At 30.6% G+C, this 72,089-nt stretch overlaps 8 protein-coding genes across 10 annotated transcripts; 4 read left to right on the forward strand and 4 right to left on the reverse strand.

The window, feature by feature from the left end:
* Positions 1 to 1,463: 1,463 nt before the first annotated feature.
* LOC116767092 (ras-related and estrogen-regulated growth inhibitor-like protein) lies at positions 1,464 to 8,491 on the reverse strand. The gene is made up of 6 exons (XM_061521692.1): positions 8,206 to 8,491; positions 4,147 to 4,203; positions 3,549 to 3,625; positions 2,509 to 2,690; positions 2,231 to 2,417; positions 1,464 to 1,910 (listed from the first exon to the last, which is right to left on the reverse strand). Exons 1-6 carry the CDS (start codon positions 8,267 to 8,269, stop codon positions 1,842 to 1,844), a joined length of 636 nt encoding a protein of 211 aa, XP_061377676.1. The 5' UTR covers positions 8,270 to 8,491; the 3' UTR covers positions 1,464 to 1,841.
* A 7,570-nt stretch (positions 8,492 to 16,061) lies between these two features.
* LOC116767048 (tRNA-specific adenosine deaminase 1) lies at positions 16,062 to 17,872 on the reverse strand. The gene is made up of 2 exons (XM_032657200.2): positions 16,711 to 17,872; positions 16,062 to 16,377 (listed from the first exon to the last, which is right to left on the reverse strand). The coding sequence occupies exons 1-2, from the start codon at positions 17,640 to 17,642 to the stop codon at positions 16,077 to 16,079; spliced, it is 1,233 nt and encodes a 410-aa protein (XP_032513091.2). The 5' UTR covers positions 17,643 to 17,872; the 3' UTR covers positions 16,062 to 16,076.
* Positions 17,873 to 21,878: 4,006 nt separating this feature from the next.
* LOC116767032 (major facilitator superfamily domain-containing protein 9-like) lies at positions 21,879 to 23,744 on the forward strand. 2 transcript variants are annotated; one of them, XM_032657181.2, is made up of 5 exons: positions 21,879 to 22,118; positions 22,259 to 22,390; positions 22,486 to 22,615; positions 22,701 to 22,919; positions 22,990 to 23,744. In XM_032657181.2, the coding sequence occupies exons 1-5, from the start codon at positions 22,074 to 22,076 to the stop codon at positions 23,691 to 23,693; spliced, it is 1,230 nt and encodes a 409-aa protein (XP_032513072.2). In that variant the 5' UTR covers positions 21,879 to 22,073; the 3' UTR covers positions 23,694 to 23,744. The 2 variants fall into 2 exon arrangements, with proteins under 2 accessions (XP_032513072.2, XP_061377548.1); XM_061521564.1 differs by having other exon boundaries at positions 21,935 to 21,953.
* Positions 23,745 to 23,923: 179 nt separating this feature from the next.
* Positions 23,924 to 24,338, reverse strand: LOC116766920 (protein PET100 homolog, mitochondrial). The gene has a single exon (XM_032657064.2). It carries the CDS (start codon positions 24,205 to 24,207, stop codon positions 23,989 to 23,991), a length of 219 nt encoding a protein of 72 aa, XP_032512955.1. The 5' UTR covers positions 24,208 to 24,338; the 3' UTR covers positions 23,924 to 23,988.
* Positions 24,339 to 25,212: 874 nt separating this feature from the next.
* On the forward strand, positions 25,213 to 26,639 carry LOC116766921 (protein spindle-F). The gene is made up of 2 exons (XM_032657065.2): positions 25,213 to 26,066; positions 26,228 to 26,639. The coding sequence occupies exons 1-2, from the start codon at positions 25,325 to 25,327 to the stop codon at positions 26,578 to 26,580; spliced, it is 1,095 nt and encodes a 364-aa protein (XP_032512956.1). The 5' UTR covers positions 25,213 to 25,324; the 3' UTR covers positions 26,581 to 26,639.
* A 1,808-nt stretch (positions 26,640 to 28,447) lies between these two features.
* Positions 28,448 to 30,703, reverse strand: LOC116766747 (large ribosomal subunit protein bL32m). Of its 2 annotated transcripts, none has more exons than XM_061521691.1 (5): positions 30,644 to 30,703; positions 30,330 to 30,420; positions 30,007 to 30,246; positions 28,891 to 29,021; positions 28,448 to 28,641 (listed from the first exon to the last, which is right to left on the reverse strand). In XM_061521691.1, the coding sequence occupies exons 1-5, from the start codon at positions 30,686 to 30,688 to the stop codon at positions 28,504 to 28,506; spliced, it is 645 nt and encodes a 214-aa protein (XP_061377675.1). In that variant the 5' UTR covers positions 30,689 to 30,703; the 3' UTR covers positions 28,448 to 28,503. The 2 variants fall into 2 exon arrangements, with proteins under 2 accessions (XP_061377675.1, XP_061377674.1); XM_061521690.1 differs by having other exon boundaries at positions 30,632 to 30,703.
* A 193-nt stretch (positions 30,704 to 30,896) lies between these two features.
* Positions 30,897 to 59,627, forward strand: LOC116766823 (all trans-polyprenyl-diphosphate synthase PDSS1). The gene is made up of 8 exons (XM_032656943.2): positions 30,897 to 31,129; positions 40,030 to 40,215; positions 43,724 to 43,863; positions 46,449 to 46,590; positions 56,597 to 56,686; positions 56,891 to 57,022; positions 57,291 to 57,485; positions 57,762 to 59,627. The coding sequence occupies exons 1-8, from the start codon at positions 30,980 to 30,982 to the stop codon at positions 57,981 to 57,983; spliced, it is 1,257 nt and encodes a 418-aa protein (XP_032512834.1). The 5' UTR covers positions 30,897 to 30,979; the 3' UTR covers positions 57,984 to 59,627.
* Positions 59,628 to 62,111: 2,484 nt separating this feature from the next.
* Positions 62,112 to 67,794, forward strand: LOC116766834 (uncharacterized). Its single transcript, XM_032656959.2, has 9 exons — positions 62,112 to 62,235; positions 62,703 to 62,847; positions 64,217 to 64,339; positions 65,280 to 65,454; positions 65,618 to 65,691; positions 65,751 to 65,843; positions 65,920 to 66,398; positions 66,957 to 67,032; positions 67,456 to 67,794. The coding sequence occupies exons 1-9, from the start codon at positions 62,204 to 62,206 to the stop codon at positions 67,615 to 67,617; spliced, it is 1,359 nt and encodes a 452-aa protein (XP_032512850.2). The 5' UTR covers positions 62,112 to 62,203; the 3' UTR covers positions 67,618 to 67,794.
* The last annotated feature ends 4,295 nt before the right edge of the window (positions 67,795 to 72,089 follow it).

A 72,089-nucleotide genomic window follows, 5' to 3' on the forward strand; every position in this document is an offset into this window, starting at 1 on the left:
GATTTGACCATTCCTATGTCATTCCTATATATTGTCAATGTCATCAAATTGATTTTTTAAATAATTGTTTTTATGTGACGAAGAGTAAAAGAGGAAAAAAATAAAATCTTATCAACAATTGCTGTGAAATTCTCATCGCGACTATTTATTAGATTTTACTTCAATATGAAGTTTTTGTCAGTAACTTACGAGTGACCTTTGTCTTCGCCCGTTACAAGTCTGTGTTACTTATTGTTATATTTACTTACTTTGAACCTTACATTTCATACATCCTATGTAAATATACCCAAAGAATCGATTCAGGTATAAACGAGCTAGTATTGAATACATTAGCTTTATTTTCTCTTCCTGTGTATTTCACGGTCTGTAAGAAGCAGGATCGGCATACTGGCGCCACTAGCACAACGATTGTATGTTACATATTACCGGTTCAAACACCTGTGGCTTATTAAGGAATTATATTGCAAAGTGGCATTCTTAATTCTTATTACATATTATATATTATTATACATGAGTCAATACATATTAACAGACACTCAGATATTACTAGACATACACTTATTTATTTACAGAGGTAGAAAATTAATGACTTGATATTAGAGAAATAGAATAATATTTTAAAATACATTGCATGTAAATCCAGCCACGCACGACTCGTAAAGTCTTATAATTGCCTCTATTATTTATTACTCTATGCCATTCATAGAGCCAACTATTAATACGATCTTGAACTTGATATCACAGTAGCGTATCATGGAACCGTTTCCGCTCCGCCAATCTTATAAATAAAATAATGATTGATCACCAGTTATATTGCAAAATTTCTCTGATACGCCTCAAATTTGCACCTGTCGCTAGCTTTCTCATGTAAACTAGTACCGGCATATTTCGTTGGGACGCTATCAATGATCTGATGTTGAGTGGGTGTGGATGCTCGCAGCAATGCATACTTGTACTAGACGCGGACGTGAAATCACTTAGCTACTCTGTTATTAACACTATTTCCATATTACGACCGAGTCCAATCCGACCGCCGAGGCCTTCGAGACTTGGCTAACGTTTCTGATATTCTATCTAACATTTGCATTTTAAATCTAATTAAATTATTTAAAAGCATATAATGAAACAGCTTATCGTAGAATCAAACAAAACCAGCCTGCAATAACACTCATTATAATACCGGCCGTTCTATTTGTCTTTGCCAATGGAAATAGACATTTATCAATGCTGGAAGTATTGCACTGTTTTATTGTCTACTTGCACCTTGTTAGTGTCTGTTTTGAAAGATATATGGGGCAGAATCTGGGGTAAAACCCCACGCTTGGGGCTAATCTTGGGGGCTTTGGGTCAACAGTTCCTATCATATATCATTTAAACGATAGCAAACTTCGTTATATTTTAACTGTTAACTTTATTATGATTATGAAATAAAATTCCAAGTAGATAAATGAAACCAATTTTTTATAGCCATAAAATGTTTTATTATAGTCGAAATAAAAAATATTATATGTATGTATATGTGTATACTAATTCGTAGTTTATTTACACCTAATTAAAACTTAACAATGTCAATGCGAGGCTTACTTTCATTAATATATACATTTATTTATTATTATATTTACAATATCTCGGGGTGGCATTACTGACGAGTTTACATACGTCACATTACAACTAACATAGTTTTAGGGGATTAAAGAGATCAGGCATACACGCCACTGTTTTCGATACAAGGTATTCAACGATTACATATTGTAACAATTCATGTCATTTTATTTACATATTGGCATCATAATTAATCTAAACGCAGTCTATAAATGCATTGTATATAATAAATTAATGTATTAAATGCTAAGCGATGGTCGTTTCTTTCGTACGCTTTTACTGTTCTTTCCGAATATCGTTCCGATTACCTGTAAATAATGTAAATAAAATATAAATGTTTGAAGGTTGAAAGTGATTAGAATATGTTAATAAAATTAAAATCCGCATAAAACATCTTAGGTAATAAGTTTATACTTAAATTATTTGGTGATAGAAGCATTCGAATTAATATTAAAAAAAAAAAAAACAATTCTTTCCGATTACTTCGGTTGTTTTATTTATCTGTATTTAATTTTCTGTTCATTTAATTCAAAATAATAAATAACACGGTCGTCATAAAGTGCCAATATTTGTTTACAAACTTTATCTAGTTTCGTTATCTTAATTTTAATAGTGTTATTTGTCGTACCTTAGAGACGGAGTAGGCAGCCAGTTTCCGCCTGGGCGCTGGCAGTAAGAGAGCCAACGCTCGCGCCTCTCTCAGCAGAGCGTGGAAGGCGAGGGCGGCGCCAGCACACGACTCCGCCGCAGACACCTCGTAGAACTGGCATCCGAAACGCAACGACAGCTCTTGACCCTCATCCGCATGGACCTCCCTATAAAACAACATTATTAGTACCTCACACTGTGACATTTCTTGCATTACCCCATAAAAAATGAATTGAATTGTCAGTTTTCTATGCTAACCTGGCGTGTTCGAGGTCACGTTTGTTGCCCAATAGTGTGACAGCAGCACAGCTGGGCAGGCGGGTCCTTTCTAACAACGATAGTATCTCTGCTGCCGCAAGGAACGATCGTCGCTCACAGACAGAGTAAACGACGGCGAAGGCATCCCCCCAACGTATGTGCTCTCCTAGACAACCACGAATCTATACGAACGAAAACTTTAATTAGGTAAAAAATAATACAGTTCTATTAAATCTCACTTTTAACAAGATTTCTTAATCGTAGTCCAATTAATTCTCGATCTATTTCCGATCTCTTCAAGTGATTAAATAGATTTTGTTCCATAGATGAGACAGATCAATATATAATCTGTTAACCCATGGAGTTTATTCAAATTAATCAAAACACCCTATCAACTCCATCTCAACAATGACGAAGTAGTTTAATTACATGTTTACGCAACGTAACAGCAATTCGATTTTACAAATTCCTTGTTCCGGCATAGGATTTATCATACAATTCCTTCAGTAACTCACTAGTTGAACCTTGTAATAAATTTCATGTAATTAAATCGTACGCAGTACATCAAACGACGCCGCGAGCTAACCTGTCAGATTAACATCTTCATTGTTTGCCACTAAATTAAGTTTCAGCCCATCTATCTCTTGATTATGCATTATTCAAGCTTATTACAATATCTATCAAAGCACCGTAATGGAGATCCATATTTTAAATTAATTGCATAATAAAAAAAAAATTGTTTTCGGTGTTAATAGTTTTCAAATTAAAGAAAATTAAGAACCAATGGATTGGTGGGTTGTCTATTCTTAAGATATCCTTAATAGCCTAATTTTCCTAATGTTAGAGTGTGTTTTTTTTTTCTTTTGTAAAATCACGCACTTTTTATATTCTTAAAATTGGCTAGAAAATTAAATTCTTACAATTAGCTACAAAATTAAAGTTATAACATTGCCTTGATAAATATGCTTTTCAACAAATAAATCGGATATAAAATTTTTAGATATGTCAGTCGTGAGACAACGATAAATAAAATAACTTACCGCGCAATTAGACGTGTCCAGTATCTCAACCTCCGAAACAGCGCCATCAAAGGCAACACGGTGTTGATACAGGAAATCTAAGATAAAGATAATACATATAAAATAAAACACACTAAAGTAATCATCGGTAACCGTTAATGGACATCAAAAAGCCATTATAATAAAAAAATAAATCCGCTTTTACATTCAGCTACTATCGATAAAAATGTTAAAACATGAAAAAGAACGTTCCTTTTTATCATTGACCTTATTAATAACAAGTGACATTAATTCTCGCTTTTTCTCAATCGGCGCCTTCCTACTTAAACTCTGTTAATATACTTTTATGTTATGTAAAAACAATTATTCCAATTTCTTTTTGACCGTTTAACGTCACGTCTCTGACGTACGTTTTTTAAGGTCGGAAGGAAGCTGTGTTTTCTACAAACCGGATTGTTTTGCGTTATCTCTTGACGTATTTTAATTTCGATAATGTTGATTTTTGAAGATTAATTGTTAAATTTATATGTAAAAAACAAAAGTGATATGTCACTTAAAAGTATGATAAAATGTGTAATACACAGACACACACATATATATATATATGTCTTGATCTTACCTCCTGTTGAGCTGTATTCTCCGATATAGCGTTTTGTTAGATAGCGCACTACCACTGCTGTAACAAAGAAAAGTTTATAAAATAATCAATAATTAAATTTAATAATTTTTATACACCTATATAAATAATACTACTTAGAAGCAACTAACTTTTTCCTACTTCAAAAGTCATCAAAGGGTCAATGCTCCTAACTTTCTAGCGGTCGTGGTATTGATTAGTCTTGTATTGGCCCCGTGATACTCCTTGAATTCTTATTTAAGGGTGTCTACAATCAGTAAGGATGACGTGGCACATTGTTTGTATGGTCACGGCTACCAGCACCCAACAAAATGAAGTGTGGAAAATCCTAGCCGCATATCAAAAGGAGTGCATGCATTCAAACAGCTGATTGCTTCTCTGACAATGCTTGAACGAACGAGACATGTTCTCAGTCGTTTGATGGATTATAGTTGGACATTCTAATGATGTGTTTTATAATATAAACTAAGCACTACATGCGGAAGACGGATTGCTTTTATGATTTAACATTGAAGAATATTGTAAGGATCATGTAATTCGCAAATATATAAATCTTGACGTCACAAATTTTGATTTACCATTTATTGATTACATTTTTTCCTTGCCTCAACAGCTACCGATCTATACGGGCATTGAATGCAAAGTCTGAAATGTAAAACGTTTATGTCATCGTAACAGTGTACACAAGTCACAATAATCCATTTCAAAGGTACTGCAAAGTGAATTCATTGCATCGGCGATTGGTGGAGCTTTGTTGTGTTCTATAACAGCTATTATTATGAGTCATTTGCTGCGACGTGGAATATTTCTTTGGGGAGTTAGCGTTGTTACCGTTCAGGTTGACAGTAAATCGGCTTACATCAAACTAATGCCACAACATTATGCAACCGGGGCCGACTACCGCATGACAATGAACTTGAAATTAGGTACCATATTGCTATTTCGATCCACAAATAGTGTTACCTGTTTATAATACATGAAATATATTAAAAACTGATATGAATGATAATCTAGAGTGATTAATTTCTGTTCTTAAAATAGACGATCCAATTTGCAGCATGAAGCTAATGATTTATATCACATTAGTATTTAAAAAAAGAAAATATTACAAAGAATTAATGTAAAATGATTATATCGAAAAGTTATTAAGAATCTGAGTAAAAATCATGAATACAGCACATAAACGGCCATCGAACATACAAAATGACTGTCGATTTCGATTCTTTTTTTATTCTTTCTCACCTCCATTGAGCAATAACAGTTTGCTTTCTCTGTTATCAGATTACGTTTTTATTTTTAACATTCAACACCCATTGAACTTTAACTGGTCATTAAGTAATATAGATTTTCGAACAACTAAAAAATTTTACTAAATTCGTTGGAGCGTATAAGACAAATTGTTGTAGTAAAACAACATGGCACAGAGAAGCATGATGAATGGTCCGCTACAGAGAGCACAATAAGTGTTGTATCGACCAAAATCTATGAGTAATTAATAGATTACTGGTACCATCCATCAAATGTCCCAGCACGTAATATAAACGCTGACAGTCAGGAGATAGCTGGTATTATGAAAAACATCTAAAGTCCCGCTAATAATTTTCACGTACTTAATGGACGTGTAGAAATATTAGATTATGAAATTGAATATTTTTTAAATATTTATGACCTTACTGCAAAGAAATTTAAACTTCATACCTACAAATTTAAACTGAATTAACTGCTTTCGTTTAAACGTCTAAAATTAAAAGATTTTTTTGATTAAATTAAGAAAATCAGAGAGTATGATTAATTTTCAATTGCATCTAATTTTTAATAATTCAATAATCGTGTCTATTGGTGACATACGGATCTTATTGTAACAAAATTCGTAATTATGTATAATATTTCAAAGACATGTAAGTAATTATAAATATATTAATAAATATGTTTTTTAATATGACACACATGTGAACTCACTTTATTATTAAAACAATATTCATATATAAAATATTTTAAAAAAAATGTATTTTTACATAATAGTCATTGAAAATTATGTGTATTTATCGTATTCCTGACCCCATCTCAGAAATAAATTGTAATATAATATGTAACGAGATATTTTACATGAGTCGGTGTCAAACCTTGACCTTAATCACACTCAATGAGCGACGAACGATCGAACATTCGCAGTAACATTTCAAGATGAAAAGAATACCGAAATAAATTAAGGACCTCCAAAATACAACAGACCTATAAAATACTCAAACTTCTTTAAAAAAATTCAAATTAACTGTATTTTTTTAATTAAAATATTTTACTAATAGACTGCATTAAAAAATACGAGGTACCTGTGTATAATGGTCGCTGAATGTTTGTTTGCATTCCAAAAATTTTAATATATTTTTATAACACTTAACAATGTATTTTAGACATAATAACGTTGTGTCAGACAAAATTTTGTAGGGATTTTTTTAGCCACAACTTTTTTTTAGCTGTAACATAGACTTGGAATCGAAGCCTAAACCTAGTCTTACAAATAATGAGAAAAAGCATACAATCAAATACGACTCAACGATGTTACTCGGTCACTACAATTTGCTAACAAAAAAACAATTTCGCACGTCAGATCTACTAGTAATGATTTGCAAAGGCAGTCAGTCAGGGTGCAATTAGGGCGCTGCAATTACTTGGCGACTTCGCTTGACTTGGGTCAGCAATTTCCCGTCAACTGGCGCCAGCGTTGTGTAACTTAACGTCCCGTAGTTACCGAGGTCGTTGATCGACATGTACGTACATACATACTTATATGTCTTGCATTAAGTTATGCGGACACTTCTTTTAAACTTAACAGTAATTCTAGACTTATAATAGCTTATACGTATTAACTGTTAAATATCCTGGATAAGGATCGATTGGATTTGTAATTTTTTTATTCCCCAGCAAAGAATCTTTATCATAGAGTTCTCAGATTGCAGATGCCGTAACGATGTGCATTACGTCGAAATAAATTAGTGCCATTCGTAAAATTATTGTTAAAATTATAAAATTCTACATCATTCATAGAACGTTAATTTTGTGAGTAAACATCATAGTAAATATATACAAAAAAAATATCTAAAAATATGAATTTGCTACCATTTTTTTTTATATTTATCAAAAAAAATATGTAAGACGAAAATTGGATCCGTAATCTGCAGTGAGTACTGAAATTTACGTTTTAAGACTAAATACATTAAAGAATTATTATTAAGTACTAAGTAGAATATAAATTTTTATATCCTAATAATATGTATGTACGCTGATTGGATTACTTTATAAAAAATATATATATAAAATACAAAAATTATAGTTAAGAATTAAAAAAAAAAATTGAACTAGTTACAAAATGTATTCATTGAAAGGACATGAAAATATTTAAGAATAAAATTTTAATTTATTTATTATATTGTTTTATTGACATTAATTGCTATTTTATTATTTAAATAATATAAATGTAATTTAATTGTTGGATGAGAGTTAATCTCTTGGAATGCAGTGATAACACGAAGTTTATATTGATATAAAACAATGGGATTCCGACCTTGTCATTAATATTAACAATGTGCTTGGAATGTATATCACGTTTTAAAATATATTATAGAATAATCAATTTAAAATTGGAATCAACATTACGTTTCATTGAATTTTTCTAGTTTCTTTAGTTTTTTATTAGTGATTAATTCAATTAAAGGTCTAATCTAAAATATCTAACATTAAATCTTATTATAAATTATTCTCTGTTCAAACTAAAAGTATTTTTTTTTCTGCACATTTTCATCATATGGAAACAGAATTAAAATTGTATTACCTACTTTTCAATTGTGGTTTGGATGAGTTTGGGTTAAAAGAGTTAAGTAAAGTTTCGTCAAATATATCAAGTTATTTGTTCTCATATCATTTTCTATATTATTTTTATATTCTAAATTTATTCATATTATGTTTGACTTCAATACATGTTATTTTTTTATTTTCACCAACGTCGACTAACATAAAATATAACTATAATAAATATAAACTAACCTGATTTTCCGCTTCTAGGACTCCCAAGAACAACTACCCTTATGCGATTTACAGTCATCTTCATTTGGACAGATTTTAATTTTCGACACAAATGAAACGAAATTCTCAGCCGGACATGATAACAGCGATCGTTTAACACATCAGTTTAATGTTCACTTTCTTCGTCTCACAAAAATTATATCATTTATATCGTTAAATCGTAAATGCGTTCGAGAAAGCGTGATTGCAATGGGCGCGCGCCGTCGATTCGTCCGTCGGCCACAACTATACCTATGCGACTGACGCCAAAATCCAAACCACGCTGCATCAGAAGCGCACGCGCAGCGATTATACAGCCTCCGTTCTAATTTTACGTATGCGCATGCTTTATGGAATGCCATTATCATTATCTCATACAAGCAGATACTGACGATCTCGGAAAAGCCGTCTACAGTTTAAGATTTGCTTTGACACATTCTTCTAAGAATTTTTCGTAAAGAAAAAAAGTCCCCAAACTGCCGAGCCTCAACGAATAACATTTGTTTAGCAAACATATTTTTTTGTTTGTACTGTTTAACTTGCAATTGGACCAGTCAGAGTATTACGTGTTTCGATTATGATGCGGCAAAAAATTTAAGGAATGAAAATGAAAGCAAGCGAAAGTGCGAGTGTTAATCCTTAAGCCGTGTTAAGGGCTTACGCAAACCTGTAGGGTCTGGGTCCTGTCCGAGTTGGATACGTCCGCGACATGTCAAGGTGAGAGCGACGCCGCGGCGCCTTGTACTGTAAATTAATTCGCACTACGATGTAATTGGATCTGTCGACTGTCCACCGCTCCACCTACACTACCTTCTCTGCATTCCACGAAATACACGCATTAACACGCAACATTTAAAGCTTAACGATACTTTAAGTAAACGTTTATGAATGCTTTCTACGGATACTAGATTAAATTGGCGTACTATTAATTTCAACTTCGTTATATTTGCATAAACTACTGTTACAATCCCTTATTCAGTATGTATAAGAGTGTCAAGACGTAATATTATGATCTGCGAGACTATACAGTACAATTGCATTATTAACAGGTATTATGGTTTTTAATACATCTAAGCTCTATTGTTGTTACACTGACGTAATAAAGTGCGTCAGCAAACATTAAAATTCTTATATTACAAGCCGAGGAGTTGGGAATAGAAACCCTACATGGTTTCACGGCTCATTATGGAAAGTTGAATTGGAAAAATGCTTCGAGACGGCTTCCCGATGCAAATTACTCATTACCAAGACTTCCTCGAACACGCTTCGCTATATTTATGCAATCGTCGCCATAGCGATGAACCCGCTTTTTGCACGTCTCTGATATTTATAGCTACGCTATTCATATTTTTATGTTCTTGTCCCGCTTTGTTTCGACTTAGAGAGACGCATTTCTTTATTTTATGGCACCTCAGTTGAAGTCTTCATTATAATGGACATTATAATTTCTAGGAACGAACCTATAACCTTTAAAATGTTTAGTTAAAGTGATAGCTAATTTATTGTGCATGTAACAACTCTCTATAGTAATTTATTAATTTTGTTTATGTTAAAAATGTTTCGCAAGACCATTACCGGTGAGAATTAATAGAATTGGTTTTTTAATGAAATTTTTGTACAGGATATTAGTCATGTACTTACTTAAACTTCGATGTATTAAAAAATACGTGTAAGTTTCACACAAAGGCGTTTTATCTCTCCGGTCATATAAAATAAAATGCTTAAAATTTCCAACGAATTCTTAAATGTTATATGCAATGACATAATTAAATTTAGAAGTTGATTTTGATAATAACGAATCGATAATGAGGTTTCTGGGATATTTTTTTGCTTAATAATTTAATCAGTTATGTATACTTACACGTTATAACTACAATCGTATTTTTCTCAAGGTTTAAATAGTTTCAACGATAAATTGAAGATATTACTTATAATGTTGTTTTTGTAATGTCCTTTAAAATTTTAAAAATGATAAGATATTTTTATTTTAAATTAGATATGTTAATAATTTATATTACACTACATGGCGGCAATAGCCACTGACGGGGAGGGTACTTTTATATTATGATGGAACAAACGAAGCGACCTGTTATAGAGGGCTAAGTGTAAAGTGATGTCTATAACTCGGTCAATATAATTTGAATTTTTTTTCTACTCACTACTTTATTTCGATATACAAAAAAAAAATACGAAGATTTTCTATTAAAAACCAATTTGTTGGTACAAGTGTAACTAACGTAATCAGTTTTTATCAAGGAATTAAAGAAAGATTTAAAGTTAAGACATTTAGTTATAACTACAGTCTACAATTAATGAATCTTGTATATTGAATTTCTCTATAAATAGTCAAAAAATATCAAGCAAGTGTAACACTTTTCAAGAATAAGAAATTTGTGGCTAATAGATCATAAAATATTAAATTAAAGCTTTATATCTTCAAATTTATGAAGTTAAACCTTTTGAGCTTTTAGCTTGGCTTGAGTCCAACTAACAAGTGGTTCAATAAGACCCTATATTTGTGATTAAGTAATGATAAAGATTAGAGCCAAGATGTATGTATATTTTATATTGTATATATAATATTATTTTTCTAGCATTTAACTTCATGTCTCATTATCTGGATGCTCACAACTAATGAATCATTAAAATAAGGATAGTTTAATGAAGTTAATAGGATTCGACAACTGATATTGGAATGATAAGTTCGTCGCCGCTGTAGTACTTTTAAAATATACATTAAACCTAAAAGTCGATGAAAATAGTTTTAATTAAATCAAAGACTTTATTTGAAATGGTAATAAGTTGCTATTTTAATATTTTAAATCGTGACGTAAACATTTCACAAACAGTATCGCGTGTCAAAGCTCGTTCCTTTGACTTAACAATAGCGTTCACACTCGCCCATTAAACAATACATATCTAGTCATCTCTCAACCTTTTAAGGCTTTCAGTTAGAACAAGCTGGAACAACATTACCTACTATGGAAAAAATACACAAATTAAAATAGTCGTGCCTTACAAACGTGTCTAGTTTAAATATATCAGTGTTTATTCAAACATATCAAGGAATTATTAAAATAATACATTCTATTATATTTTTATTACTTAATATTACACTCTAAAAACTTTTATTAATAGTTAATAGAGTTGTGTACAATTATTTTACTTATATCTATGTACTAATATTTACAAAAAAATCGTGTTCTTCTTTACGATGATGAATATAAAAAAAATATATTCTTTAAAATCTTTCACTAATTACACACTTCAATTTAAAAATCCGTTATCAATTCATTCAGAATAATCTATCAAAGAACAACTGCAAGTTGTTTACAACTACATTTTAAACTATAAATCAGATTATCAATGCTTCAGAAGCCTACAATGCTGTTGGCATATTTATCAATTGTTGGCGTTAGCAATGGATAGATACTTCGGATCTGAACGGCGAAAAGCCGGTGACTGCACGACCACTGACTACATAACATTATCGTTTCGGTCTATAAAGACTATATTTAAATGTCTATAATAAATCACAAGACGTTTTCTTCAATTCATTACTTGGAACAATAACCTCTGGGGACCCTGTAATTTGCAACCTATTATTTCCTTAAATTTGTTTTTTAAAGATTATTTATAAAACTAAACTTTTTGAGGGTCTCGAAGCGATTTATTACTTTTTGCCCAGCGGTCTTTTTAATAGCTAACAAAAACTTAGTGAGCCAATTTGAAACGGTTTTAGAAAATAATGAAATCGAAGGAACAAAATCGCGAGGAACTACCATATATCTTTTAGATTAATATATATGTATTGATGATTAAGTAAACAGTTTGTAAAAGTACAATTTTAAAATTGTTAAGATGAAATACTATAAGTATCGTCTTCAATTACGTGTAAGTACAACTTCAGAAAGAAATTTAATTTAGAATTTAAATAAAATTCTTTAAAAATAACTATAAAATTCAAAGAAGATTAAACAGTATTAACGGTGTGTGATATTTTATTTATTTTTGCATTTTTTTATCGTCTAGAATCTAGATATATATATACACAGAGATTAAGAACATAACAATCCTTTCGGAGCTTTGTTGTAGTTGCATATACAGATTAGATTATAACTTTACATTCCACATAAAAATAAAAAACTATTTTTCAAAATAATAAACTAATTTATGTAGAGCTCCCACGTACCCATTTATATTAATCTAGTACTCAAAAAAAAACTTTTTTTCTATGATTCTACCCTACATTTATAGATTTTATTTACTTTGCGATTAATGCCGTTATGCTTTCACAATCAAAAAGTAAAACAAATACTTTTAAATAAAAACAAAATTATTATTTCGATATAATTGGAATATCGTAAGGAGCCATCTAAATACAGATCTGTCAAATAAACAACACAACATTAACCCAAAAAAGTCATACTAAGGCTTATCTGTGGTGATGACCGCAGCATTCACCCTGCAACATATTGACCAATTTCTTTAACGAGTGATCCCTTGTACGTATTCGTCATTCTACCGATATGGACCACAAGCCGTGTAACTGTAGCTTACTTTACATGGCTTGAAAGCAGACAGACTGCCTTTTATTCTGTTACATAGAACCAATGACGAGTTAACAGTTTTTTGTACATTTCCGTTTCTAAGAATCTAAACCTACATCCAATATGGCTACTATCTACTACAAGAAATACATAACTTAATTTTACCGTCCAGCGATTGTTGTCATTTTAATAGTATCAAACTTTAATGAACACGAATTTCTTGTCGTTTTGAATCGTTCGAAAGAAAATACAGACGAATTGTAAACCTCCTGCTTTTTTGAAGTCGCTTGATAAACACACATACAATTCTAAGTTCAAGATAACTAATAAATAAATTATCTTTTTCTTTTTTAATAGCGTCAAACAAAATGATTTATATGAAAAACAGAATATAATATATAAGTAAACTTCGCTCTAGTATCTGCTGAGATTTATTAGGGTGTTAGCAGTGTCAGATTTTCGTAACTGGAGTCTTAACCATGGCAATTTGTTGTGTGTAAACAACAAACCGTGACAGCACACGCCCCCAGATAAAGGAATCTTATGAACAGCCAATTGACGACCTAACTGTTATATTCATAAAGGCATTTTAAGCAAACGGACAAAACAAAACAAATTAGTAAAGATGGTAAAATTAATTGGCTAAAATTTATAAGAACGTAATATTGCAAGTCTAAATGATAGTTATAATCATGGGATTCGTTATGAAACATGGTTTAAAGAAGACATACAAATATGTTATAATAAATATCTATGGTTCGACCGAGCTGCGCACGCGCTCACCTGCCATGATTTATTTTCTAGGCGGGGTATTGTACTGTCAAAGTGAACAACAAGAATAAACCCACGGATGACCTACCTAAATGTAATGTATTTTAATAGATGTTTTATTGATTGATAAAATATTTAATTCATGAGATATTTGAATTGTACTTTAGGGAAATATTACTCTTCAATCTTTATGGACGTTTAGAATAGCTCGTGTTCACCGGGCAAGAACAATATTATCCGTCCGAGAGATACGGGATACCCACTTTCTAAAACTTTATAAAAATGAATATTATATTTTGTGTCAATTTAAAATAAATACCTAAGTTAAGTTAAGAGTTAAGACAAAGTTTTTTAATACCTTAGGTTTAAAATATTACGAGACCGCTCATCATATAAACTGGGTAATGAAATAATTAAGCCTTAAGCGAAACTCATTATTTCAGATTCAACGCGTCTTTTTGGTATTTTTATATGATCCCGACGTTTGTTAGGTTCAGTTATGTATACTACTACAACTATTTCAGCTATGTGAGGTCCATTGCTGGACACAGGCCTCCCTCATCGACTTCAAAGTGGTTCGGTCTGAAGCGGCCTGCATCCACCGTGAACACGCGGCCTGGTTATATATCATTGAAATAAATTATTCTTTAAGAACTTATCATAACTTTATGTTTCATACATGTTATTGTTATAATTTCTAAAATAGGATATAAAAAATCACATAAATTATGCTTGTAAATTTCACTTCAAATATAAAATGTAAAATCTGTAGATATCTTAGAGAGGTTAAAAAATAAAATTATAGGAAAATCTATTGTTGCCTCTTAAATGAAGAAAAATATATCTCCGTTGTTTTTGACAACGTTAAGATTTTTGGTAGCAAGTATAAATTCAAGGTAAATAAAAAACTATTAGAAAATAATAACAGTTAAAATCGTGAGGATTTTTTAATATCTAAACTTCAGCGGTTATATAATTGCGATAATCCCTGTTATCGTTAAATAATAGTGCCTAATCTACTATCAATTACTTATGCAATCGCTTTAGGCACTTCCTCTTTTGAATAACATACGTCATTTGTTTTACTTAAACTACTTTATAATGGCAGGTGGTCTTTTCTACAATCGTCGAGGTGGGCGTCTATGATCTACTGACAGTGACTATTCCTAGAAAGTCGATTCGATGTCTATTCAATAAGATGCAGGATTTACTCAAATAGCTTAGAAGCTGTGTTAAAACATCCATTAACTTTTTATGTTAGGTATTTTAACAAGTATCTACAGAAGTGACACGAACCTTTTATAAATTTATGTTACTCGGGTCCGAGTCTTAAATGCTATGGATTAGATAAAATAACAAGGTATTTTTAAGGAAAGTCTAAAATTATAGTATTGGTGTAAACGATCAGGTTAGTCCGTAATAAAAAAAAATATGATTTCTTTAATAGAATTTCTTTGCATATTTTGTATAGTTGTCTATGCTTTTTCCTTTAATTTTTCACACTCTTTATTGTAGGCAGTTGGAAAAAAAAGGTTGGTAAGTGATAAAGGTTAATTGGTAACCAAAACAGTCGAAGGATATGAAACGACGTGACACTACAAATGTCAACGATTTTTTTCTAATTTGTCAGAAGCGTAACATTATCTCCATGTAGGTACATATGTAAAAACTTTTTCTTGAGCAATTGGCTTATTTTTAATTAACCGATAGAATTTAATTAAAAAAAGAATTTAATTCAAGTATCAACGTTCGTTACATCCTAGTATTTGAATAAAGAATACAGAAAAGATAATTCTATATTTATACAAGTTGTAATTACAGTCATGGATTTTTTAAACAATTATAATCAGTAATTAATATGATTTAGGTCTATTAAATTTCCTTGATATGCAAAGTGAATAGTAATGACCACAGACCAAGGTTTATAAAAAATATCAATTTTATTAAATTTTTGACAATGTTTATATATGAAATAGGCTGTGTGCGTCTGCGTGTTTGTGTATTTGTTTATTTGTCAGTATCATCGTAACTCGTAACGGATCGACAGATTTCGATGCGCTCATTTTCATATGAAAGCCAGTGGTTCGTAAATCGTAACTTTGTGTGCTTTATATCCGTCCAGCAGAGTAAGACACCACTTTTACGTAATAATGTAAGCCGTTTTTGATTGTTCGATAAATGCTTCAAACGGGCCATTATAGTACAAAGCACAATCGTTTTTTTATATAATAAATTATGTTATTATTATTAACATAGTGCTAAAATATGTACCATGCTACTTTTGTCTTATAAATAGCAACAATTTGTGAAATCTTGAAATATGAAGGTGAAAAAGACATATTACACTCTCGACAAATAAAGAAAAAATATTTTCTTTTAAGTTAATTATGATCTGTAAACGAAAAGTAGAAAAACCGTACTAAGCCTGAATTCATTTAACATAATTCTTCTAAAAGTATAAAATATCCTAATTTGTAAACTTCTTCAGCAATCATTAATCTCTTAATAAAACAACAGTTTAATTTACTTTTATTATTTATCGTTTATACAAAAATTCCATATATCTGGTTTGACTGTCCATGCTTTAAAGAAATTGTCTTTTATTTCTGTCCATTTCTCCTGATACAATACAGCTTTCCGTTTCATCTTGTTGTATGGGATGTCTTTTAATTCCTCACAGCAAATAATCTTTTTCAGATCATGATTTTTTTCAAGAATCTCCAAGAATATTCTGTATAAATTGTATTTACAAATACTTAAGCAGTGGTTTAAAGAATTCGCTTTCTTTTTTGTTAAACCCAACTTCACACCTTGAACTGCGACCTCTTGTAACCTTAAAAGACAATAACGTTATTAGGTCAAAAATATTATGATATAATAATATATAATTTTTAAAACAACATGATTTTAGCAGTAACTGTGTTCATAATAAAGCTAGCATGCAAATCAATGAGTGCTAATTATTACAATTTAAGAAACTATACATTTTGTAAGAAACAGAACATATTTGATATTGGCATAAAAAAAATACATACTAGTCATTAAAATAGTAACATTAAATAAGATAGATGTCTCATAATATGTATTAATAAATATTTAATCAGCAAATTTAATGGAAAACATATTTTATTTTCAATATTATACGTACTTAAAACAAAACACATACCCATTATTTATGTTTACATATATTATACTGCCGGCTGAAGGTCTGAGGCTATTGGTAGTTCTAATATGCGGAAACACTATTGATGAGTTATGAAATTCAGGAACTACTTGTAATCTCCCTAGTACATCTTCATTATCCCTATATATTAGTGCTCTGTGTAGGCTCTCTTTGGAATAAGGTGTCCCAGAGCCAAATATAAAGCATTTAATAAAGATGGGTTCATGTAAAATTAAACTCAACAATGCTCCTTGGATGCCTAAATGGATCCATCTAGCAATTTTGTCACTACATGACACCGATAATGTACGATCTCCTCTACCGGGTTCAGTTCTTACTTGGCCTATTAGGTGATACTTATCACCGGGTTCCTTTGGATCCTGGTTTCCGTGTGTTAAACATTTAGCTCCGGTTCTATGTATATCCATTTTAACTTTCTTACTTTGTATTTCACATATATTAATATCAGCTTTTCTCTTGCTATTAATAATTAAATCTCCATAGTCATCTTGTTCACCACACTTAGGTATGATCGAAGCATCTCCACAAGGCATCTGTGATGAATAAAACAAATATTCTAGGTTATCTTTTAATTTAAATTTTTCATTTTCTCTGATGAATATTGAGGATTTTTCACTTAAGGTGTCTAAAATGTTTTTATATAAATATAAAAGAAATCCTCTTCTAGCAATTATTTCAGCATGAGAGTCATTTAGAATGTTACCTAAGGATGACATCTTCGTAGCTCCAATACATTTTGAACCTGTTCCCAAAGCTACTATTTTATTGTTCTTTGATATTTTATCAAGTTCAATCACACATGACAAAACAGTCCACTCGCTTTCAATAGGTTTGCCATTTTTAGGGATGCTCTGATAAAGGTTTATGCAATCTTCTGTGATTTTATTAATATCTGAAGGAGAATAGTATGTCATATTTTGTAATGTTATATCTTACGAATTTTCTCTAGTAGAATATAATGAGTAGTAGACCCTGGACACAACATTCATAATATTTTATTATTTTTAAGCTATGGCTTCATTCACACTGGAAGTGTGGAATATGTAAAATTCATTGACACGAGCAAAATTCAAACAAAATTCATTAAATAATAAATATTATCTACAGAGCAACTATAAAGTAGACAATTCACAATTGCAACAATTGAATTGTTTTACATTCTTCCTTTTACAAATGTGTAACAGCGCTGGATTCTAGGTTTTTAGATTACACTAAAATGCTTTAGTTTCCTTTATATTGAATTTATTTCACTTACCTCTATATTTATTACTTTTATTTTTATTCAGTTTTTAAAGCTTTTGAAAGTGACATTAAATTTTACACTAATAGTTTAAATTACCAGAATTGAAACAATCTAAGCTAAATATATATATAATATTGTTAATATATTAAAAGTATAAAATAAAATTATATTATATTACAACTATCGAAACCATATTTTTTAATGGGAGTGCACTTTCTAGGACTTCATATTCCCAAAGATTTTGATCTCAAATATATTTATACTGCCTAAAAATCAAGTGTGGCTTGAGGCGTCAATGCAAGGGTGGTTTGTCATTCCACGTCTCATTATAGCGAGATGGATGTAGCCATGTTACCTCGATTTGAATATCAAAAGAAATAGCCTGGCGATCGACAAATAAATTAAAAAGCAATCACAGTATCATATCCCCGCCTACATCGAATTATCACGGTCGAAAATTGCTTTGGTACTCAAACTCCGAATAAAACAAAAAAGTTTGCTTCATGAAGGAATAAACTCGATTTGTGTTGCTTGTTAATATCACATTTGGTTATTCCTTTAGAAACGAACTAGGTGTACTCTTTATAGCAACATATGTGAATAAATTTATAAAAACATATTTAATACAATCGCGTTTATAATATTAAGTCTATACTCAAATAATAATATAATACATATCAGTTACATCTAATACGTCCTTAAAAGACCACAGTCTCAATTAAAGCGTTTATCGTTTGTTCTCATCTCGGTAATGCAATATGAATAATTCAAAGTATTATGCAATAAAAATATAAATTGAAATTGTCGGTAGGACCCCTGTAGCGTGAGACACCTTGTTATTGTAACAAAGCTTCAATGTCGACGATTTCAATCCGTTTATAATACTAATAGAAATTGTCTTAATTTTTTTACGCAATTTGAAATTAATTTCTTACAAAATCTTTGATGTTATAAAACGTTGACAAATTGTAAAATGTTTTGAACACATTTTCTTAGTGGAAGTATATTATCTTCGGATCATAGGTTAGCTAAAATCATGAATAAAAAGTTATGTACTATGTAAATGTAACAAACACCCAGTGTCTCAAACTTATTAAGGTCTTATGTACTTAGTTTAGCTACTTATATATTATTTTATATTAATTTCATTGAATTTAAGACAACTTCCACAGTGACACTGCTTGATAAATAAAACCAAAAAACGAAAACCAGTATTTTTTAATTCTTCATTAACTACCCTGTCGGCACGAAAGCCATAAAGGAATCCTGATAAAATTTTATGTACCTACCTGTAATAGTGAATGATAACTGTGATACGAATTAGAAAGAACTACTTAATTGCTTTTCAACATAAATCTATTAGAATATAAAACAAGATAACGTGCAAGGCCATTTATAAACCCTAAAATTATACGTTTCATTTTATAAAATGACTTAGACTAACCGTTCTCATAATACATCGATAACTAACTCCCAGTTTACAAATTTAACATTAATGCGAAAACATAAAAGCTGGCAACATTAAGTTGAATGGCGATAAGGTATCAGAATCGTGCCGGACTCACATTAGCACTCGGCACGTTCCTAACCCACGGAATCTGATGCAAGTGAAGATACAATACGGTTTTAAGATTTTCATGTTATTATACACAATCGCAAAACTAGGAATGAATATCGGCTGTTATTGTATACAACGTTACATGATATCACGAACTATTTAGCATCTAATATCATTTCTACGACATAACCAAGGAAAAGTTAAAAAGTATTAAGTAGTTTCAAATTTTTAACTTTTACACAACTAAACATACCCGATACTAATTAATGAGCAAATCGTGCAAATTCGAATTCATAAATAAAATAATTACGGTTACATTTAAAATTTAAATCCGTTAAGTGATACATTAAACCTTTTATAGAATTGGACTTAGCAACTACTTAATATGAAAATTTATGAGAGTTTCTAACATGACTTTAGGTTCTGCTAAAGCAAAGCCACTTGAATAACCGGTGATCAATTAATTCCGCGCTACAGGACATCTTTATATGCCCGCTGATAACGGTGGTGGGTAATAACTAGGTATTAGTGTTAAGATTTCAAAAACCATTGAAATTCAATCAATTATCACTTAACAAGATAAAACATTATTAATATCATAATTCGAGAAAACAGACAAGTTTTAAAATGTAATAATGTAACATTTTCTCTATTATCCAACATCGTCCATCAAATTACTGTTACAGTTATATTAAGCAGGTTTGAGATAATGGAAAAACAAGATTCTGCTGCAGCCGTTGAAACTAAAAGCCAGCCAGACCAATTGCCACTTATGAAACAAGATAGAAGGTACACAATATTTTCAGGGTGGTCTTAATTATAATAGATATTTTTTTGTCGTTTTATCAAAAGGGTAATAAATTAATAAATAACGTTAAAATTCTTTCTTATAATATTTCTAAATTAATCATAAGGAGTATAATTTTTAAACGTATACAAGAAGGTAGAAGATATTTCAACTTCTTACCTATTTCGATTAATAAAATAACTTTTTAGAATAAAAAAAATCAATAACTAAATAAAAAACAAGTTAAGTAATTGTATTCATTAGTTACTAATTCTAATATAAACCATAACAGCCCTATAAGTACAAGACAAAAAAATTACTAATATTTATTCAAGACTCCTTAAAAAAATCATCTGCAAAATCCATTAATGACGTATTGAAACCTTATTTAGTGCTTTAATACACACAACACACCGATAATAATATAATATCTAATCTAAAAGCTTTTCAGAATTCAATAAGGTATTAAAAGGAATGATATTTCTTAAGTTTTGTTATTATCAGTTGTACCTATTATGGTTTGCTATTTTATTTTAGTACTTCAAAAGCTACAACCTTACGCCATTGTGCAAAACAATACCACATAAAATATCGCATGCATTATAGAATAGCTACTTGCCGTCAGGTAGAGTCCTATAAATAATTTCTATATACTTCTTTTTATTTTATTATCCCTGTTTACATAATTGAATTTGTTGATTTATTTTTGCACAGCAATTTTTTGGAATTACTATCATTTAATATAAATCATTAAAAAAACTCTTATAACTTATTTATAATTTTGTAGTCGCTTGAGTATTGTAAAAAATACACGCAAAGATTATTTTTTAATATCAGCTTTCCATCAACAAACTCATTACAATCTTCGTATAACTGGGGTGGTGAATGCTGTTACACGGAAAAGTTTAAGTAATGTTAGTGCAATTTACCGAACCGGGTCTTCGTTGAAAATGAGGTGATGATATCCTTGCATTGAAATCGTAAGACTCAATATTTTCTAACATTACATTTCAATGATTTTAAAATTTATACACATTTAAATACATGTTATATAATATTACGATCATTGCTCTAATTGCCCATGATTATCAGCATTAAAATGTATTTCATCAGTATTGTTAAAATATTCAAAACTTTAAACGTTAAACCTAAGAAAAGTTCATTTGTGGGAAAACTCCTTTGCATGATAAGAAATATTATAATTTAGATTGCCATCTCCTGATAAATCAGCGCTTTGTTTATTGCTTAAATCATTATAATGAACTTAGTTCAGTTCATGACATGTTGGATATATTAAAGTTATCACAAACACAGTTTCTATTTCTTTTACTATGTGATTATGGTATAGTTATGCACACATTAGAGATTTTCGTAGAAACTACTACTACTATGGAAATAATACGAAATAAAAAAGTGCTCTCGAACACATTTAGAAAATCCTACTTGAATTTATGTTTCAAAATAGATTTTATAATCTTTTCAAATCTAAATTTTATTAACATTCTTCGAAAATGCTATTCTCATTTCATATAAAATGACATTGACAATATTTTGATAAAATCACAGGTTTTTATAACCTTATGAAATGAATATATGACTTTTACTTATACCAAAACTGGAATGAATAATGAAATTAAGTAATAATAAGAATAAATTTGCGGTTTTAAGTCTTTTACATGTTAAGCAACTCAAATATCGACCTTGATTTTTAAACCTTCTTGATAATGAGTTGACTATCATATTCACAGTTTGTGTCAATGATGTCTTTCGAAATATCCCTTTTGCAGTTTGTTGCTTTTTTGGTTTGTTTATTAAAATGTTTATAACTATATATTTTACAAAACATATTTTTTTAATTATTGAAATATTATCTATTATTTTAGACATCATATGTATTACATACCTACATGTTTGATACATTGATTTGAAAACATATTTCCAGGATTTACTTGCTGTTGGTCTGATAGTACCATTAATACCTAATCATGTTAAACAAATGGGTGGTAGCCAACTATACATTGGCCTTCTTGGCTCCATTTATGCTGGTTTCCAACTGGGAGCAGGCCCACTTATTGTAAGCAAATAACTATAATTTTAGAATAAATTTAATGCTATGAATCTATTTTTTAATTTTTTTTTTTTTTCAAATAATACAGTATTTCCTTTTAGGGAAGTTTAAGTGATATAAGAGGACGGAAACCAATACTACTCCTAACACTACTAGTATGTAGTGTTGCCTACATGACGTTGGGTTTAACGTCATCTATTGCTATTATATTTGTATTGCGGGCTGTTTTAGGTTAATAATTACCTTAATATACACATTAATGTACATTTATTACACATGATGAGAGTTTAAAATGTAACTCATTTTCTTATTTCAGGTCTGTTTAAACAAACACAATTATTAACTAAAGCTTTGGTACCTGATTATGAAAAAGTGGAAAGCAAACAGTCCCAAATATATGGTAAAATGGCAGCAATATCAGGAGTTGGAATAACATTGGGACCAATTTTTGGTGGACACATAGTTGAAGACTACCCTCATTATGGATTCACTATTATCGGTGCAATTGTTAGCACCTTCTTTTTAATAAATGCAGGTAAACTATTAAAACAACATTATTTTTTTTAATAATACATCTTATGGTATTAAAAAATACATTGTTTCAGGATTGATTTACATGCTGCCAAAAACTGATTGTATAATTAAAACTAAAGCCCAAACAAAAGATGTATCACAGAATTTCTTCCAATCGTTACTTTCTGGCATTAAACAGACTTTTGTTGAGTTATCCAAAGTGGAATGGCTAAAATATTGGAAAATTTTTATGTTTCAAGCCTTAAACAGTTTTGCTATGGGTGTTTATTACTCTAGTTATGCATTATATCTAAAAACACAGTTTGGTTTAACTCCAAAGAATATTGGATATGTGGTATCCATACAAGGAGTTATTGGTGCAATATCTTCCTTTTTGATGGGTCGTATAAACAGTTTATATGTCCATGACAAAGACTATAGTATACGAAATAATCATGTATTTTTATTATTAAGTACATCCTTATTAGGAATATGTTTGGCATTCAATATTTATATGTATTCAATTTTGTTAATCCCATTAGCAGTAGGTAATGCAGTCGGAAGACTGGTGACTCTTGAAATGGTGCTAAAAAGAAGTAAAGGGGATCATAGGGGAACTTTAATAGGAGCTTCCAATAGTGTAAGGTCATTAACTGGAGTCATAGCACCAATGGTGGCTGGTTTTATTGGGGAATTTTTTGGCATTTCATATGTTTTATATGCATCTTTCTTTTCAACATTTGTTGGGCTTATATTCAGTTATCAGTTTAGAAGTAAACCGAGTAAAGTGGATTAGTGGACATTGAACTTGGTTTATATGAAAATAAATGTTTTGTGTAATAATTGAGTTCAAATAAGTTTTATTTATTATATTGTTAAACTTCACTTGGAATATAATATTCATATTCATGAAATATTAGAGGAAAATAGCTGAAAATATTATTTTGCATTTTATTAATGTGATTAACAAACATCTATTACTCTTAACGTAAATTCAAGTTTTGGAATAAAAATAAAAGCAATATAGAAGTCACTAAAAACTAAGAATATTTATTTACACAAATTAACCTAATATTTATAAAATTAGACAATTATTCTTCCTCCACGACACGCATCTGTTTCTTTCTCATATCTTGTATAAGCTTCTGAATTGCTTCTCGATTTTGTGGATTTTCTGGCGGAATTATTTGCCGTTTCGTATTAGTGACCCATTCCTCAAAGTATGCAGGTTGATTGAAATAGAAAAATAAAGCCACGGGAAAAGAGGTATACATAGCCATTCTTGCAACTTCTAACTTCCAGTTACCCATTATTCGTTATTATTATAATCAATATATAGGAAAAACAATTATGAATTGAGAAAAAATATGTTATTTGGTCACTCGCTTCTATCTCATGTCATAATTTTACGGTTGTCAAATCTCAATGGTCTGACTTTACAAATGTCATAAGGAGGTTTCAACTATTAAAATTAGGAACAGTCACACGGTGTGAACATGTACACAATTTATATTTGGGTACATTTAATACTAATCACGACTACATATTTAATCTTGATTTTCATATAATAACTTGGCTCAGATCCTAAAGATTCTTGACGACTTAACATTAAATCATTAAAGTTTTTACATATATCTTTAAATTGCAGGTCGGCGGAAATTTTGAAATATGTACTTTTATAAGAGTACAATTTACTGCCACATTATCTTAGATTCTAAAGCGATTGGGAATTCAAATGAAATAAAAAAAATTACTAATTGATATGAGAACCGAGCTCACCAACATTTTAAAATGATTAACGAAAACATTGACATCTAAATACGGTTTTCTTAAAAACCTCCATTTCCATTGTCCTTGCGACTTCACATAAATGTTTGCATCCAGAGTGGTGATGGCTTGTATCGAATATAAAGCACCATTATGAAATAACACAATAGTGTTTTACTCACAATCCCATAGTATTTATATTTCAACGTATTTACGTTAAATGATTTATTCTGTTCTCTGTTAGAAAATATTAGTTCATACCAACATACGGTATTAGATTGCATCACATTGATTTACCAAAGTTATTTTTATTTTAGTGTATGAATGTCTTATCACCACTACGATTAAGGCTAGCGATACATCAGGATATAGATATGCATGATTGCCATAGATTTTTGGTTGGTTGTTTGTTTTAAATGTAGCCTTCATCCGTGGAAGCCATAGGATTTTGCGCATTATGATATTGTTGTTGTTTGTTTAAAATATGGCCTTCATCCCTGCAAAGCATTATAATTTTGTGTATATGCAATTAATTCACGTTTTGACAATATTCACTTGGGTCTTGACAGTTGACACATAAACTGTATACTGAGATAAAGAATGTTGTTTATTACTACTTTTATTTGTAATTAATTAATTTTATAAGTCTTAAATATAACTATGGATTCTTCTTCAATCGTAAGTTTTAATAATGATTCTACATACCAATCTACGCTTAAAGGTGATAGCAATAACATAAGTGTACATGAATTAGCTTTACACGCTATGAGAGACAGATGCCTGTTACTTCAACGCAGGATAAATACTTTAGAAACAGATAACATGCGCTTAAAGTTAGATATATCGAAATCAACTGAAAAGGCTCCTTATATACCTTTGCAACAGGATGAAAAATCAGTTCTGCAACAAAAAATTGCAGAACTAAATAAGCAAAAGTCACAACTTCTACACCATGTATTCATGGTATCATGTGAAAACAAAAACTTATGGAGCAAACTTTCATTATTAAAGAATCCAGAAAGAAATGCAATTGAACGCCCCAGAAATCCCCTTGTTCGCACCAACACCTACATACACAGTACACCAAAATGTCACAACCAGTATCAAGAAAAATATTCCGATTCAAGCTTGGAAGAAATATCACTAAAATTAATTAATAGTTACATACAAGAGAAGTCTCAACTTGTAGAACAATATGAACAAATGGCTCAACTTCAAGACATAGATGATGACATATTGAATGTTGATTCAATTGGTTTCACTTACATTGAAGATCCAGCGATGGACTCACTTACAGAAATACGAAATCACACAGATAAGTTACAGCAGCTCAAGAAAGAATTGGCTCAACAAGAAAAAGACTTGCAATTAGTTTTATCAAGATTAGAGACTATTGTAACAAGTAAGTCCATGATTATATTACATCTTAATCTATAAAACAGTTACTTCACTTTTGATTTCACTTATATTCAAAGAACTTGAAGCAAAATACTGTAAAAATTTTATTAAGATTTATGTCATATTGTTTTTCCTAGTAACAATAATATTTCTTTTTGTCTACAGATGGCTACAAATGTGCATCTTGCCTTAAAAGTCAAGAGAAAAATACTAATTTTGAAAACAAGGAAACGGAAACAAGCAATAGTCTTATCATGAACAAATCATTAATGAATGCAAATTCATATGATGACAGTTTCAATGAACGAAAATCACCAACAAAATTAAATTTAGAAGGTAACCTGGATGTTAACGAGTCATTTGATAGAATATGTCCAATATGTGGAGAAAAATTTAAAGATGACACCATGTTTTCTGAATTTCAAACCCATGTAGAAAATCATTTCATTGGTGAAAATGAAGTTGATTCTATTGACAATTATGATACCATTCCAAACTCACTTGATAATGTAATCTAGTTATTTAACACACCAAAAGGGGTCTTTCTTCTATTTATTATTATACATTATTTATTAAATGTTGTTTTATTTGTATTGCCATCATAGTTCTTTACCTTGGCTCAAATACTGAACTTATTTATTCACAATATCATAATTTTTAATAGGATTTTGCTTAACAAAAAAGATAAAATAATAATGTGTTTATACTGATTATTCATCGACAAGTTCTATGATAAAATATTAATTGACTTTATTATGTTCTACTACATAAAAAAAAAATCACAGATTTCTAGTCCCAAATGTATAATCCGGAATTGTTTTTTTTTTAATATTTTATTGATTAAAATTCAAGCCAATAAGAAAATATAAATGAAGTGAATTGCGTATTAATATTTTTTATATATTATGCAATATTACACGTTATAATGTAACACACATTTTTTAATTATGGCTTTTACTTTACATTTGTAAACTTAAAGTTCAAAGTGTATTACTGATATATTGATAATGTCAAAACGAAGAAGTAAACAATCTATATAATATTAAAAATCATGATTATAATTGGTCCAAAAAATAAAAACGTTGACGTTGCTAAAATATTCCACGTTGCCAGTGCGAATGAAGGCATAGAACAAAAAAATATAATAATTTTTAAAAATGAATACACGAGTTTGCTTAATCTGTACGCAAAAAGCAACCTAACCTATTTGGTTAAAATTTTTATTTTAAATAGAAATGTTGTTGAAATAATTCACTATCCATTTTTTGCAGCTCAATATTAAATATCAATAATGCTGCGAGAAAATCTAGTTTAAACCAATATTAATTATTATTCGTTTAACCTTCGCGTTAGGCAGTGCCGGCGTTAGGGGGGCGCGTGATGGGGCGATGGCCCAGGGCGACAAATTCGGGGGGGCGCCAAGGTCTGAAGTTGGAGTCTCTTGCCTCTCCTGGTGCAAACCCTCAGAACTCTCCTCTACGCTCTGTGCATATGCATATTTTTTATTGAGATTTTTTTTAGATGGATTTTTTGAGGGTTTGTGGACGATATCGTTAGAGTCGCTCCTCGACCACACGGTGCTTACGCTTACGATTGGTGCAATACTTCCACCGCCAAACCGATACGCGTGACACGTGGTAGATGGTGGGGATAACTGAACCTTCTACGTCCGCGTCGTTAGCTCTGGGTAACGCTAAAGAAAAGATGAAATTCTTAATATAATTTTACTTGGGATCAGCAAAAAACTAACACTTGAAATTGCTTCCCTCAAGTGGGCGCCACAATATTTTCGCCCGGGTATCAGTGGCCCTTACGCCGGCACTGGCATTAGGGACATTCAATATAAGGCAGCAGCCAAGCTGCATAAAACAAGTTGGTAACTTAAATGAAAACAACAAAAAAATCAATACATATTATCGTATTTTGGCGTTTTTTTCTCATTCTATTTACTGAATGGTAGCTGATTATAAAGATTTCATTGAAAGAAATTTGAAAGGTGGTATGCATATTTTTTTCATTTATTATGCACCACAAAAAAAAGCATTGTTACAAGGAAAATGATATGCAGAAGGGAAAATTTATTTCTCAATAGTGGTCTCTACATTAAACAAAAACCTTTTTGATGTAGGAAGAATGTACAGAAATGGCGGGGTAGATACATACCTATAGTTAAATTAGAGACAAATTAACGTATTGTGGATTTCTTTAAGAAAATAAAAATACTACATGTTCACAAACCAAACTGAGAGATGTTATTTCGGTTTATTTAATTCAAATGTCTTTTATTAAATTAAACAGTGAATTGAAATATCTTTTTAACATTTATTTCGAATTAATGGATAATTGTAGAATTACTACAGATAACATCCATAATAAAACCATGAATTACATTTACTAAATTTATTTTGAATAACCTCTATTTAATAGACATGAAAGATTATCTATGCTAAATCTGTGGGCTTGACATCTTTAGATTCTGATGGTGCCTGTGTTGTCTTCTGTAATAGATTTTTGCTAAACCACTTAGGCCTCTCCTTTTTCATTTCAATTACTCTTTTTCCTTGCCAAAATTCTTGAGGCTGTAAATGTATCATATATTAAATATTATTCATGAAAATGTATACAAATGTCTTATTATAATAAAATAAAATTTAAAAGTTTATTAAAGTTATTAAAATATAAGTTGCAAAATTAAAATAATTAATTTGGATATTAAAAATATTTAAATAGTAAATATAACTTAAAATCTAATTAACCCATTTATTTAAAATATAAATGAAATAAGTATATATCACCATAAAGTATGTATATAAATGTTCATAACAAACCTTTTCAGGCAGTTGATCCCCGTCATATAAAACGATTACATCATTTTCGATAGGTTTGTTTGTTCCCAGTTTTTCTTGAATTTTTTCTTGTATTTCTTTTGTTTCCGCTTCTACTTTCTTATAACAGTTACCTTAAATAAATTAACATACATCATTTTAGGTTTTCCTCTCAAATAAGAGTAAAATTAGAAAAAAATTGCAATAGTTTAATAAATACTATTAAACATTTTACTTAATTGGTAATCAAATTTTTTTTACTTAGTAACATATTCATGTTTCTGACTATAAAATGTTTCTTTCTTATAATTAAAATAATAATGATGAATTGAGCTTGGAGAGATCTGTGTAAGTTTTTGAAGAAAAACACACATACTATGGACTGTATGTCTTAACATATGTATTCATATCTTCCTGTCTGTTTCGTAGAGCTTGAAACTGAATTAAGTGAGAAACAAATAATGTGTACTTAAAAAAATATATATGAAATTGGCAGTATGTCTTATAATTTTTTCTTGTTATTTGCCGAAAACTACATCAAAATTATAGTATTTGTATTATGATGTCATAATTTATATTTTTGTAGCTACATTACAACCCATTATAACATATTCGTGAGAAAGAATAATAAAAATACATATTAAACTGTCTGTACAAACTTTAACACATAATAATTAGTAGGACTTTATTCTGACCTCTAAATATATTTGGTTTGTTACTCGATTTACAAAACCTGAGATTTTAACAAGAAAAAGTTAGATATTTGGCTGTAGATAAAAATACTTATGTGTAAATTTTTATAATGACGTTTTACTTAGAGATTAATAATAAAAAACAAACTCTGTTGTATAAAAGTCAGCCTTAATGCCAAATTTCAATAACTTCTAGATAATGTTACTAGGGTGAATTATAATCATGTGGTATAATAATATTGAATATGTATGTAATATGGTCTAAGAGTAGAATAATCTAAATTAATATACTAATACTAGGTTATTCTATATAAAATATATATATATATATATATATATATATATATATATTGATCATTTCTGAAACCTCAAAAGATTGTAGTCATGTCATATAAGACTTGTACGACTTATGTTTAATTATATTTACCACAAAGGCGACCATTCTCATGGTAATGTCCGCATTCATAACAGACTATGATATTTGTTTTAGGCACAAGCATCTTCCATATATAATCAGGACTTCCAAACTTCCTTTTCCACCTCTTCTCAACTGTTCTTCTAAATTTTGGTACAGCCAACAAAAATCCATCTCCAATCAAATCATTCAAGGAAAATTTCTTAGTTATTTTCTCACTGGGCTTATCATAATCAAATGCCAAAGCCAATTCTGGAATAATGAGATGTTATTAAATAAGAATACGTTTTAAATATGATTACATTTAACTGAAAATTATTTTGTATAAGTTATACCTCTGGGTGGATATTTAAACATTTGTAAGACATATTTTTCAAATTTTTTTAAAGCATTTAAAACGTTACAAACTCGTGGAATCATTGTGATCTGGAAACAAACATTGAAACATCATAATTAACTGCAAATTTTCTGCTCTCAAGAAATATAATTAATTATAGGGTTTTAGACTAGGATATTAGAAAGCGAAATCCTCAACTAATAATTTTATAATTAATTATTAAAAAGGATAAAAATGTTTTCAATATAAAATGTACTTGAATGCAAAAAAATATAAAATATTAATAAATGAAATTTTTACCATAACACTCACTTTTGAGGTTATAAGCGAGTAATTTCTATTAATCGGTACTGACATTGACAATTCATTTTTCTTAGTCCTTAGTCCTTCCCTACTTTATATTTAAAATTTTCAATAATTATAAGTCAAAAGTACAAATTGTAAATTATCTACAACAAAACAATATTTTTTACATTATTTATTTAGATCGTTCTATATGTAGATTAAAAATATATGTTACTGGTAACACTAAAGAAGAGCTCAAGTTTGACAATCAGCTGTCGTAAAGTGGGGAGTATAAGGCTTATCGTTCTTGCTATGAAACGTTAAGTAGTTCATGTTCTCAAGCGTATCTTTGCAGTTGTAGCTATGGCGTGTTTAAGTTCGAGTAGGCTTTGTGCTCGTGTGCAGGATAAGTTAATGTGTCAATTTGGACAAAAAGTTCGAAGGCAAACTTTATTTGTGAAACTCAAACCTCCTGGACCATCACCATTGCGGATATTTGGAAAAACTTGTCAGGTTAGATAAAACTTAGGAAGTTTCTTTTCCTTTTCAGGATGTTCAATAATATCAATAAAATAAGTGTTTTTCTATATTAGCTACTTCCATAGAACAAGCGTTATATGTTATTGTAGTTATAAAGATTTCGTTATATTATACAAATTTTTTACATAACAGCATGACATTAACCTATAAGTCAGCTGATCCATCTATAAGGAAAACTATAACATTAAAATATAGCTATGTGAACAAATATAACGACTCGATAATTCATTCTGTCATTGTCTAGTCATACAAAAAAATAAAATAAAAAGTGAAATCATCACAAGTGGACAGCAGTCAGTAGGTCATACGCGCAGGTTTCTTGGGTTTACCCTGCTATTTTCACCGCATTGGTCGCTTTTACTTTCGTCAAACAAACGTTTCGAGGCTACTTTCGTGTGGGCGTCGACGAGAAAGAGATATTTGTATACATATATTAAACTTAATTAATATTAAATCGATCGAAGTCGGTTATTTGCCGGCAAGGGAACAGCGGTCGACAGCCGCATACGTCGTGCTTTCTAGCGCAGCGTGCGAGCATGCAATGTAAAATCTTGGCGAGTCACACAAAACTTTCTAAGCAACAATTATGTTTATATGACGATAATAATTAATTTCTCCACTACGTGTTTCTCGTCAGTTTTTTAGTCATTTATATACCAGGTCATAGAGTATCGCCGTTTTTATGTTTTCAACGGTTTAATGTCGGTCGTAGACGTTTTGTTTACTTTCTTTTTCTAAGTTTTCCATTTTTAATGTTAGCACACTTTCAAACCGTGCTAAATTAAAATTTATATAGTAGATATATTACGAAAAAATATTTGTTTAAAATAAATTAAAAAGAAATGTTCCAATATTTTTATGAAACGTACAGCGTGTATTTGAAAGATAGTATTAAAACTTGAAGACGGTGAAAGTTGAACTAAGATTTGAATACATGATTCAAATATATTCAAATAAGAACCGAAATTTTGAGAATGTAAGAAGAAAAATCGAAGAATGAATCTAAAGACTCGTTAAAATAAAGAATTCTCAAGTGTCATAAATAGAGATATTTTTTTTCTATTATTTTCAACTTAAATATTAAGAACAATTAAAGTTTCGTTATTTTTTTTTTACATATTAACCTCCATAGTGCGAAACGCTTAAATTATTCTCAATAGCAACACGGAACACATACCTATTTATTCTGTCGGCATCATTGTACAAGACATTTGCAGTAACGAACACCGCTTAGCATATGTTATTTTGGACTTGCAACACTTTTTCAATACTAAATTACGTGATGTTAATTCCAAAATACAGCTTCGTATCTAGTTCTTGCCGTTGAAAATTCCTCTCGATCCATTGACACAATTCTTATAAGTTTTTCTTACGTTATACGTTTCTCTTGCCACACGTATCTAAATATCGAAGCGTTTTGCGTAAGAATACATCACATTATTCAATTGGCCAATCTTAACATAAATTCTTAATAATATTATAGAAATAAATTATGATATTTCGACTTCGCTTAAATCGTCTTGCCCTACAATTTTAACCAGTATTCATAGCAACTGTATTCGTATAGCTATTTATTATTAATTAGTAGTAAATTATAGTCAAAACGTTAAATGCCTGTGATTAGATATAATTTATCTAGAATACGTAAAATCTTATTTATAATGTATATGTAGTTTTAATTTTATTTTGTGCATATCACCTGTATAAATGAAAATATTTATATTTTTGATGTCATAAAATTTAAAAAAAAAGCCAAAATTAATTCAATCTGAGCTAGCTTTAAGATGCTTAACCAATTTATACGATAGATTCTTTAAAGAGATGATTATATTGTTAATATATAATTTAATTAATTTCTAAACTTATACACAGCTGGTCGTCATAGAATGGTTTCTTTGAAATGAATTCTCATATTCGTACGAATACATATAATATTAATATTTGTTGCGAAAATACTTAGCAATAAATCAGGAGATATCAAGAATATCTAAAAACTTAGTGCACAGAGGCCATCGTAGACTGGACGTCCTTGCTTGAATGTTTAGTTGGTACAATTGTGCAAGACAGTTTCAAGTCTTGCAAACAATGAACTCATCAGTGGCATGGAAGCAATATTAATTGCAAACCAACGACTTAGGTGCCATCACATTACTTAAATTTAAATTAGTTTTAACGTGCCATAAAAATAAATATATAAAGATAAAAAATCTGCCAAAAACTAGCCGTAGTTTTCTGCTGCCGTCTCTTTCAGATTATAATTAATGTTTAAAAGTTATATTAATGAATTGTGTTAAACAAATCGTTTTCTATAACTGACTATTGACCTCAATATCATTTAAGTATAATGAAGTTCGATTTTTTTTTTATCTATGTATCCATCGCGTAACATTCTACTTATAGATTTATCATAACTTATAAATAGTGTAATTTTTTTTTAATTAACAGTTAAAATAACAGCGGTTTAAATGAAGACTGTGATTACTTAAAGTACCTAGATGTTACAAAGTTTATAGTGCAGGTTAGACGGTATAGGTTGCCACCTTATAACCTAACACTAGTGATTTGAGTTTTTGAGAGCGTGACCATTCTATGTTTTGTAATTCGTGGCACTGCAACTCGTTTTATAATATGTATTCGAAATATTATAATTCTATGCATTCAAATGGTTCACATGCATTAAGTAATAGCGACAATGGAAACAGATATTACTATTAACGATGCTGGCTTGCAATTTTATTCATATAAGTGCCTTCTAATTGAATTAACCTGTGGAGATGCTTTGTGATGACTTTCAAATAATGAAAAATGTATCATGATAATTATTCTATTATATTCTGTAAATTAACAATGATTTGTATAGTTTTTAGAAATATTCCAGTCTCTAGGTCCTGATTGTTAAATGTTTATTTGATACGAAAATAAAATCAAAAAGTGACATATATATAAAAATTACAAAGGATTAATATTAAAATACATACACAAAAAAAAAAGTTGCTATCAACAGAATCTGTTTTTTTTTAACATATTTCTTTAACCTAAACGTGATATGTGTAGTCTTTTTACTTTTACTAAGGTTTGTCCTTGATTTCTGACCTGTGGCAAAGGCGCGGTGTTTGACACACTTCGGCATTTTCTTATGAACCTGTTATTACATAAAATAATTTACCCTTAAGAATATTAATAGTTGGATATTTAATGGCGAATATGAAAGGAAAAGTTCAATAACCTTATGGATTTTATATTTTTTCATTTGATATTATTTCTATTGTGGAATTGAAAATTATATAGTGTTAATCTATTAATAAATCTAGTTGACTGTAAGCAGTGTTTAATATACACCTATTTGAATTTGATACAATTAGGGCTGAAAGCTGTACTATTTAGTTTATTCCAAATAGTATCTAATTTTAAATACCTTAAGTCCCAAAATGGCACTGCAAAGTGTTCTTAATTCTTTTGTGTAGCCAACACTATAATTTTTTTTTTAAGTTGATATAATAAGATATTATAAGACACAAGGTGAGTGAGGTGATAGAAAACCAAAATGGTAAAAGCATTAAAAACATCATAAAAAAAACCATTACAATAGTTGTCCACGTCAATTATTTCATCACAGACGCTTCTCTGGAAGAATATTTTATGCATTCAGCTCAAAATAACATACGGAGCTAGCAAAATCCCCTTATTTTATTAGAATAAATCCCCCAAGACGTTACTCACGTACGTGTGATATTTGAGATTAAAAATATCTTTTAAACTGTCCTGTTAACTGAATAACAATAACTCAAGCTGTATCGGCGGGGATTTTCTGCGCTATTAAAGTTGAATTACAATGTACATTTGTCGGGGAACACCTTCAAGGAGTGGCTTTAAATTTAATTTTATTTCTTTAATTCAGGTATGCCATTTACATTTTCATAGTCATCTTTATATCTTTATATGTAATTATTTTTAAATATAAACAATTTAATTTTATATACGGTTATGTAGAAAAAAGTCGCTTATGTCTTTTACATTCTGACTCGGTGTTTTATCTTTATAATGCTAACTGACTGCATTCCATCCAACGACATGTGTAATATTTTTTTAAAAATAATATACAATTTTATATTCATCGTCCGAGGTCATCTTGCGCCTAAATAATTCTTCCTCGTCGATGATGATCCTCGAAGAACGCGGAAACGTAAAGCTGTTGAAAGAAATGTGGCTTAATATATATATTTTTTATAACTCGGCAATTACTCGTTGTCAGTTGAAAATTTCACAAAAGAAAATGATGTTATTGTTAAGTGCTTCCGGGTGGAATAACAACCTTTGACATTAACGTGAAGGTAGTATTTTTAATTGAATTTAAAGACGTGGAATAATGTGTCATTTATATTTTACTGTTATAACTATTTAGCTATTTATTTGTGAATAAATCACCATTCAATCGAGACGTAATGATCGAATACTAAGGATGATAATAGATATATTTGTAGATATCAATTTTAAATGTGGCCTAAAAATAAATAATCAAATACTTATATCATATATATATCATAAATATGTATATATATACGAGTATAGAAAAAAGTATTTTGTTTCACTTTTGTTATAATTTCGGTTATTTAATAAGCAATTCAATTCTAGTCCATAATGTAGTTAGCACGCCGATCGCAAAAATGTTGCGCATACGCAGGCGCGCGTTTAAGTCTTTATCTCAATAAAATCATAAACAGATATTTCAATAGAACATTGTAATATAAAATTTAAATAAAAATAATTCATAAGAAAACGTTTCAGCGCAGTTCTTACAATTTTCTGGTATCGATTTTTATTAAAATAATTTTAAATTATTTTCTGTCGTTACCATATTTTTTTCGATTTTGATTTCATTTACATTATATGTATGTATGTGGATTGATGGGGACGTTTATATATGTGCTAATAAATCGGACGTGGCTATGACTGTCGGCAGCTATTTTTAGTAAGGCTGGGCGACTTTCTAACGGGTACCGTTCGTTACGCGCGTCTCTCGCATGCAATTTTACGTGCGCAAATGAAATGTGCATCATTAATGTTAATTGTAATTATTATAATTTTTTTCAAATTTAATTATACACGACTTACAGTAGTTGTTATTTGTATTAGCGGCAAAGTATATTTTAAGTTCCCGTTAAGAATCGTGACGTATTTTTTTTTTAATTTCTATGAAACAATACATATATGTACGCGTGTTGCTTTTTCATGGTCACGACAATCTAGGATACATTTATAAAAATTGCATTTGATAGTGATTATAACAAATATAAACAGTTTTTAAACAATAGCAAATAAACACTTATTAATAAGCTAAACGATTTTTTTTTTTAAATGACATTAAAATCTTTTTACTTTAATAAATCCTTACTTTAGATAATGTAATCTAGACTCTCCACATTTTTTACCCTATATATTCTTATTAATTACTAACTGTTGCCTACGGCATTACCAGCGTATTATGTTTTGATCCACTTGAGATTTTATTCGATATCTCAAATATAAATCTATTGGACCCTGCCCTGGTGACAATGAAACCATCTTGACGATTGTAGATGCGTAACTTTATTTGACTGTATATAATATGAGAATTATTCAAATTAAAATTTTGTCATGCTATGAAATATCTCCTAGTAGGATTTCGTAAGTAGAACAAGGCGGCCTTATGTTAAGTCAATTACATGTTATTAGTTAATTGTTTTCAAACATAATAAATACACAAGGTACACAATATATATGTGTCATGTAATTCAAACTTGTTACGGTAATACAGCACGTTTCTAGTTGTATAACTTTACGTAATCTTTTTTGTACTAGACAATTAGTAGTAGTAACAGAACGTAATATCAAATAAGAAATATATATATATGGTTTCGATATTCGAGTCAATTTTTCTATTTGGTTTCGCTTTATTTTCTACAAATCTATCATGTCTCATATATCATTTAAATTATTCTTCTACACAATTGTTCTGATTTTCTATTTTTCATATTGAAAAATACATTAATTTTAATATTAACTAGAGTTATAAATATGACTGCTATACTTCGCGTGACACGTGTGAAATCACTTGGATGCGATTACAATTCAATACAGCATTACCACGTCATGAGTTACTCGCGTTGCCAAACAGTTTTAATTTATACTTAGGTCCTATGAAGTGATTGATGGGGTCCATGCTATTCGTGTGATTTGTATGTCGACTGTGTGACTGTTCGTTTTGTGTGATGCATATTTACGACGGAAGCAAAATAACATTATAATTATTTACGTAATAAGTCTTTGTAAAAGTTATCGATTCATTATTGTTAAAGAATTAGAATATCAATTGTATGGTTTTATATGCTCTATGCTATATGGTGATGCTGTTTAATATAGGATATCAATTTCAGATACTGTACTAGTTAAGAGGATAATTCGTTTTCGAATGAAACTAAGTTTTTCGGATACCTGCATACATAACCACGACGTTTCGGCTCCTACGCAGCAAACGTGATGACAACGTGCATACAAGTGCCTGACACTTCCATCTCACGTTCATACAGGCAGACGCTGTAATCAAAAACGCATTTTAGCCGAAAAATAATAAAGAACGCGTTCTATTAGATAAACTTAGTACCATTTAAATGTACATACATACATACATGAGAAAGTCTTAATGATGATTAATTCGTATTTTATTACCTTCGCTAAGATTTTGATGGAATCTTGGATATAAACTATTAACGAATCGGGCAATTCTGAAAAAATCTAGTTTTGTAATATGTCTCAATGACACGTGCAATAAATTGAAAGTTTCTAAGCCTCTAAGTGTATGTTAACAATTTACAATGTCACATTGAGTTTGTTCTTCATATAAACACTAATACGCTTTGTTAGCACTCTGATAAACTAACCAATATTTAATAATTTTGGTATTTTGAAGGTCATTTCAAAAGATTCACATACCGAAAATTTTGTAGATCAATTTGTATGAAATTAAAAATATTTGTGTTGTTTTTAAATAGAAAAGAATATTGGCACTATAAATAATTTAATAAGTATTCGTGTAAAAATCGCAAGTAATACATTTAAATATTAAGAATTAATCCTTGAGAGCGAGTTTCGAGAGTCATTTATATTTATTTCGAGAGAACACCCTGTTTGGTTTTTTTACATCCACGTGGGAGTGTTTTACAAATATGTTTAATGTTCAAGTGTTTTGACTGAGAATATTTTTCATCATGGCAAATTTTTGATAAATGCATACATCGCGGGGTTGGTTTAAATTGTTCTCATCGTATTTATCGGCTTATGTCGCATGGGAAAACTAATCTAAGGGATAAACATATTCGTCGATGTGCCTAAACATCTACTAAGCCATTCGCCAAGTATATCTTGGTAGTAAGGTTATAACATTTTGAGACACTTATACAGTGCGAATACATCCTGCTGTTGATGTTTATTAAACTTTTAAATATTAGACAATGAATCATATCATGATAGTTGACATTATTTAATTTGGTAATTATAAGTTTAAGTCATTTCACCGACGACAGGTCGTCGGCATACATGCATACAGCAACGAAACCTGAGTGTTGCAACGTCGCCCATCAGGTGCATGCATGTTGCATAAACCTATTACAAAACCCGGATCTCGGTCACTGCCGCTTTGAGCTAAGGGCACCGGCCGCACCCCGGTTCGAACTGAATCGTTTTTATACAACATTATATTGCCTAATGTTTAAATTTTTTTCTAATGTTTTGATCTAGTTTTCTATATGAAAACAAAGTGAAATTACAAAAACAACGTGTATTGGACATAAGACTGAAATTCTGCCATACTAACAATTATTTTAAATGTCTAAATCATATATGCATATATTTGCTTGGTTAATATTATCTCTTGTTAAGAATTTGCACGGAGAAAGCCTCTAGCCTCTCGACCTTAAGCATTCTTATATGGATATTGGAATGTTCGTTACAGAAATATTTATTTCTACAACTCCAAAGTAAGCTTTATTTCTTGTGTGGTATGGATGAAAGTATATTTCATGCTAATATCGATGATCTTTGAGCAAAAGAATCTTCAAACTTCAACTGTTTTATTTTCTGTTCACTATAAAATATAAGCTTATTGATTTTCCATTACTACTATACATGACAGCACAACAGGCGAGAGCTAAATGAGTTAAATATATATATAAATCACTTTGAGTTTCTTAATGCAATTGATTAATGGCGTAGTAAAGATAAAGTTAGAGAATAAAGTCGTTTTAGTTGTACTGAAGCTCCGTTTATGTAACGCGTCGATGTCATAATGTCTCGTACACTATGAATGAACTATTACGTTTCTTTCACCATGGTTGTAGTAACTTCTTGCCTAATTCACTTTACACACAACTTTCATACACATATACAATTTTAAACAAAATATACGTATTAAAATATATTTTGCATATTTATTTAGCTTTCATCGGAATTACGTAATTAGCAATCTTCCTTAAACAATGATTTTAAAGCTCGATATTGAAAAATATGTGAAGTTGCAAAATAGCTCTCGTTTAAGTACATACACGGGGCTTAGAAAAAGTTTCCATCGTTACTTATTTAAAGTAAGTAATTAAATCCACACTTATAAAAGAATATAAATTCTTTATTGTCACACAACATATAAAATATATAAATATCCAATACCTGAGACGATAAAATAGCATTAAAGGAGACAGTACTTCCTTCTAAAAATATATATTTCTAATAAAACAATGGAAAAACAACCTTAGTTAGTATATTCCTAATCGTGATTAATTATAGTGATTTCTCTATGGTTATCGTAGAGGGAATAAGGTTTAAAATCGTATTTATTGTTCCAGAGAGTGACGACATGCGGACCAGCATGTGGCACTTCGGGTACAACTGTCACAGGTGCAGTTCGAAGGTTGGCATCCAGCATGCAAAGCACCAGCACTGGTTCTCTACCAGATTACGGTACACAGATAGTTGACCCATACCGTCTTCTGGAGGACGACCTCAACGGAATATACGAAGATATACGATCGGTGAGATACTTTATTCATTCACGGAGTAAGAGAAGCTATACAATAAGTATTTGTTAAAGATTTCATTAGTTTGAAAATGACTTTTGATGTATAACGTAGTGACAACTAAACTTTTCATAAAAGAAATTAAATTATTTCGAAGTAAGCGTGATGAATTAACTATATATACAGAGAATTCAACAAGTAAAACATGCCTCAAGCTCTCTGAATGTTATTCCATTTTTATCTCTACAAATCAATCATAGCCAGCGACTTTTTATAACAACGGCCCAATAACAAAATAGTTCAATTATAAATTCGATTGGTTTCATTCAAAGTCAATTATTTATACTTATGTGAGTGAATTAATAGTGCGGATTGTGTTGACAAAAAAAAAAACGAGTAAATTTCGAGAGTATAGGTCACTTTGGTCCATTAATCGAGAAGTATGTCAAAGTCATGACGTGCTGACACGCGAGTGGGCGACGGTTGTGCAACGCGCTCATCACGATGATTACTATAGACACCGTAGAGTATTTGCTATAGTGAGCTGTACATTTACAACGGGTTTGTTCTGTCACACTACATACGCAGCGTTTACAGTATTTCATTCATAATTGTGTTTTCACGTATGATATGTAGGCTTTTAAATGAAAAGAAGAGTACTACCAGATTTTCACGGCTTTTCACAGTTTTTTTTTTGTACATTTTATTACGAGAATCACTTTAATTTTGCTTTAAAGTTCTAAACAAAAATTTTAATAAATCGTCATATATTTTTTGAGAAGTAAATTAAAAATAATTCCTTTTATATATTCATGATAAACAGACGCTTTAATGTTTCGAACATTTTTATATTTGTCGGTTGACAATAGTTTAGAAGGATAGCATAAGGAAATTTTAATATACCTTATGATAAATAACAATCTCTCTTTCACTTTGAGTCATGGTTCAATGTTCGAAGAAAAAATACCATTATGAGAATTTCTCTCAAGTTATGTGTGCAGCCTTGAAAGTGTATTAAAGGTCAATGACCTTTTGAGAAGGGTGTACAGATAAATGGATACAATGAAAAAAAAACACTTTAAAAATATACTTTCTAGGTTCTACGACACAAAGTATAGGATTCAATAGGCGTCTGTGATGAATGAATTAATTTACATACTTGCTATTTTAGCGTGGATTTCAATTAAATGCTGGTAATTAATAGACTGGTACCTCCGCAGAAAAATAATGAAGTCCAGTCTAAAGCAATATAATTTCCAGCTTTATTACATATCACGAATCATATGAAATCTCATCTTAATGAACCAGTTAATCATTATATAAATGGTCCACGTCTTCTCCACATTTATAGTCGCTCGTTCGCCTACTTTCCTTGTTTCAACTCGTATCTAACTAGGCCTCGAGTTACCGGTTTTATATTTTCTATACTACCATTTCCCAGACGTATGTTATAACATAATTTTTTTTGATTAACTCGACACGTCATTTAAAACAGCAAACGTGAAAGCTTGAGAATGATATCTCTTTAATTTTCGTCTTCATATTAGGAGATGTGATTGTTCTATAACGTTGTGAAAACTGTATATAAATGATAGAAGAAATCTTCTTTTTTAAAATACTTCAATGAAATCAAATTGTAGGTTAAACGCTACTTTGTATAGCGGCATTTAAGGATTTTGTATATTCTTTAAGTGATTATACCCAGTGTTTCAACCGACATATCCCACGATCAGTCTAGATTAAGACATCATTAAATGATAAAGCAACACTATTGTTAAACATATTGCTCTGAAATCGTTGCTGAAATCCGTTTCGGACGTTGGTTTTGTTATGTCCTTGACTTGGATATCATTTGTATTGACTCTTGATTTTTTACTGTTATTAGAGTAAGTATACATTTATAAGTTTAATATCATTTCATACAGCGCTATAATTTACGTAAATGTTTGTGTTTAATATTCTTAAAAATACCAAACTGCTGGGAATTATTTTATATTTATTTACAATAATACCAGCTCGTATCTCACTATTTGCACTCAGATAAAACTTAAGACGTACTTTATTCAATTTTTAACAGACACGTAACGGAAGAACTAGAAAACTTAAGTACTAATGTTCATTTACGGAGTTGTATGCCTTGAACTATTCGGGGATAATTATAAAATTATTTAATGAGTGGTATTTTATAATGAAGTTACCGCACCGTCGATAGTTGTTATTAGTACCAAGATATATTTCTGTTATGTTTCTTTTTCTGTTATTAAACTATGACCAATGTTTTTAATGACAGAGAAAATAATGTCCGGACAGTATGGCAGCATGTAAATTAAATTGTTTATTGATTTTAATTTGTTCTTTATAATGTCATGTGGCTCTAAGTACGAGACCTTGGATCCAAGTTAATTTCATTAAGATGTCTGAGCTATGTTGCGTTAGATCGTTGGAAAGTGTCGTGTGAAACTGCGTGAAACTTAATCGTTTGACCTTCTTTCGGGGCTAGACGCTATGAAAATCGACAACCAACACTCTCCACGTCACAAGCCATCGAAAGCTGTTATCAGATGTCTTTATAGTAATATTTAATCATCCGCCTTTATTATAAACTCTACTCTAGAATCATTCAGACAAAGAATATATTTAATTTTTAATTTTTCACATTCAACCTTCCCGAGTAATTTTCAACTGTGACGTAGACAAGAACTAATAAACACGTTCGGGTGTCAATTGTATAAAAACTTGACATTGGATGATTACGTCTTCATTGTAAATGAAAAATGTACTTAAATTAAACTAAAATATTTCTCGTATTATGAATGAATGAAAACTATGAATGGATAAAATGCTGTAGGCATTCGACAAATTTTTCATATTTAAACAATACAAATTAGATTTTAATTTTTCTCACATAAATTCGTAAACAGAATTCTTTTTTTTTCTGTTATAATAAACCGGTATCGTATCGTAAGTCGTGTCGTATGTCGTCTCGCATACCGTATCGTGAGGTATGTTTCGTTACTGCGAATCAATATATATATCTCCAGTAGATACCTTAACTGTTTGGTAACATGGCCGTGTTAAAATTTTATCGTAATGAGGGAGTGGTAAATGTCTATCTACTATCTGCTGATAATATATACATAATATGTTCATTATATTTATTTTAATTATGCCTCTTCTTATACCTGATACCTATTTTAACGGTGCCAAATAAAACTTGGACTGATTAAAAATTAGCTTACGAACTTAAACTACAGGTTACTAACGAGCGTTTAATCGTTGTAATACATTTATAATTAAAAAAAAAAACAAACAATTCGTTTATAATTTTGCTGTTTAATAACACGTATATGTGTCTGAAGGATGGATGTTAAACTGTTATTAAAGAACAGTATTTTTAAGTTTGTTCTGTGTTTTTGATTGTTAACAAAAGTTTTATGTTATTTGATATATTGATTACTGAGTTTTTCCAATTTTATAAGTGGTATATTTATATATAATTTCATATACATTTGTTATTTCCCAGGAACTAGAACGTAACACTAATCAGCCTGAGTTGAACACGATAGCTACATACTACTTCGATGGTCAGGGCAAGGCTCTGAGGCCGATGGTGGCCATATTGACAGCGAAAGCCATAAATTACCACGTATACGGAGAAAATAGGTAATTTATTTTCTTTATTTCATATACAGTATGAATGTGAGGGTGCGTATGTAAATGTACTCAATAGATAAATTTGGTAATCTCTACAGATACTTTATGAATGAAGGGTACGATAGTAAAGTTACTCAAAGGCCGTAAGGGTGCGTTTGATAGGATAGTGTATGTACAAATGGGTGGTCTGTAGTCATTATTTTAGTATAATGCGTCCTTTATGACTAAAATTATTATTTTTTGCCCCGTTTTACTTTCGAATTCATTAAAACAAATTGCGGTCAACAGTTCATTGTCTTTGCCTTGAGGATAGCATGCACCCATCACTTGGAGCGTTGGCTCGTATTTGAATAAAAATTAATTAAAAATAACCTTACGGCACTCGAAATAGACGAATAATCTGTCAGGAGATAATTTGGTTAGTTTTTAGTCGCTTAATCAGTGTTAGTTTTGTCAGTTAAATGTTTCACAAAGAACCATGATTCTCCGAAGAAAATCATAAAAAGCTCTTAAGACATCTCTGATTTTTCCCAGGTGTACAATACAGTTAGGTAATAAGTGGATCATTGGTTGTCTGTTCAAGTTGCTTCTATAGCTTTATAAAACAGTGTTATTATCTGGGATCTGAAAGATTGCTTTCGGTCGACAACACTGAACAGTTTAGAGGCGAGTGACGTTAAAAATATTTTGTAATAATTACTAACCTATATACAGCGGTATCATTATGTGGCTTTAGAAGGGAGGATACGGCCTCCAGACGTTTGATAACTATCGTTTACATTCTAATGTTTGATTTATTTACTAGTTTTGTTCGCGACTCCGCGTGGTGTTGTGGGAAATATATAAAAAAAATATGTTTTATGGCGGGCTTAAGAGAGTCGATCGGTTTAATGTAATTTTTTATGGAGAACTAAGCTTGCTATAAGGAAACAAATTCATTGTTATTTAAAGCGTACTATATAAATAAAGCGTACTATATACTAAATATTTTGGTGGACACACGGACTTATTTTTTGACATTATACCGTATTTATTATATTAATGAAGTGAATGATTCATTCAATGACATTTAGCAATATTTTTTTTTTGTTATGTTGTCTAATCAAGATTGCATCAAAACTGTAGCTGTTTTAAGAAAACGGTTCTTACCTTGTGTTTTATTGTAATTATTTCTATGAATATGTATTATGTTACTATATTTTTTTTTTGTTTTTAAAAATAGACTTGTATACTTTTTGAAATGTCGGACTTATTTTTGATAATCACAAAAACAATGTAGAATTACAATTAAATAGAATAAATTCTTTGATATATTATTACGTTTCATTAAAAAAATGCCTCTGAATTTAACACATCTAAAATCACTTAAGTATTTCTTTCGTAGTCGCATAACGTTTGACTGGAGAAGTCCCATAGGTATTAATAAAGATCTAACTATTTATTATACGTATTATACGCACTTATTATGTATTTTATTCAGGTACTGTATGATTTGCCGCGGAATGCCCTACACATTTTGAATATTTAAAAAGCGTTGTGTACGATGCGTGAACAGGAGTTGCGTACGGAATTATTTATGTGGTTAATGATATTCTGTTCCATAATGCATCTGTGGCTGTCATTATACCAGTCCTATTAATATAATTTACAATCCTTATGCTATGATTATATATATAAGATAGTGTACAGCTTACCTAATTTTATATGTATTTCCTCAAATGAATTCGATATAACAAAAAAAAAAAATCTTATGACATAGTATGTAATTTTGAGGGCATTTAGCACGTCTGTAGAAATCAAACACGTAATGTGGTGTTAATTTATTATGCTGTCCTTATTAGTGCGTTGTTCGACGAAAATTATTATAACTTTGACAGTTTAGTGTAAAATCGTGTTTTATATTAGTAATGGCCGTAACTAAATGCCATTGTTACTTATTAAGTCTTGTTGTTTTTCATTGGATATAAGCTACTCTAATACATTAAATTAAGATCATTTATAATGAATGAATACATTTTCCGTCAGTTTGTTTCAATCAATCAGTAAGAACCCATAACGGAAATTACTTATATGGTTTAGTAACAACATATATCGGTTTAAGATGTATTATAACATAACAAAAATACACAGACCATAACAAATGACTTACGCAAAGCATGTAAATCAAATTTAAAGCATACCTTTAAATAAATATTGAAGTATGCTTACGAAGTAAGTCCAGTACAGGTGTAAGGTTGTGAAATTTTTACAAAGGCTGTGATAAATGTTAATCGTATTGTTAAAGTGTTAGAATAATCTGCACCTAATCCTTTACCATTGCTCCCATACTATAAGTCATCCATCTATTTGTATGCGGAGCTGTATTTAAGATGATCAAATAATCTCATTAGTCATATATCCATTCTACATCCAAGGTTCTGTACCAAGTTTGCATTATAAACTATTTTAATACCGTCATGTGATAGGTTTATGAATGAAAATCTTGTAACACTTCGTCTTTAGATACCAACTGGTGATAAAATTATTAATTTTGTACCGAAATTCAATTGATCTTTAGCTGTTCGCCTAGTTAATATATAGCTTATATTGTACAGTGCACTGCTGCCATCCCAGAGGCAGGTGGCTATGATCAGTGAGATGATCCACTCGGCGTCTCTCATACATGATGACGTCATCGACCAGAGCGACTTCCGGCGCGGGAAGCCGTCTGTCAATGTACTCTGGAATCATAAGAAGGTATGTATTGGAATCGAAGCCTCGGATAAAACTAACTTTTCCACGTGATAGCCAGTATTTCAATAACGCTTTTAGTTTGAATGTATTTTTTTTAAGTAACTTAGACCATTAGTGTATAGATGGGTTAATACGGGTTTTTTCCCGAAATTTATCATATGAATACATGAGTTGGATTGTTTGTTTTTCTTTCGCCAACTACGTAATTAGCCCTCCAGAGGAAAATTTGTTTCACGTGTATAAGAACGGTAAATTTCAAACAAACATCGCCGCATGAATAACCTGTATAAAATAGCAAATTTCCTTATGACATAATGCGTTTTATAAGATTTTATATTTTTTATTCAGAATTATTGTTATAATATTCTGCGGAGTGCATGTTTGATATGCGGCGAGCATCCGTGATACGGATGAAGAGGTCTTAATATGGTCACGTCCATTCAATACTGTTTTATGCAATTTAAATGTCTGTCGCAAGGTTGCATGTCATCTGGAATATCGAGATTAATTCCTGGAAAATCAGATTAGCTTTGACCGAAAACAGTCTATGTGGAATAAGATTACATTCTACATATTTTCATTGTATGTACGTAAATTACGTCATGGAAATAATTCTGTCTCGAATCGTCATATCATCGGAATAACCCAAAATGTCCAGCGTTTTATTTGGCGCGTTCCTCGTTCAGAACCGAATGGCATCAGTGACGTGTTACAATGCGGGTTGCTATGTCAATTTTTTTGGCTGAACAAATACATAAAATGTTTTAGTCTAACAAAAGGCTGCTCAAGGTCATCTTGATGACGTTGGCCCAGGATATTTGGTTATGAAGTAATTAGTGATTCTAATTTGACAATCAACGTGGGGAATCTCGTGTGACATTTGATGGAGTATGAGACATATTAGAATTATTGCTTTTAATAATTTAATAAATGTATTGTTATTTTATTAAAAAAAATATTTTTTTTTTCTTTAGCTGAATGGCTTGTTGGTTAATTATTATAATTAAATTAGAATTATCTTAGGCAATTTATTTAAAATTATATCGTCTAAGACTATACGTATCCTTTCTGGATTAATTTTAAAATGATTCAGATATTAGAAAATTAAGTAAAAATACAGGTTTCTTTAAATTCCAACAACATAATAAACCGTTAAATATTTAATAATGATTTGATTTAGATTAAAAGAGAAAGTTGGAGAAAAAATTTTTATACAAGCACGATTATTCTTTATACTTTCATAATTTCGTTTTCTACGCGGAATATGTAATAAGGAAACAAAAAGCACAGTTCCATAAACTATGTCATAAATTTATATTGAGGTTGTTGGCCTAAAAAGTTATAACAGAATAATTGGAAGTAGACCGCACCTAACAGACGCGACCTTTCACTATAAATAAGAGAGAGACGGCTATATTAAATTGGATGTAAATTACAATGAAAGACAAGGATGGGAGAAGTAAACAACGGTGTATACCTGGTCAAATGCGCCTCCGAAAGCTGACGACCCCTGGTGAAAGTGCCCCGCGGCCTTCATATAATTTTTGATTTCACCTCATTCACCATTTATATTCGATTAAGTTTTTTAGATGAGAATCATAATAATACAAGAAAATGTATATATGTATTAAGAATTCTCATATAAAATGAAAAATTATAAATATGTTCTAGTTTTCTAACATAAATTATTTTTTAGTTTAATTAATATATGTTAATACATTAATTTAATATGATCGTTTTGTTGAGAAAGATTATTAGTCTGGGCAAGTATGAAATACCGCTTTAAATAAATATATTTGTCTTATATATTACGGTCGCGAGGTGTTCAAGGTGTTATTTGTTAGCTTGCACCATATGAGTAGTTGAGTAAGTTATAGCAAATACTTACGTATAAAATAATAATATTGCGAAATTTTATTAACAAAAATACGTTTTAAGCCATGTAGCAGACAGCGTGGCAACATTTAATATATCTGAGTGAAAGACGAGTCAGCTTGAGTGTTTGTCGTCGATCGCTTTAATAGCAGCTTAAAGCGCTTTTAGTTATAGTGCCTACTAAAAAAAGGACGCGGTAAAGAATTCAATGATAAAATACAGCGTGACGCATTGGAATCTCATCCCATCGGAATAAAAAAAACCCGAGACCTCATCTTGCATAGTAACGCCGAGTCAGATACAATGTATCGTTATTTAAAATTTAAATATTAATCTGATTAGCTCTACTTAAATGCGTTGCACGGATCATCCGTCCTTCACACATAAAATACATGCCCGTTATGTCTTCCTGTGTTTCATTACAAAATGCCGAGGCATTGTTCGTAATCAGCAATTAGATACATTACTTATACTATTTCTCAATCAGAATTGTATTTACTTAAATAATTTCATACAGTATTTGTTTTAGTTTTACGACAATACTATTTTATGGATTTTAATAAAAAAAAAAAATATATCTTAAACATTACGCTGTTATGTAATAAAAGTATTGCCATAACTTTATTCGATATAAAGTAAGTCAAATTTTAAACAACAACGGTTTTTATAAGCCTTACGTATTTAGAAGACCGTTTTCGATGACATTTTTTTCATATGACAGTTTCCTTTTTAGCTATTTTTGATTGATATTGATCTAGTACGATCTTTATATATAATGACAATGAGAGTTGAAGGCTTTACAAAATATAGTAAAATTAATTTATAATGATTTCGTAGTCGAGGAAGCTGTTAGTATCGGCTAGTTTCGCAAAATATTTTTTCAATAAACCAGTTCCATCTCTCCCACATACATATTAAACATACTTAATCTGTGTCACTGATATAAAAAAATGTAAATACCAACCGGCCTCTGTTAAATATAAGCGGATTTAAAAATTTGCTGTTCTATGTTTACTCGCACCTGAACCGACTCCTAAAAAATTTATATTTGTGTTATGTCATAATTACATAATAATGTGTGTTTTTCGCCAGGCACCTATTTACTTATTATGGACATGTTTTATACATAATGCTCAAATAGGCTCACGATATCAGGGCGTGTCTATTTGGTTAAAATTAATTTTACGTTCACGTTACCATGTCTACGTGAAGCCTGGAAATTTATTAGCTAAGTATCACGAACACATCATTCTTGGAATTAATCACATGTGCACATCATTATTACACCATCAATACTTTAGTTTTATAAGAAATCGTATGAAACAATTCCTTGTATTAGGTTCAGCTTGAAATTCATATGAGGGGTTTATAAAAACTTAGATAACAAACAGTACGTCGCGGGCATTGGCACTACATTCCTATGAGACGATTTGTATAATTTATAACATTCTGTTATGTGATGCACAGTCTACAATAGCTTCGTCAAGGATGCTAACTTAAACGTCATCGGCGAATTGGCGATTCCTATCATTTGCTGCTATTGTTCGAAATAAGTCTCGTTTATTGTTCACATCGCTTGTGGTACAGCGAGTTTTAATCAGTAACGTACGAGTCTTGAATATATTATTTATATTTTTAGTATAACAAATATAAAGGCTGTAAATGTGGTAGACGTTAGGTATTTAAGTTGCAAAGAAACATTAAAGATTTAAACAATAACTTAAAGCTTATTTATATAAGCGATTGCATTATCACGTTTATCTTCTTGGAAGGATATCCGTCAAACAATTTTATTGTACTCACATTATTATCTGTGCGGATGTTTCTTAAAACATAAACGTCTACTATGTTATCTTTAAAATTACAAATTTTGCGTAAATATGTAAACGTATTTTTTTTTTCAAAGTTATTTCGACGAACTACGAAGACTTCACAATTTTTATGAACGGAAAGACTTTCACATGAAAGAAAGCAATATTAAATTAAGAATATAAATATTAATATATAACATGATTATATTAGTTTTGTGTTTGAGAGATTTTAACCATCTTACATAAACTTTACTGAAATATACGTATAACAAAAGCTACGAAGAACAACTGCGACAGGTCACAGGGTAGTTTGTATTGAATTCATAAAAGTATACAGGTGACAATGTCAGTTGATCATTATAATTATTTTTAAGCACAAATTCGTTTCACTCTAAACCGAAGTCGCGGTCAGAAGCTAGTATCATTTTTAAGTGAGTATTATTTAAGGTATAATCACGTTTCTATAGCGTACTTATCGATTTGATTACACTTTTCACATTTGTATAAATTTAAGTATATGTCATGATATTTAAGTTTTGCGACGATGAAGTAATAGTTTGAACTTTAGTTCGCTCCGATTATAACATTAAGAGAATTCCATAAGTATATAAGCTATTCGATTCAACATGTCCTAAATTTTTTTGTGGTTACGTTGTTTCTTTAATCTTACTATTAAATTAAAATTTGTATGACTTTTCCTCTGTAAGTAATCATTTCTTATTATGGCTCTCATATTTATTACGTCGCATTCTTCGTACTTATTACGTAATATGTGCATGTTCTTTAAATTTTTAAATTCATACTTCAATTCAGTCAGTTATTAACTAAATATACAGTAAAAAGATTATAATGGAAAGGTAGTTTGGAGATGACGAACATCAGGTTCTGTGAGGCCAGATAGTTTTTGGCAATCAATTCATAGATCATGTGTTTTTTTATCACAAAATATTTTTATTTTTTAACTTCATATATGAGTTAGAAATATTAAAACGAAAACACAAGTTAATCAGTCCTGATATTTTCAAACGAGGCTGACAAACGAACAGTTTAAATTTTTTATTTTTTTTATTATGGCAACATTAAGAAGAATGCCGATATATTAATAACTACCCGCACCTTGTATGGGCTAATTAAACGACCGACAATGACTTATTTCACCAATTTCAACATTTAACAATACAGAATTCTTCTTTAAATAATTATTATTGTTTTATATAACGTAAATGTCCGTAATTATGGCATTTAAGCTTTTATAAAGATATATCGCTTGCTAACTTTTACAATGGAACTTCGATAGTTCTTTTCGAATGTGTGGTTATATATATTATATTGGATTAATTAATAATATAAATAATAATATTTTCATTACCTCGTATTAGTTGTATATATATTATATATATAAATAATATTTTATTGTCCATAAATATACAATTTTATGTTCAATTTTGATTACTAATTATACAATAAATGAACTTAAACTTCCTTGTATAAGGTACGTTCAAGATCTCCCGCTAATCGGTTAATTCAAGTCCACATAAAATTATTATTGTTATTTGTAAAATATCCGTATATTTTTTTATTATAAAATAACATTTTTATCAATTATTAGAAATCTGTTAATTTATATCATAAATATTGATTATAGAAATAGAAAATATATTATCGTTTTAACCGTAAACTTTCTATCTGACGTATGTAAGAAGTATTTCTACGAAAGCAAAATTCGTTCAACACTTTCCTCTGACCTACCTGGCTTAATGAGTAACTCGGAACTGGTCTGAGTTCGAAGTTATCTCAGCGGGCGGCGGGGAAGTGGGCCGGTCAATGACACTTTTTAACCTAAATATACAAAATGTATATTTACTCTCGTATTAATTAATATTAATCTATTGTATGACTTAAGATATGTAGATAGTAATGCATCAGCTTCGTTGTCACTTATTCACTTAACTTAGGCGCTTCCGATTTAATTATTTTCGAAAATAAGTGTTTAGCTCTTAGTTCGAATTTATTACAACGGATTCAACACAGACACGCCCAGATTTCATTTAATGTATTATATGTATAAAGGAAATAAAATGAAAATAAATGAAACGTATGGTAAAAAAAAAATTTAGGGAAATTTTCTTCATATCAAAGTCATAGTGATTTGCTTGAATTAAATTTATACAGAATGTTAAGTTTTTATGGTTATCGTTATTTAAATATAATTATATTATAACAATAACAACATCAAGCCGTACACAATAGGACAGTGGTATATATTCTGTTACTCTGAATTATTTTCAATCTGTATCTTGATGAATTGTGTCTCGCAAATCTATAGTACACGTGTCTAGTCATCTAACCAAGTGTCGCAACGATGGTCACCAATCGCCACATGCCAGCATCTTTCGCAATACCACCGCTCACTCGATGCGAAATACTATTAGTAATTCTTATAAATCTCGCCCATTCCGATACCACTTGGTATTTAAGGGGGCCTACTCGGCCGGAGCCTTGGTCCTGTTTCTGTCATTATTTACTAAGTAAACTTTGATTCTGTTGGCTGTGTCATGAATGGGCCTCGAAATGTACAAATGCCGATATTATTATAACGATTGGTTAAGCAAAAATCAATAAAGTATATATACATTAATATTAATGTTTAGATATTATATATTAATATTAAAATCCATTATAGATCATGAATAAGAATTAAAAGCTTTATTTATTTAGCTTTATGTTCATGTATGTATAAATTTATATGATCGAATCATATAAATTTAATTTAAATCTATGGTCTTTCCTGAGATGATGTTCGGTATCTGAATAGAATTGCCTGGTGGTGGGGATGTGGGGGGAGTCCAAGGCCGTCCGCGTGACATACTTGCATCCCACCACATTCACCTTCCACCACTGTCAAGGTTGACTTGCAACACCTAACACAAAACGTGTACTCGACACCAAAACAGAAATATTTCTCAACCCTGGTCCTGAGTGTACTCATCAAGTTCACATCATGATCGTTAAATAAAACCAGATATTTTGTAATCAACACCGCCGCCTTTAGACCTCCGTCGCTGCTAAGACGTTTGAGTTAATCAAAAGAAGGGCCTGCAGTTTTTGCAGCTGTTGGGTAAATGAATTGTAATGGAATAGAAACTATAAACGCATTCAGAATAAATTTTGTGTGAAATCGTAGAGACTTTTCTGGTAAATTATTCATGTGGCTTGCAGCGGACGGACTTTCGACTGTTCTCGTGAAAGCCTTTCACTCTTATCGTATGTTTTTGTATCTCTCATTGTCGGATACTGAACGTCTCTTTGATAACATTACATTATCACAAAATGACTCTATATTATTTGCATTTGTTTAAGCCTTATATCTGTTGTTATTCATTGATTCGGATAGGAAATATGTGAATTATGTATTACGGAAACGTATTCAGTACGGATAACAGATGTTACACAAAAAGTGTGTTACTAAATTGTATGTTCGGCAGAGCGTGAACGACACGCGCCACAACCGATCGTTCCCGTATCCAATCCCGTTGTCTCCATTGACTGTAAAGTCGCAAATCAGTCAAAATAATCAATGCCTCGTTATAGTTATAATATTGTGCGGAGAGAATTTAATACGATAATGCTGTTATTACGCACGATCATTCTATTGTTGGTCTTTGTATAAGATAATTATAAGGTAATAAACCTATGCGTATAATAGTGTTCTATTCGAGATTTTTGTCCGAAGGTCGGTCGTAATAAATGAATTGGCTATCAAATTTAATGTTATAAAAGATTTTTAACATAACGCGGTTGTGGATGGGTTACACAATGTGGATGCGTCGATGGTCTGGTAAAGTCAAAGGTACGGTTCAAGGACGTATTGCAAAGTCTGTTTGGCCGACGTGATAGAATGGTTCTGAAGCTATAATTTGTTGTCTTTAAACAACTGTAGTAGATAGCAAACAATTTACTTAGATTTCATAACATATTTTCATTATAGTAAGTTATGTATATGGTTAAAATTATTTTGTACGAGATTCAAATATTTACGTCCTAATATTGTTCCACTGATAAGTCTAATTAATCCTCATTATCTTCGCGTATATTTCTTAATGTGTATTTAATTATTTTATAATAGAAACTCTATCGTGTGTTTATACAGTTTGATATAAAACGCAAGCAGAGCTAAATGTTTAAGTTAAACAGTATGGTTATTAATTTTAAAGTTTTGACTAATCTAATACTATGTTTGACACTCGTTATCTCTCGCGGAAGCAAACATTACAGAACGAGCTTTTGTATTTAATTTTAAGTCTACTTGTTCCATCAAATATGCCAAGATCAATCTTTTTCCAAATAGGATTTGTATTTAGCACACACACTACATTAAACTACTAAAATACTAAATAAAGCAAATACTACATTATCAGTTAGACCTAATAGTATATAATACTACATTATCAGTCAGACCTACTAGCAATATATACCCTACTCAATTCCGTTGATCAATTTATGGAGTATAAATATTCTTAAAGTAATTACTTCTGATTTTATAACGCTAACGAAGCCGTCTTAAATAATTGTTGTTATATACATTCATATGTTTATTAAACTCCAAGGCCAGTCATGTATTCAGGACCCATAATATAACTCGGTAACTCGTCCTGTCGTCTGATATCCGGTGAGTGTATGTAGGCCAGCAGGTGGCCGGTGTTTGTTAATAGGTAGAGTGATTCCGAAAGCCTTGGAAGCGATGCAGCGAAACGTCCACTCTATTAGTATGCGACAGCACCACAACTTTCTACGCATTCTTGGTGCCCGTCAGAGAAATTAACACCACTATACTACGTAATTATAGATCTTACGTTTTCTTCTAATACGTTTCGTGTTACGTAAAAATAAAATCAATAAAATTCCGTTCGTATATTAAGATCTGATGTAGAAATTTATTAATTTTAATATTTTGAATAAACGTTTTTTTTTCACAATCCGATAGAAATGAATGTCTGAGTATAGTAAAAATAAAGAAAATGCATTTAGTTTTATCTTTTCGTGTATTACGGAAAATTGTTTTGGATTATCTTCTTTAAAGAGCGTCTGCTTTCGTAAACTATGTGATACTTTAGTCTGTTTCACATCAAAGCTTTAATCTGAGCCAAATTATACGGTGTAATAAAATAGCGACTTTCTACTATGAAATCAAAAATGGAGTCTAATAAGACACATCAGCAATTATATTAATAACGTAGTTACGTACATAATATTGATATGATTTGTACATTTTATAAATTAAATTAATTCTAGTATTATAGTTTCCAAACGGCAGCTCGTCGGTGATTTATAAGAAAGGCGGTTGTCATTGAACTAAATATTTTTTTTTTACGTCGTTTGAATGATTTATAGTATTTTAATAACTTATTCAGTGGTTTGATTTCAATGGACGTTGTATCGTCACTGAAATGAATTTGATGAGAGGAGCTCGTTATTTTAATGAGAATTACATAAATTTATAAATTTTTAGCTTTGATTTTTTTTTCCTGATCACTTTTAGTTAAGGGCAAGTTATTTTATTGAATTTTATTTCTCTGTAGTACAATGAAAATTTAACTGAGTTGTTATAAAATAATATAACTACCATTAACTGTTATTCGAATTTCAGGATTGAATGTAAAATACTCTTAAAACACTATTTGAAATAACAGTTATTAGTCGAGAACAAACAAAATCCATTTCCAACAGGTTATTTCAAACGCCGGTTCCGAAGTAATTAGTGGCTTGTATCCGCGAAAAGAATACAAGAAAATCCCTTTACTGTTTGTTTGCGTAATATTTTAATGTATTGCATGCATGCATGGAAAACGTTAATATATAGAGGGGATTGTCTGTTTGCAGTTGTAATTTTCTTGGCCAGTGTTTTTTTTATTCAATCTCTGTAATGTCGAAATGATGACTTAAACTAACGTCGTTGGTTCCAGCGAAAGAACAAGTAAAATATAACAATTATACTATTAAAATTTTGATTACAAATGAATGTGTATGACTTTAAATCTACGCGAATTATCACAAAGAATGTTCATTAAATTCTATAACTATTTAATTACGTTTCGTTAATTTAAAGAAAAATTTTGATATATATAAAATATAATGAGACCTAAGAGTTCCACGAGTATTCAGTTAAATGAAAGGACATATCGCCCCCCCGTGATAACGGTTGCTGCAAAGTAACCGTGACGTCGGGAGTGTGTAGTATCTTAAAAATTATAAAATAACGTGTAGTTATCCGAAAATATTAGTTTCATTTGTATAAAATATATTGAATTATATTTTTTTCCCAGGTCGCTATGGCCGGTGATTTTATACTCGCAGTGGCATCCATGATGATAGCTCGCCTCCGCAGTGATGAAGTCACGCTTGTGCTCAGTCAGGTTTGTGTCAAGGGATCTTTATTTTTATTGCACACAATAAATACTTTATCTTTCATCTGTATTACTAATGCGAGGATCGAAACTATTAAACGTATAAAACCTCTTTGATCTTATGCCGCTTTGTTAATTTTTTTTAATTCTGTTATGTTTCGATGAATGGGATAGCTGGTTTTTTGTGATATTGATATCGTTGTGCTACTCCAGGTGGTGACAGACTTGGTCCAGGGGGAGTTCATGCAGCTCGGCAGTAAGGAGACTGAGAACGAACGTTTTGCGCACTACCTTACCAAGACGTATAGAAAAACCGCCTCGCTCTTTGCTAATTCAGTCAAAGCGGTATGTTCTCTCTTATTATAAACGAACTTTAAAATATATTGCAATATTGGAACTTGAAGGGTCGTGTTATTTTCTCATGGTTTCAATAGAATTAAAAAAAAAGGAAATCCATGGCCAGTTTTTAATTTTATAAATTCAGCTTTTAACAATGATTAGTTTTTCTCAATAATAGATGGCACTAAAAATGCAACAATAAATATCAAAACTGTCGAGAGATGGCGCTATCAATAATGACATGTAATGTAAGTATTGTATAATTGTTTTGCAGGTGGCGCTGCTATCGGGCGCAGACGAGACCACCTGCGAGCTCGCGTTCCAGTACGGTCGTAATCTGGGACTGTCCTTCCAACTGGTCGACGATCTTTTGGACTTTGTGTCGTCGGCGCACGGTATGGGGAAACCGACCGCAGCAGATCTTAGACTAGGGCTAGCCACCGCACCTGTACTGTTTGCTTGTGAAAAGGTAATGCTTTTCAACTTTTTCATTATAAATTATTTTAAATTGACATTTAATTCGATATGTTATACCCAAATATGATTCTGATAGAGTTATAAAAGTTAAAACTGCGTTACTATACATTATTTGTCACTCACTCTTCCGTGAAGGTCACTAAAATACACTTTCAAAATCCTTTAAGAAATTATTTCTTGTACTGTGGATTTGTAAATTTAAATGCTTATTAGATTTAATTTTCCGCTCGAATTTGCTAACTTGTTATAATTTCCGCTGTAATTCCAGTACCCGGAGCTGAATCCGATGATAATGAGGCGATTCCAAGACGCAGGGGACGTGGAGAAGGCTTTCGAGCTGGTTCATAAGTCGCGGGGCCTCGAACAGACTCGGTTCCTCGCTCGCAAGCACGGCCTGGAGGCGGCCCGGCTGGCCTCAGAGCTGGCGGACTCGCCTTACCAGAAGGCCTTAGTCGTGACCACTGACCTTGTACTCAATAGGATCAAATAGGGTTGCCTCATCTTCGTGCGGGATGCTAACCAAGGTTACCACAACTTCATACCGGTCTGTACCTAGGGTTGCCACGAATGCATGCGGTTCAGTAACCAGGGCTGCCACAACTTCATATTGGTCTGTACCTAGGGTTGCTACGAATGCCTGCGTTCGGTAACTATGGTTGCCACGACTTTTACTGGTCCGTACCTAGGGTTGCCACAAATACATGCTGTTCGGTAACCAGGGCTACCACAACTCCATGCCGTTATGTAACCAGGGCTGCCACACCGTTTAGCATTCAATCCGCACTATCGAAAGGCATCCACGGTTCTCAGCTTATTGTACTCCATATTGGACTGCTAGTCGAGCTCGATACGAACAAGCTTCAAAGTGCTTTTTGGTACTCAACAGGAACATCTAAGTACTTTGCAAGCATACATGAAGTCGTCGGAGCTTTTAAGATATTTAAAGCTTCGGCGATCGGAATTATGGATACCTTTTTGAAGGTAAAGTGACATTAAACGTTAATTGTATTAAGTTTTGTGTACTGTGTGTATGGTTTAGGTATAGTTATGAATGTTTTGTTTCGTGCGTCCGTGCGTCCGCGCGTCGACGCGCATCGTGAGTCGTGAGTACTCGTCCCAGTAACACGACTCGTAGTTTTATTTATTTAAATTTTTAATTTTTCATTATTGTTTTGGTAATTTTCTTTCATCACTTGTGTGACCTGATGTATTTTTAAGTTTTTTTATTTTTCTTCTAGTATCGTATCTCTCGTGAACTGTTTATCCGCTTGTAGTGTAAGCGTTGTATCCCCTGTTACCAAATACAGATGTACATAATAGTACGATACTTTAACTATTTCAGTAGTTTGTATTGTACATAACGAGACAGCATTAGTTTATACACGAACTAAATATGTACACGTGAACATATATTAGTCATATATTTGTTATTTTCGTTTATTTCGTGCAATTTGACCGAACATCTGATTCAGGTGGCTGTTGTTCTTCATATTTTGTTCCACATCAAACCAACAAACAGATTGGCTATATATATAACGTTGTACATATTCTAAATGTCGTCTATGTTCTAGTTGACCGTGTTTATCTTCGGAACCATTTACCTCAATTTCTTTAGTATGTACTAGAGGTATGCTCTTACTTAGAATTAATATTTCGTTGGCAGCGCTCGTTCGCGCACGTCCAACAGAAATGGTATGTATGTCAGTATGTGTAACGGTTTTGGAGATAATTTGTAAATAATAGCAAAAATATATATATAGTACAGTTATATGAGATTTCGTTAACAATTTTATATAGACACGTGTATCAAAATGTTTATCATATGTTATGTATATGATTGTATCTTAAAAGATAAAGATAAATCTTACGTAATGCATAGGTATGTTCGTGTTATTCGGGATCCCATTGAGATGAGACGTCATTATGTTTTACTATTACTGTATAGAAATAATATATGTAAATTACGTTAAACGGGAGTCAATGAAATTTTTATTTATATAAATATATATTTAGTCATATCAAATAGATTGTACTGTTTGTAAATATTATGATTCTTGTAAAATGCTAATCACGAATAATTTTATAAATAATAGTTAAAAAAATATTGTTTTATTTAATAAACATGTCTATTCGATGTGGTTTTTATTTTTTATTTTATTATTATATATTTATATATGTTTTTGTATAACGTTTAATATTTTTTTTTGGAACAAAATTCAATAGCTATTTCATGGAAGTATTTAATTTTCGATTAAATTAATTACTTTTTTTTTGTTCTAATTAACTATAGTTTTTATGGAGGCAATGGCAAATTAAATTTATTTGATTCCATTTCAACAGATAGTCACATATAACGCTCTAAAAAAGTTTAAGTAAGTGTGAGCTTATAATATCCAAGTGTCGATATAATTTTTTCAAGAATAAAATATAAGGTTGTATAAAATAGCCGTTAAATCTTTGTCTGTAAGTGGAAATTCCCGTCTCATTTCCCGGAAAGGCGATGAAAACTGAGTTTGCATTAAGGAATTATAAAATGTCAAGAAACAAGCTGGATTTACACGAGAACTTGGCTGAATTTTAGTGATGTTCAGATAGATATGTGATTTTACTAAATCATGTACTCTAATAATGTTGTAAAAAATATATTTCTATGATAACCTGATATCTCTCAGCGTCGCTAAGGTTTTCGATGTGGGACTACGTATTTTTTATAATTTACTAATTAATCAATTGTCGATGAGATTTAAATTAAAATGTTATATCACAGGATCTTTTAACGATCTGAAAGATCACTCTACCAGTACACATCTGTTATAGACTAGTCGTCAACATTTTTAAACATTAAACTGGTATATATTACTGACGATCAGTGAGTAAGTAAGCATTCAAATATGATGAGATATAATTATCATAGTCTGAAGAACATTTTTATAAAATGACAAAAACAAAAATGTGTTTTCATCCTCCGGAAATTTTCCTTTGAGGTTTACCACATGAAGTGCTTGACTTATTGATGGGTAAGCACTAAACCCCATACAGCAATCACAAAATTATTAATACCTTTCGTTATTATCATAGTAAGCTTCGACGTTTGATCTAAAGAGCGTCTAGAAAATATTGTTCGTCAGGGCTTCAGTAGTTCAACCTAGAGCTGGACACTAACGGAGTAATATTTTTTGTTTCAGTCGAAATATATATTGCAAATAAACAAACAAGAGCTAAATAACTAAATTAACGATGAAAATTCACTTATTTATGATTGAATTATATTTTTTTTATATTCAAGTAGCCACAATGAACCTGTAATTCATTTATTTTGTCAAAGTAAACATAAACTCTAAATGAATATAATGTTGAATAGATTTGCAATGATTCAGTATATCGGTAACAATGCTGAGGTACCCAAAAGCTATTCGGTTTAAGTATACGATGTTACAATGTGGCGTGTTTGCGGATATTGATCGCACCGAGACAGGCACCGCTAGGACGAATACCTTCTGTTAAATGACATAGAAAATTTAGACACCCTTTCCAATGAGACCTCCGTTTTAGAATGTGTCAAACAAATTAAATCTTTACTATGCTGTAATAAAGCACATTATTTAATACTATACCAAAAGTCACTTCGCCGTCAGTGTTGCTTTTAACACTTCAATTATTTCAACGGTTTAATCACCGTGATGTATTATAGGTATATATTTACTTATGGTTATGATAATAAAAATGAATTTATGAGAACATATTTACTCATAATTTTTTTATATAAAGTATCGTGATTAGAAGCAGTATTGTTTGGCTGTTTTACCAAATAGAAATAAAAATCTATCTTATGTACATACGTTAATCAGTCAACAACCGTTGGCCAGAATTTTAAATATTCGCATTACATCCTTTATATAAAAGATTTCTAATATCCACGACAACTTTACAAACGGACGTTTGTGATTTATTTATAAAATAAATAGATCTTTGACAAAATTCTTTCCCTGTCTACAATAACAGACAGCGTCTCGTTAGTTATTTGTTTCTGTAAAGGTTGTCAGATTATTGACACCTTGACATATTTATGAATTAATTATCGTTCAGGCGTTATTATTATAGCTGAGCAATAAGGAACATTAGTTATAATTTAGGGTTGCTATTTGAATGTTTTATCATAATTATTGGATTTAAAATAAATCTCTCTGCTTATGGTTGCATATGCTTCCTATTTTGGTAGGCGGTGGATCTTATATTATTATTTTTCCAAGTAATGTTGCCTAGTTTCGTTTGAATTTATGTGTTATATCCAACTTATATGAAAAATAGATCGATATGCTGAAAAATATTAGTGCCCACTCTTTTTACGAGCAATAATTTATTATCCAAATGCATTCTCAAATTATATATAACATTGAAATTGATTGCTTATGAAAAGGATGGAATTGGTATAAAGACTCGTTTATTGTTGGACAATAAAAAAAATTATCATATTACGAAAAAAAAAATTAATACTTACAGAAAAAATACCCCATAAGTAGGGTAATGGAAACATTTCCTGAAGCGTGTGCCTTTCATTTATCGTACCTATTTCAGTATAACAAGAACGCAGTTGTATTCCAAAACTCGAAGAGTTAAAGTAAAGGGAGTTGATTTCTAATAAGATCTTTGAATAATTGAACATAATTTATATGTATTATGTACATAAGAAGTTATTATTGTGTTACATAAATGTTTAGTTTGAGCTCGCGTAGATTACGAAGGTAAGGTGAAATTTTGATTACTATCACAGAGAGCTACCTCAGAGTTTATTGATTTGAAATGTGAAAAAATGAAATGCCTTCCAATATTCTAGGTGTGATTGTTAATTTTCTTGTAATTGGTAGTCTTAGAATAACGTCACTATGCTGTTTGTTTTCGACAACTCTAAATATTTAAAACTAATAAGAAATGTAAATGTCGCTTTTAATAATATTCTCAGCTACGTAAACATAAATAATAGTGCAGTTGACAACTTATGTAGGCCGTTTAAATTTAATTTTATTAATTTCTTTTAAATTAACACAGTATTTAATTTTTTGTCAGGTTGGTAGCATTGAAGAGTAGAAACTAAATAAATGTATTGACATTACTACTGTTGATTTCTGAAATATATAACATTAATAGATATCAGTGATCGTATATCAAGCAAACATTTACATAATAAACTGCACTGTGTAAACATTTGTAGGAGATTAAGTGCGCCAAGTTCGGGATCGGCGAGAAGACGAGCTCGAGAGAGATTGAGGGCAGAGCAGACTCGGGCTGAAGGAGAGAAACTAGCTAGAGAGAGGAAGAAACAACGACTTAAAGACAAGTTTGAGCAACAGAAACAGGTTAACGAACTACGCCTTTAGAACCTAAAACGTATTTAGCCTAAATGTCATTAAAATTAATTTCACATTTTTTTTTCAATGAGATCTAAGACTCGCGATTATTAATTTAAATGAAACGAATATTTTCGGATTACTACGCGGACTGGAAATCGCCAGCAAATTACGACGGTTCTGTTAACTTATTACTTAACTGTGATCACGGTTGCTGCAATGTAACTGAAACGTCGGAGCTACGTATGTTTATAAATAATAAAAAAACCCGTAGTAATCCAAAAATATTATTTTCATTCACATTTTTTTGTGATCGATACAAATGTTATAATAATTGTTTAATCAAATTTAGTCTAAGTAAAGAATGATTTTGTATAAAAGATCTAGTGACTAGAGGGCAAAAATTAATTGAACAAAAATTTTCAATATATAAACTTTTATGGCTTCTCATGAGAGCGGAGACAGTCGTAGAAAATTTTTCAATACAATTTTTTTATTTATATTATATAGAAATAAGAAGATTATGAAATAAAGTAATGTAATTTGGAATTTAATTTCGTGTGACATTTAATGTTCATAATAAAAATTTTAATTTTAAGAGTACGTCGAATGTCAGGAATGTGGAACATTCATTACCTTTATTAGTATTGGTGAGGCACATATCGACAGTTCGATAATGATCAGTACAGACTTGGAGGAAATAAGGATACAGAATGTATTCACATTTATTGCGTTACGACATACCTTGTATGAAATCACATTGTTTAAAATTCGCCGCACCCCGTTCCACGCGCTGCTATGTATGTGTTTACTATATGTTAGATGTTTTCCCTTTGTTACTCCGATGTTTATTTTATTTTGAGGCGTTTATATAATTTACTGCATATTATGTTTGAACGCTCCATTGTCACTTTCTTTGCGGCGAATGCGTGTGCTTTAAAAAGTTAGAGAATTTTCTATTTCCCTTAAACAATAAACTGTAAAGCTCAATATTTTTTTTCAATGTGATTAAAATTTTTAAAACATTGCTTTTGATTAATTGAAACATTTTATATATTTTTATTAATTATTATTCGTGTTTTGAGGTAATTTCAACCTTCCTAACTTTTCTGCTGAATATATTCATATGTAGTGAGAGCGCTTTCTTTTTTTCCTCTAACTAATGAAACGTCGTAAAAACTTTTGTTATTAGACAGTTATTAATAAGTATTTATCAAGTTTTATAGAATGAAGAAAGCAATTTTAGAATCTTCATTACAACTATCTTTCAACATTTCAATTTGTTGAATATTTAAAAAAATATATGAAATTAAGTTTGAATTTTGTTACAATTTTGCTTAGGATGAAAGTGTAAAAAATATTTAATCTTTCGATTCAGGCTCGTATAGAGCTGGCTTCTTACGAGCCCTGGGGTCGCGCCGGCGGCGGAGCGCCCAATCCGCGAGGCGTACGTTATGGGGATTTACGAGCTGTTGGTATATACCCAGAAGATGAACTCAAGGCAAGCATTTAAATGCTCAATATTACCCTCTTGTAATATAACCCTGACAAATAAGATAGCTTGTAATATATATTAACGATTTGTATTAAATATACATACGTAAGAATATGTGTAATAATTTACAGTAAATCACATAAACGATAACTATGAATAATTACAACGTCAAATTTATCACATTATTCTTACGTGACATTTAATATTTTTAATTATAAAACGTTACATAACGGATGTTAAATCGATATTGTCAGAAAAAATTAACGCATCTAAAAGCCGCGGGGCTTTTGATGATACAATTTTATAATAATGAAAAGCTATATCTGAATAAGGCAAGGGTCAAGTTGCGTACGAAACGATCCGTGAGATCGATGCGTGACCGATGTACGAGGATGACATAACCTATGTGTGTTAATGGCTATCCTGGGGTTATGAAAAATGTATACCAGTTTATGAACAGCTTTTAACCGACTTGGAAATTACGAGGTTGTCAATAACGTCCATTTTGTATCAATTTAAAGAGAAAATCTTCTTTCAAAATGTATACAATATGTTCCATCATTTATATTTGGAACATGGATATATAAAATCTCTTTCTTAGGAAGTGCCATCATTTTTTTAACAGATTTCTTTGACTTTTCATGTGCCGATAATTATTCTGGCATCCTTTTTAAAAAAAATCTATTCTTTATTGGTTTCTAAACAAGTTTTTATCATACTGGATAGTATCTTAAGCATGAAATTCTTTCGAAGGCTTATTTCTTCTTGTAACAAATAAAACAAGCACCATAAAAACTTTTGTCATTTGAAAAAGTTCTTGTTAAGGCAATACTTTATGTAAAATGTTCAAGTCTTACTACACATTTCATACACAATAACATTTACTCATATAAATCTTCAGTAGTACATTAAAGTATTTTAATGTTTTGATCTTCTTTTATTAAAGGGAGTATCAGCTCATGACATTTGTCGACGGTGGTGTCTTCGTTCGCGACGTACTCCGATCCGGCTCCGTGAAGACCCTCAATTATGTTACTCGGAGATGCTGAGACAAACAGTTGACAACGACATCAGATACAAAAAATCACCCCATCAACAAGAAGAGTATAGAAAAATATTGGGTAAGTTAGAAAATACTAATTAACAATTAATTACCTTCTCTTACATTAAAAAACACCTTATTAGAATTCATTTATTTTAGTGCAATACATAAAATGCAAAGAAGTACAGTTGTTTGTTTGTAGGTAAATAAAAAAACATCAATTAAATAATTTCTGGTTCCAGATGATATGGTCGATAGTAGACAGAGAGCTATAAAAGAAGAGATGAAAAGAAATTTGGATTACGAACGCAAAATGGTAATAATATATAGTATATTGATGTTTGACAATAAACTACTTATGTATATAACTTTCAGCATACCATGGACGGACCGTGGGGTAAACCTGGCCCTGGTGGTACAATTTGGAGGAATCCTCGAAATATTGGACTAAATTTCTCAAAGTCTATGGTAACACTAACCAAATAAATATCGATTATATCATTGACCTTATTTAATATTGTTCTTTCTTTGTATATCATGATAGGGTTGGACGGATAACGAAATTTTCAACAAAATACGAAGCGACCAGAAACGTAAAAAATCGTCCCTAACTTTACCCAAAGTAAAGGCAGTAGACGATGATTTGAAAACCGATGAAGTCGCAAACAAAGAGAATATAAAGCCATCCAGTGTATCACATCTACCAGAAATACGAAAACAATCGAACACAAACCATGGAAGATGTAATTACATAAATAAAAAGGATGTCAGAGAAATATACGGAACCGAAGCAAACAGGAATCAAAAACCGAAATTCGTGAAGAGATTATCAAACGGTGATAGAGTGAAACGCTCACTGGATAGTGATGGCAATGGTGATGAAAAGAAACTGACGCCAGAAGAAGCTATACTTCGTGTTACCGGCGGTATAGAACTAGTTCCCTTACTAGCACGCCGAAGACGCGTCGGAGCCCGAACGCTGCCCTCGAGCGACGTCACACGACCCCCAGAACAGACTTGCGAGTAAGTTAACCTGTCGAAAATGTTAATGCAATTAACAACTGAACGTGCTTAGGTAATTTGTGAAATTATTATAATTAATGATGTATTTGATAGATAACGTTAGATTATAATAGTAGTAGAAGTATTTTAATGGTCCTAGAATAGAAATAAAAGCTAATTAATTATAAATGTGTAAATTTCTTGTATCAACTATCAAATCGTTCACTCAGCGCTCCTTCATCTATGATGAAATTGTATCTCACCACATATTGGGACACTATTTATAAGTTTACTAAACGATACCAAAATAACTCATTTTTTAAAGCCATATTTCAAAACGTGGCTAATAATTAGGACGACCTGATTGTGTAATATTGTAATGTTGTAACTCAAAGTCGATACAGGTTACGTATCAAAAGAAATTGAAAATGCCGTCTAATTTATTATTTAGATTGGCTTTGCTTAGCTTCAGTAATATAAAACTGATATTCCTAGCCACTAGGTATAATAATAAAGAGAAACTTTTCATGCAATTAACCTATTTGTATGTTTTTTTTTTTGCTTTTCGATAAATTTCAGATGGAGGGAGCTTCTCGATATGGAATATTTAAGAGAACTAAAACATCAAATGCGAGTAAAATGTGAAAAGAAAGAAGTGAGTGGATATTATATTTTATATATTACGTAAATTATTTTATAAATGTATTCTCATAAATTTTTATTGCATCAATAATAACGCAGAATTAATATAAATTTATTGTTGTTAGTAGGAAAAATTATAAAAGTATTGCTTATTATAATATACATATATATATTGAAAAATTTTTTCGAAACATTCAAGTTTTACAATTTTTATGTTATAACGCAAATTATTAATGAGATATGTATTTATTTTCAATTTTCTTCTCTTTCTTTGTCTTTTTTATTGATATTTACAATATTTTGCTCTTGTATACTGTAAACAGTAATATCTAAGGTTAGAGCCACGTACCTTTTTTAAACTATATTATGCTTATATAGTGACTATATTATTCTAGTATATACATTTATTCTTCTTACAATACATGTCTTCTGTAAGGAGAAGCGTCGTGACTCAGCTGAGAGCGTTCGTCAGCATCATACGACGTGGGCATCACTATGGGGTCGTCCGGGGCACGGAGCGCCTCAACGAGGTCGTTACGCTCGTTCCAACCTGGCACAGCTATTGTATGTGCCACCGTTGAACACACATCAGGCTTAAACTGCGACTTATTAATGAAAATATGCATTACGCGAGCTCTGATGCGTCAGTCCAAGATGTGTTAAGGAATTCATACGATGCGTGATGTTCCAATATTAATAGTTTTCATAAATGGGATATAAATGTTCGTTGTGAATTATATTTGATTCAAAACATTGTTCCTCTGGGATTCTGTAATTTTTTTTTGACTTTACTTATAATAGTTTAAAAAAAAATTATAATTTTCCAATTTAATTATATTACAATTCGTGTCCATTCACATATCCCGGTTAGCGCTATAACAATTTTATAGATCTGTATAGCTATCAAAGTGTTGAGTTACTCAGTGATGATACTGAGTGAATGTTTTATTAACTTAAAATTAACACATGAGTGTTTTATATGGTTGTTTGAACGAACAGTAACATGGAAGGTATTTTATTAATAAACATGAAATTACAAACAAGAAGCGGAAAAATGTTTAAGTGTGTTATGTACTGTGTAAAAACGATTTGAACAATACTGGCATTCAAATAATGTTGGCAAGCCTGTGCGGCCATATTTATTTAAGCGAAAATGGTTTTTATGTAACACATGCACTTAGAAGTTATTAATATTTTATATATAACTGTAAAATATATTATACTTAAATAGAACTAGTGAACTAAATTAGAGAGAAATGAAAATATTAGTCGAAACTTCTCAGTATTTCATGGATTCAGGGATACCGGGTCCATCGTGTTGCAGGAAGAGGAGCTTCAGCAATGCCTGGGACTAGCGATCCAGGTATAGGCTTAAGGGGTTCCTATTTAAGGCGCGTTAAACGCTCCCTTCCACTGTCCAAGCTCCTCTCTTTACCTAACTAAATTTGAAACGAACCTAGGGCTGCCTTCGAAGTACGTTCTAAGATTAAATTGATGTTAGTTATGGACAGGCCCAGGTCTTTTAGTATGTTTCAGAGAAATTTAGCTGTGACACCTCTAGCTTCCCCCTCTACGGCGTACGAATGTACGATATTAATTTCCTAATACTATTTGTAAAAGTGTTGAAGTATCTCGGATACAAGTTTGTCTGGATCATTAACTGGCAATCTTCAAATATGCCGGATAAACCTAAAAGGCCAGACAGGTTGGCATAGATATTACAATATTTCTCATCTAACATTTTATATCTGATAATTAAAAAAAATAATAATTTAATACTTTGAAAATGACCGCTCTAAAATATTTTATACTAGGTTTTTCCTCCAGTTTGTAAGTTTTATTAAAAGTTCATTAGATTATCTTGATATTAATAAACATTCAATAAAAAAATATATTTTTATTTATTATATAATTGAACATTTTAAGAGGATTAGAAACTTGTTAAATTCAGCAAATATATTATGTTTTAAGGTTTGCAGGGCCATTTATGAGGAAGATGTACGATGGTATTACCAAGAATAACTTGTCACTTTAGATTGTTCGTAGTTGTTTAGAATATCAGTATTATATAAAGATTTCAATGAATATACAACTAATTGTAGGATAGTTTGTTGAAATCTAGTTGTAAACTTAAAGCGAATATTTCCACTTAAGATGTTTATAAATCGAGTCGGAATTTCTCATAGTTTTAATCTCTTAAAACTAAAACATGAGCTCTTAAACTGTTCATAAACATAGTTTAAAGCATGTACAATCCTAAGGTAATTTGTAAAATTTTAATAATTATAAATATACACGATAAATGTTGAATTAAGACACAAACAGTGAGGAGAAGTATTAAATAAAAAAAGTATAAAATGAATATTAATTTTTAATGTGCACTAGTAATCAGTAATAAAATAATATTAAAACTATCCTACATTCTCATGAAATTTACTCCGTGACTTCGTCCGAATGTTTCCAAGGTGTTCTTTTGGCTAGTTGCTCACAATTCCTATTAATATTGTCTTTTAAATCAACACAACTCTATAAATGTATTTTACAAACCTTAATTAACAACAATCGAATAAAAAATCGAAAAATCATTTCATTTTTTGTATTGTATTATTAAATTTTGACCTAAATTCAATTTCACCACTTACGTGTCTTTGATCACAGAAATATCTATTTTTATTTTAATATAAATATTCCTCCATTTATGCAATGCTCGTGATAGACAGAATATATTATATACTATTTGTATTTCCTGTCTTATATAACCTCTTCGAATACAAGTCGTTTATTCATTTCTTTTATTCCAGACCTGTTGTGTTATCGGACGGAAATTATATTTTATCGAATCGATTCACACATAATATGACTTAGCTATTAAATTCTTTTCTTCACACCTTTTCATAGTAATTGAGGCTTTTACAATTGTAATGCCATTACCGTATTTTTAAACGACATACATGTGGAGGTGTAATCTTCGGCGCAATTTGCAAATTAATGCAATAATAATAATAACAAATGAAGGTCATTCAAAAGTTTTAGGAAACTTTTAATACAGCACGACTTTGGACGTAACAATGTAATGCTTAAATGATTTTTACTTTTTTTTTTAGAATCATTAAGATTTGTTAGATAAAAGTAAAAAATATTTTCAACAAATCAGTCATAGTTAAAATTTACTTCTAACAAAGAAAACACTTATTTTACCTTCATTATTTTTAATGTTCGTTGTATCTCTACAATTTTCCTTATAAAATTTTATATCTCAATTCGGAATCACGTTCTTTACCCGATTGTAATGAACGCTGAAATTACTGCTATGATTTGTGTAACGATATCAGAGGTATCATTAGCTATTCTCATATCCAAAACTAAGCCAATTAGACAACAAACAACAAAGTCTCATTAAAATGTGCCGCAATATACTTACGCGTAAGAACTGGGTTTTTTAATAAATGAATTGAATGATGTGGAACATTTTGAAACATTCCCAAACTTAGATGGAGATTAATTAATAAACATCACCTCATTATACTTTAACATAAGTATGGGTAACACTTGTTAAGTAATATTGCCATTAACTTTATCTACAGGGACATCATGTCGAAAAGGTATGACGAATTTAAATGCATTAAAATTTATATTTTATCGTGTATCAAGTCTTTCGTATAACATATGACGTCACGCTACAACTACATAAAAAGACATGGCTGAAATTTTATACAAAATTAAAGACAAGATAAACGTCATCTTTATACGTTCAATTAAAAGATTTCTATGAAAGAAAGAAAAAAAAACATCGTTAAAACCCATTCATATAAAAATGATCGCATTGAAATAATTATTAATAACATAATTAATGTTTGAATTTATAGCGGAGATTAATTAAAATGCATATTAAGATTAATAACCGTACATCACACAGGTTAGGAACATATCCACGTGTATTGACGGAGAAATTTTTTAAACAAACAGAAATTGTACGTATGTATATGTAAATGACGGGAGAAAGCCTCATGACGAAACGTCCATAAAGTAGTAAAAACGAACATCTTGGTAGGTGCGGCATCGGTTTTTAATTCCGACAATTTGTCGCGGTGTCACACATTGTTACTTACTCGGTTATGTAACCAGCGGGCATCCATCAGCGCGCCTAAAAACATGGATGTAATTTAACTTAAGGCCCCAGAAATTCTGATAACAAAGAGGTAAAAATATATCATGTGGTTTAAATGTGAGAATTAGTTCGCATAAACTGTTAAAATTTTTCACGTTATACGAACCACATCACTATAAATTGAAGGTGGGTCACAATTTTTTTTTTATAATGGAAATGTTTGATAATTTATGAATATGAAAAATACAATTTTTGTACTACCATATCGATTCTTCGTGTATTTGTAGCTGAATGCTTCATTAATTGGCAAAAAATTGATTCGGACTATCGATTTTTTTCATTAAACCCACTCGGTCGAATGACTGACACCTCCACGTCAAATCATACCTCTCATTTGTACACACGTCATGTTTGCATTGTAAAACAAGTTATGAATAAAGGTGAAATTAATCCTTTTAAAATTAGATAATAATTATTAAAGTAGATCCTTTATTTTTTTTATAATTATAGCTTGAGACACGTCAGGTATAAATAATATATAAATATCTTTTAAAGATTTCTAATTCCGATATATATATTAATATACATATATTAATATACATATGTACCTAAAACCAATATTTTAAAGATTTTTAAAAGGTAGCTTTATCATAATGTAATTTCTCTTACTCACTTACGTACTTTCTTTCTTGTGTCTTGCAAATATTTTCCTTGTTAGTAATTACCTCATTGCCTTAACAACGTAATTATCTCTTGAAATGCCTAGGCTTATTCTGTGTCAACACAATCTTAAATGTTTAAACAAAAACACGTTTATGGGCAATTTAAAGTGTGAACTTCCTCACGAATTATGTTAATACTAGTCTGATAGATCCGGAGTTCTGTGAAGTTATATCACCGTCTCATTTTGTTAAATACTTAATCAATTATACAACTTTATCTATTACTCAGATGTTTTATGG

This window comes from Danaus plexippus, chromosome 10 (assembly GCF_018135715.1).
Source record: "Danaus plexippus chromosome 10, MEX_DaPlex, whole genome shotgun sequence".
NCBI lineage: Eukaryota > Metazoa > Arthropoda > Insecta > Lepidoptera > Nymphalidae > Danaus > Danaus plexippus.

Excerpts from the sequence above, each read along its gene's own strand:
- LOC116767092 (XM_061521692.1), bottom strand. The coding sequence starts at position 8,269 with ATGAAGATGACTGTAAATCGCATAAGGGTAGTTGTTCTTGGGAGTCCT. Across the intron at positions 2,418-2,508 it reads CGTGACCTCGAACACGCCAG|GGAGGTCCATGCGGATGAGG; the intron begins GTTAGCATAGAA and ends GTTGTTTTATAG. Across the intron at positions 1,911-2,230 it reads CTGCCTACTCCGTCTCTAAG|GTAATCGGAACGATATTCGG; the intron begins GTACGACAAATA and ends CATTATTTACAG.
- LOC116767048 (XM_032657200.2), bottom strand. The coding sequence starts at position 17,642 with ATGACATACTATTCTCCTTCAGATATTAATAAAATCACAGAAGATTGC. Across the intron at positions 16,378-16,710 it reads TATGTAAACATAAATAATGG|GTTACAAGAGGTCGCAGTTC; the intron begins GTATGTGTTTTG and ends TTGTCTTTTAAG.
- LOC116767032 (XM_032657181.2), top strand. The coding sequence starts at position 22,074 with ATGATGTCTTTCGAAATATCCCTTTTGCAGTTTGTTGCTTTTTTG. Across the intron at positions 22,119-22,258 it reads TGCAGTTTGTTGCTTTTTTG|GATTTACTTGCTGTTGGTCT; the intron begins GTTTGTTTATTA and ends ACATATTTCCAG. Across the intron at positions 22,920-22,989 it reads CTTCTTTTTAATAAATGCAG|GATTGATTTACATGCTGCCA; the intron begins GTAAACTATTAA and ends ACATTGTTTCAG.
- LOC116766920 (XM_032657064.2), bottom strand. The coding sequence starts at position 24,207 with ATGGGTAACTGGAAGTTAGAAGTTGCAAGAATGGCTATGTATACCTCT.
- LOC116766921 (XM_032657065.2), top strand. The coding sequence starts at position 25,325 with ATGGATTCTTCTTCAATCGTAAGTTTTAATAATGATTCTACATACCAA. Across the intron at positions 26,067-26,227 it reads ATTAGAGACTATTGTAACAA|ATGGCTACAAATGTGCATCT; the intron begins GTAAGTCCATGA and ends TTTTGTCTACAG.
- LOC116766747 (XM_061521690.1), bottom strand. The coding sequence starts at position 30,688 with ATGTCAGTACCGATTAATAGAAATTACTCGCTTATAACCTCAAAAGTG. Across the intron at positions 30,247-30,329 it reads GTTTAAATATCCACCCAGAG|AATTGGCTTTGGCATTTGAT; the intron begins GTATAACTTATA and ends TCATTATTCCAG. Across the intron at positions 29,022-30,006 it reads TGAGAATGGTCGCCTTTGTG|GTAACTGTTATAAGAAAGTA; the intron begins GTAAATATAATT and ends AATTTATTTAAG.
- LOC116766823 (XM_032656943.2), top strand. The coding sequence starts at position 30,980 with ATGGCGTGTTTAAGTTCGAGTAGGCTTTGTGCTCGTGTGCAGGATAAG. Across the intron at positions 56,687-56,890 it reads TCACGCTTGTGCTCAGTCAG|GTGGTGACAGACTTGGTCCA; the intron begins GTTTGTGTCAAG and ends GTGCTACTCCAG. Across the intron at positions 57,023-57,290 it reads TTGCTAATTCAGTCAAAGCG|GTGGCGCTGCTATCGGGCGC; the intron begins GTATGTTCTCTC and ends ATTGTTTTGCAG.
- LOC116766834 (XM_032656959.2), top strand. The coding sequence starts at position 62,204 with ATGTTTAGTTTGAGCTCGCGTAGATTACGAAG. Across the intron at positions 62,236-62,702 it reads AGCTCGCGTAGATTACGAAG|GAGATTAAGTGCGCCAAGTT; the intron begins GTAAGGTGAAAT and ends AAACATTTGTAG. Across the intron at positions 64,340-65,279 it reads ACCCAGAAGATGAACTCAAG|GGAGTATCAGCTCATGACAT; the intron begins GCAAGCATTTAA and ends CTTTTATTAAAG.